The sequence below is a fragment of the Hypanus sabinus genome, chromosome 10, assembly GCF_030144855.1.
Source record: "Hypanus sabinus isolate sHypSab1 chromosome 10, sHypSab1.hap1, whole genome shotgun sequence".
NCBI classification, from domain to species: domain Eukaryota; kingdom Metazoa; phylum Chordata; class Chondrichthyes; order Myliobatiformes; family Dasyatidae; genus Hypanus; species Hypanus sabinus.
Window position 1 is genome coordinate 57,965,663 of NC_082715.1, and position 72,089 is coordinate 58,037,751.

General features: G+C 41.8%; 1 protein-coding gene across 2 annotated transcripts; it reads right to left on the bottom strand.

The window, feature by feature from the left end:
• Positions 1–3,928: 3,928 nt before the first annotated feature.
• Positions 3,929–34,360, bottom strand: LOC132400676 (ribonucleoside-diphosphate reductase subunit M2). 2 transcript variants are annotated; one of them, XM_059981894.1, is made up of 11 exons: positions 34,210–34,360; positions 10,231–10,290; positions 10,058–10,126; positions 9,588–9,740; positions 8,227–8,343; positions 8,009–8,142; positions 7,833–7,927; positions 6,230–6,363; positions 5,700–5,804; positions 5,376–5,489; positions 3,929–4,448 (listed from the first exon to the last, which is right to left on the bottom strand). In XM_059981894.1, the coding sequence occupies exons 1-11, from the start codon at positions 34,354–34,356 to the stop codon at positions 4,296–4,298; spliced, it is 1,281 nt and encodes a 426-aa protein (XP_059837877.1). In that variant the 5' UTR covers positions 34,357–34,360; the 3' UTR covers positions 3,929–4,295. The 2 variants fall into 2 exon arrangements, with proteins under 2 accessions (XP_059837877.1, XP_059837878.1); XM_059981895.1 differs by lacking the exon at positions 34,210–34,360 and adding an exon at positions 29,722–29,737.
• Between the last annotated feature and the right edge of the window lie 37,729 nt (positions 34,361–72,089).

Consider the following 72,089-nt stretch of genomic DNA (forward strand, 5'->3'; position numbering starts at 1 on the left):
GGGATACATGTTGCATCTTACCTTCTATGGGTGCAGGGAAAAGTGCCAGGGCACAGGCAGGGATGGGTGAGAAGGAATCAGCAGAACAGGGAGTTAGATATATCGCTATGGAAAGCAAACACATGGAGCTAGAGAGATAACTGGTGACATGAAGTGCAAATTTCCAGCACCTGCTGGGTAATTTACAGCATCTTCACAATAGAAATGCAGATATTAAAGTGTTCAACAAAAATCAGAATGCATGAAGAGAGACACAAGACTACAGGTGCGGGGTCTCAAGCAACAAGCAATCCCTGCAGGAATAACTCTGGGTCAAGCAGTATCCACGGAAGCAAGCTCTAAGTCAGCATTTCCGATTGTCACTTCGACTTACACCACAGACGAGGGCTGAATTTCGGTACTGCAAGTTTAGTCTTAGCTGGCCCTGTTAACTTTACATGTCATCTATTTTTACTGCAGTATCTTGCACAAGCTGCAGGCACAAAGTCAAATCCTCAAGAAAACTTGAACCATCAACCAGACCTCTATGACCAGTGAAATCTGATGAACAGAGCAACAAAGTTAATATAGTCAGAAAATTAACATTTAGACAGCTACTGTCTATAGAGACTGCAGTTGAATTGTTTCCAAATTTTGACTGAAATAGAAACCCACATCAGGCAAGCATCCCCTAAGCTGCTATTGCTGTCTGAATTGCTTCTGCCTTTCTCCTTGCCCTTGCTTATCCTGTCCACTGGCCCTTCTGTGCGGCCCAGCAACCCGCCTGTCGAAACAACCAACCAACCAGTATGCTTGGACAGTGGGAGGAAGGCCAGGGTCACAGGGAGAATGTACAAACTCCTCAGACTGCTCTGGAATTTATAGCATCATGTTGCTACACTCCTGAGTTCTCAGTACCTTTAAACTTGTTTCCTTCTACAATCTCTCAGGTCTGATGAGTGCTCATTGACCTGAACATTTCCAGCTTTTTACTTTTATTGCATGCTAAGTTGATCAGCAAGGCCAAGATCTTCTTGAGCTAAGATGGAGCTAAAGAACAACTTCTCCCACCCCTTGAGCAGAACAGTTAAATCCTTCTAATGCCTCTATTTCCCTTTTCAGGCTGGCTGGGGTCCTGTCAGGTCTTTGATCTACAGTGGCACTCAAACTGTGGTTCATCCAGAACCTTTGGCCCACAAAGTTGTGCCGAACATGTCCCTACCTGAGAAATTACTGGGGTGACCCATAGCCCTCTATTTTTCTAAGCTCCATGTACCCATCCAAAAGTCTTTCAAAGACTCTATCGTATCCACCTCCACCACTGTTGCCAGCAGCCCATTCCACACACTCACCACTCTGCGTAAAAAAAATTTACCCCTGACATCTCCTTTGTACCTACTCCCCAACACCTTAAACCTGTGTCCTCTTGTGGCAACCATTTCAGCCCTGGGAAAAAGCCTCTGGCTAACCAGAAGATCAATGCTTCTCATCAGCTTATACATCTGTATCAGGTCACCTCTCATCTTCCGTTGCTCCAATGAGAAAAGGCCGAGCTCACTCAACCTATTTTCATGAGGCATGCTCCCCAATCCAGGCAACATCCTTGTAAATCTCCTCTGCACCCTTTCTATGGCTTCCACATCCTTCCTGTAGTGAGGCAACCAGAACAGAGCACAGTACTCCAAGAGGGGTCTGACCAGGATCTGATATAGCTTCAACATCACCTCTCGGCTCCTAAATTCAATTTCACGATTGAAGGAGGCCAATACACCATATGCCTTCTTAACCACAGAGTCAACCTGCACAGCTGCTTTGAGTGTCCTATGGACTCGGACCCCAAGGTCCCACTGATCCTTCGCGCTGCTAAGTCTTACCATTAATACTATATTCTGCCAACATATTTGACCTACCAAAATTAACCACCTCACACTTATCTGGGTTGAACTCCATCTGCCAAGTTTTGCATTCTATCAATGTCCCGCTGTAACCTCTGACAGCCCTCCACACTGTGCACAACACCTCCAACCTTTGTGTCATCAGAAAACTTACTAACCCATCCTTCCACTTCGTCATCCAGGCCATTTATAAAAATCACAAAAAGTAAGGGTCCCAGAACAGATCCCTGAGGCTCACCACTGGTCACAGACCTCCATGCAGAATATGACCCTTCTACAATCGCTCTGCGTTCTGTGGGCAAGCCAGTTCTGGATCCACAAAGCAATGTCCCCTTGGATCTCATGCCTCCTTACTTTCTCAGTAAGCCTTGCATGACGAACCTTATCAACTGCCTTGCTGAAATCCACATACACTACATCTACTGCTCTTCCTTCATCAATGTATTCAGTCACATCCTCAAAAAATTCAATCAGGCTCATAAGGCATGACCTGCCCTTGACAAAGCTATGCTGACTGTTGCTAATCATATTATACCTCTCTAAGTGTTCATAAATCCCACCTCAGGATCTTCTCCATCAACTTATCAACCACTGAGGTAAGACTCACTGGTCTGTAATTTCCTGGGCTATCTCTACCCCCTTTCTTGAATAAGGGAACAACAACTGCAACCTTTCCCGAACCTCTCCCGCCCCCATTGATGATGCAAAGATTGTCGCCGGAGACTCAGCAATCTCCTCCCTCACAGTAGCCTGGGGTACATCTCATCCGGTCCTGGTGACTTATCCAATTTGCTGCTTTCCAAAAGCTTCAACACATCCTTTCTTAATACATACATGCTCAAGCTTTTCATTCTACTGCAAGTCAGTACTATAATCACCAAGATCCTTTTCCATAGTGAATAGTGAAGTAATGTTTTCATTAAGTACCTCTGCTGTTTCCTCCATTTCCATACACTTACCCATCACATTTGATTGGTCCTATTCTCTCATGACTTTTGTTCTTGCTCTTCATACTTGTAGAATGCCTTGGGGTTTTCCTGCAGCAGCAGTGATCCTGAAGCAGATTGGCCACGTTTTCAATGTCCAGGCTCAGTCTTAAATTGGGTGCCTGCAGGGTGCAGCCACATGGACATGAATTCTCACAGGTGTTGCAAACTGAAGCACAGCAGGAGCCAGAACATGGAAGACAGGGTGAGCAGCAGTCAGGCCTCTGCCCTTGATCACTCCTGTTCTGTTGCAAATGAGTTTGCTGCCAATTCTTGAGTTGGGACACAAAATAAAAAGCAATTCTTCAGACTATGAGTGAGCTTGTATCCCCTCTTCCTTGTTGAGGAACATTGAATTGATGGAATGAAGCTAGCTTTTTATGTACTGTACACCAGTCTGAGACATCCCTGTGGCTGGCATGGTGGATTATGGGAATGCCAATGTTTAATACAAAAAGTGTGGGTTGGGGGGGGGGTTATATGTAAAGAGCTATGGGGTTTTTGTCATTTATTCTTTGGGGGTTTTCTTCCATTGTTCAAGTATGCATGTAGACTGAAATTTTCAGGTTGCATACATAGAGAAACCATCAAAACCACAGTTCTTTCAATGTATCTTTGATCAGTATGCATTTTCCCATCCAGCCCCAGAGTTGGTGCACAAGCTTGATACCATGCAGAGAACAGGTTCTTATGCCCAGCAATCCTGATTTAATTCCAGCCAAATCAAGAGACAATTTAGTGACTGACTAACCTACCAATCAGTAGGTCTTTGCCTGTGGGAGGAAACCTAGTCACAGGGAGAAAATATAAACTTACAGGCAGCAGTGGGCATTGAACACAGATCACTGTATTTGCACAGAATTGTCCACTAAACTATATAAAATCATTTTCTGCAGTAAGAGTTAAGTATCTTAGCACTACAATTCTCTGATCTATAATAAGCTGTTGGTGTTGGTGCCTTCACTCCCTACTTGGAATAGGGACTATTAAAAAGTAGATACAAAATATGACAAATTTAGCATATCTTAGGAAGATAAACTGCTTTGTGAAACATGAAACAAATGTAAATGCTTGAAATTTTATTCAGAAAGTGCATTTTGACTAATATTTACATATAAAACCCCACTGAACACAGCTGGGTGCTACTTGGGCTCCTTAATAAAACACTTGACAGTACCAATGCATACTCAAGTGGTTCTACAACAAAATGATATGCACACTGATGTGCTGTAAACTTTAGTTACTGTATATACATGTTATTTCAAATATGAAATGGTATATTCTACTGAAAACATTAAAATGTGCAATTTCTATGGAATGCAACTGATTGTACAAACCAGGTCATTATTAATACAAACTGAAAAAGTCACTCATGCAACTAACAAAAGTCAGCTTTTCAATCCCATTTTGTCCTAGACACAAATCTTCAGTCCTTTCAGAAATCTGCATCCAGTGTGAAAGAGTTATCAACGGACTTGGCCATCACACCCATTCTCTGGTACTCTCCAACTCTCTTTTCAAAAAAGTTTGTTTTGCCTTCTAAAGAAATGTTCTCCATGAAGTCAAATGGATTTTCAGCTTTATAGATCTACAAAGAAAGTCATTAACACAAATCAATTTGACATTTAAGATGAATTGAACATTTAAAAAAGTAAGTTGGGGCTGTTGGAATGTCTGTGGGGTGGGAAATCACAGATTATGTTGGAAACAGAAACTTGTGGACTTCAAGAACGAACCTGCCAATTTCAAGAAGCAAGTGGGGTCTGTCAGGACTTGTCTGCAGTGGGAGATTGCTTGGATTATTACTAACTTAGCAAGGCCATTAAGAAAAAGCAAGGCTCAAGCAGAACAGTGGGCCAGTGTTCCAAGTACTCTGGTGTTGGCTCAACAGGTTGAGGCTAGAATTTAAAGCTTGAAAAGTTAGAGCCAAAGGAACAAGTGTAGGCACGATGGTAGTTAAGGCAGTGGAATACTCCTCCTGTTAAGATGTAGGATACCCAAGTCTGTGGAAAATGCATCCAACTACATGTCTTGACTTACAAGGTCAAGGAACTGGATGGACTCTGAACTAACCAGCTGGGTGCAAACATCAAGACAAGTCATTTTTTGACGAGTTCACACCTAGAGTGGAGGTTTCGGGTGGGTGACTTCTCTATGGCCATACCTCTCAGCAACAAGTATACACCCCACACCATCCCCAGCACAGCTGCAGGAGCCAGGCCAGTGGCCAGCTTGGAGGCTCAACAGGGAAAAGTAAAGGACAGTTAGGGGGTGGTCCAGAGATGCCAGGAGGGGAGACCACAGCTCCACACCCAAAAATACAAACATTTAATTATTTAATTGGCAGTGAAAATTTGCAGATCTCATGGAACTCTAGACAAAGTATAGATTCTTGCTAACGGGATGAAAGATTATGTGGATAAATGGGAATGCAGGGTTGAGGTTGCAATCAGATCATTAAAATGGAAAAAGCAGGCTAGTGTAGTCCTACTTCTAGTATGTTCGTGCATCATACCTTACTAAATCCCAGTTCCAACATTAATCGATCAGCTACAAATTCAATGTAACGTTTCATTAAGATGCAGTTCATTCCAATCAAGTTCACAGGTAAAGAGTCCGTCAAGAATTCCTAGAATGAAAAAAAATTACTGAAAGGGTTCAATGGGAAATAACTTAACACAGATCCCCAGAAATATGTCAACTGCATATCCTACAAAGAACTGCTATTAAAGACAAAATTAAAACTGACCCAACCACAACCAACCCTAATCAGATCCCACTAAACATAACTCCAATTATCTCTGTAGAAATGTACACAAGTTTTTATTTTTATAATTACCTGCTCAATACAAACAGCATCCTGGATGATGTCTCGTACTTTCTCTTCTGAAGGTTTTCTTACTAAGTGCTTGAACATCAGGCAAGCAAAATCACAATGCAGGCCCTACAAAATTATAGCACCACTTTAGGTTTTAAAATTATGTGTTTGGATTATGAAACTTCATAAATACATCACAATACAAATCCAACAGGAACATACAACTTAACCAAAGGACTCCCCAATTAGGATGGGGGAAAAGTATGAGAAACTAGATCCATTTTACAAAGGAAAAACATAATTGCTACAAAGCAGAACAAAATATATCCTGCCCCTTAAAGACATGGGCCCATAAACAGATCATGAACTGAAGCCACCCAGAAATCTATCCAAGCAAAATTGTTTGCCTTCAGCATACAATTAGCATTCATAATTAAAGCATGTCCAGGTTATCACTGCAAAGATTTATTTACTTTATTTCAGAATAAACAATACTAAAATGTAATTTTAAAAAGTATTAGATCAAAATCCACACAACTTGAATATCATACCTCATCTCTGCTTATGAGTTCATTGGAGAAAGTCAACCCAGGCATTAAACCTCGCTTCTTCAACCAGAAAATCGCAGCAAAGGATCCAGAGAAGAAGATTCCTTCAACAGCAGCAAAAGCAACAATTCGCTCACCTGGTAAATGTAACATAATCAACATTACTTCAAGATGTGAATTTAACAGCTTTTGTCATAAATGCAAGGCTATTCAATTCAGTGCAAATTCTATATTACAATCCCAAGAGTTTGTATTTCCTGGAAGCAGCATAGTGCTAGATTCACTCTTAGCTGGTAAAGATCTACTGGTGACAACCTATCTATCACCATGGACCAACGGTGATCAAGGTCCTGCACAGTGCAAGAATCAAGCTCTAAATCAAGTGTTGTGGTTAGAGACAAACCCCACTCAAGTCCTCTGGGTTGACTGCCACATATACCGGCAAGCAGGTTTAGTGTTTTACAATAAAAACAGATGTCAAGACTCTTCCTCAGATTTCCTTCCCAAGAGAAATAAGTGCAATCAGTAAATCTTTGCTAGGGAACAAGCACTTCTGCTGCTGCATGAGCCGAGAATCGGAGCAGGAGGAAAATTACCAAGGCAACTAAGCAGGTCACTGAAGGATGTTGCGGTGGGGCTCGAGTTCTATCACCTCCTACTCCAAATGACGATGCCTTGCTCCCAGGTGAGCTGTCTTTTATGGTCACTTTGTCAAAACAGAGCCAACAACCCTGTGATTTCAGTCTGAGCCCAACATAGGAGCATCCTTTAGCAGGGTGAACCCACAGAAAGCATTCGGCCCAGATTGGGTACTTAGCTGAGTGGCAAAGACCCACGCTGATGAACTTCCTGGAGTGTTCAACATTTTTAACCTCACTGCAGCAGTCAAGAGGTTCCAAGAACAGGGTCCTCTGTGACTATTATCCAATACTTCTGAAGTGCTTTGAGAGGTTGGTGATGCAACACACCAACTCCTACCTGAAAAGTAACTTGGATCTGCTCCATCCTACCAACCACAACCAGTCCACAGCAGATGCCACTTCACTGGCTCTTCACTCAACCTTGGAACATTGGGACAGTGAAGATGCATACATCAGGATGCTCTTCATTGTGTACAGCTCAGCATTCCATACATCATCCCCACAAAACTAATCAATAAACCTCAAAGAATTTGGCCTCAATACCTCCTCGTGCAACTTGAGCCTTGATTTCCTCAGTTGCAGACCCCAGTCAGTTGGAAATGGAGGATCTGTCCTGGGTCCAACATGCAAGAGCCATTACACAGAAAGTATGACAGCGGGTAATTTCTTAGAAGCTTGCAGAAATTTGGAATATCATCCAAGTTTAACTAACTTTTATAGGTGCGTGGTGTACAGAATATTGACTTGTTGCATCACAACCTGGTATGGAAACACTAATGTCCTTGAATGGAAAACCCTACCAACAGTAATGGATACAGCCCAGTCCATTACAGGAGAAGCCCTCCCCACCATTGAGCATACCTAGAGCACTGTTGCAGGAAAACTGCCTCCTTCAAGGAGGCTCTCCGTCCAGACCACGCTCTTTTCTCATTCATCTACAAATGTTACAAGTTGCCGGTCCTTACCAAACGTTGCTTGATGGTCACCAATCCAACGTAGTGCCCAGTCAGCTTTCCTTTTCACACAGGGAAGAGTCTCAATTGCATTGAACAGATATTCTCTATGAAGGAAAATGAATACTTCAAATGTTTGAATGGATAGAAAAGGTGATAATTTGAAGCTGCATTGACAATCTATTTACCTCTCCTTAGAATCTTTAATGTAAGTGTCAATAAGAAGACTGTACATCTCGGAGTGGATATTTTCCATTGCAATTTGGAATCCATAAAAACAACGAGCCTCTGTAACTTGAACTTCTTGACTGAAACGTTCAACCTTTTGACAAGTAAAAGCAAGATGAGTAACAATGCACCAAAACAATTTGACCACAAAATACCAGCTAAAAACATTACATCTTACCAAATTCTCATTTACAATGCCATCACTTGCTGCAAAGAAAGCCAAGACATGAGAAATGAAGTACTTTTCTTCTGGTTTCAAGGACTCCCAGTGTTGAAGATCTTTTGAGAGATCAACCTGAAAGAGAAATTTATACACATTGGTACTCAGACAGTCACAAAATTCAAGAAAACACTGGTTGCCAATTCAAAATAATTTAAAATTCTCGCTAAAAACTTCAAGATTTAACATTCTCTCAGCTACATTATGAAACTGCAGCTTTAGAAATGTGAACATTGGAATCAGAAAACAAAGGGCAAGTCTGACATTTGAAAGTGCTTTGAAAAAAGATGCAAGATGGAGAACAAGGATCAAAGTCATGAACAGAGATGACCTGAAAAAAAGGAAAGATGTGCATAAAAGAAATATATATCAGATTCAGATTTAGTAATACGAAATTTATTTTTGGGATGAGAGGCATAAACGAGGAAAGCTGATGACAAAGCAAGATGCCACCACTTGATGTGTGCAACAATAAGGCACAATTGCTCAATCCTGGCACAGGATCAACAGGAACAACAAAATTAAAATATTGCCCAAGATTTTGGAATGCCCAGGATTTATCAACATTATCAATAAAACTAAGGAAAGTTAGTTAGAATCAAACTGGCTGCAGAGGGATGGTGGGGGGGGGGGGGGGGGCAAAAAAGAATGAAAGGATAAAAACTATGAATGAATACTAACTTTTGTAATATTTTTGTTTGTGCAGTTGCAACTTAATCAATATTGTAAGTGTGTGTTAGATGTGAAGCCAGGTCGAGCTGTGTCTAGAGTTGTATTCTCTAATAGCTGGGCAGCTTGTAAGGCTGTTTGAATAGCTCAAGGGCGTTTAGGTTGTAGAGGTCACGTACAAGACTAATTAGACCAGGGGAGTATCTTCATTGTTATTGGGGAAAACCAATAAAATCAGGATCAAAATAAAATCAGTATTTTTTTCATAATATCGCTTGAAGATTGCATTAACTTGTTTAAGATTATCTAAGTAGTGTTACTCCAGCTCCCGCCGATGACTCCAGTGTATTCCAATTTGAACTGCACGTCATAAATCAGCTTACAACATTCACCCCTCCTCTTCGTGGCACATTCCCGCTCAACTAGACATTAATACTTAACTTATGCTTTTAAATTTTAAAGCCTCCAAGCGCCTCCTCTCGGCCTGTCAGCTATAATACCCAAATCCAGGTTCAGCTGTTGCATAATACAAACGGTCACTATGAAGCTCAGATGGTACAACAGTTAAGGGTTTCTGAAAGTACTACTTAAAAGCGGAGAAAATCAAATTACTGTAAAGACTTATCAGCAACTGTTAGTGAAGTTCTTACTTCTTCTGCCGTCCAAAAGGACGCTTCAGCTTTCTTGTACATCCGCCAGATGTCATGATATTGTATGGGGAAAATGACAAAACGGCGGGGGTTTTCTCTTAATAGGGGCTCATCCTGTAAATTCGACGACTCGTTAAGGTTTTCAGGTTTGATCTGAAAGAAAAATTCACTGTTTAAAAAACCAGCTCTACACAAAGCCGCAAGATTCTTTCTCCGGGAAAAGGAGGGGGGGGAGCGAAACATTTGGCGCCAAACAGCTCCGGTTCCCCATCCCCAGAGGAAAAAAAAACACGTATTTTAAGTCATAAGGCTTGAAACATCAAGGTTACACGGCTTCGCTCGCGGGACGAAACGCAGTCGTTGGGATTTTGCAATACCAGAGGCGCAGGTCAGCAATGTTTGGCGCCACAATCCAACCGCGCTCTCAGGTTAGCGGGAGCCGGGAAGGCTGAACCGTAAGGGCTACTCACTTGGGCCTCTCCGAAGATGTTGCGAGCTGTTTTACTGGCCAGAATCCGCGTACTGTTTACAGAAGGTGGCTATAGAAAGAACAAAAAAAAAATTACTCCCCCATTTATCACACGTATCATTCTTTAAATAATGGGATTGCACATTTAGGGAAATAAAATTTCCTCCTACTTACCGTATTTTCCTTATCGTTGAGAGAAAAGTCATTCATCTGAGTAAAGATTACATTTTCATTCTTGGCAGCGAGAGGAGTGCGTTGCGAGAACATTTTGATAACCGAAAGGTATAAAAGAGAATTCGTTAAAGGGAAAGGTAGGAGAAAAGATTTAAAACTGGAGGGAAACCGCGTTAACCTACGCAATGGTTTGCAACTGAGCACAAATTGCTTCTGCAGAACGCTCCAAAACCCGTCTCCTTATGAATACCAGGGTTGGCGCGCCGGTTCTCCCTGAAATGCTTTTGCGAACTTGGCGCGGATTCCAAGCCTTCCAATCAGCAGCAGCGGAACCTCCCCTGATGTGACGAAACTAAGAGTCTGCTGGCCAATCAGTACACGCCAAAAGTTCGCGGGAGTTACAACTTGTCAAAAGCGCCCGCCAACAAGAACAATAATGATATCCACCAGTTTGGCGGGAAATGCTTCAATGTATCACTTTGCACAATGTATTTATTTCTTATATTATTTTTAAAGATATTTAAATCATACGATTTTTTAAAAAAAATCTCGCTGTAACTGTTCCCTTTAAATGTGCAAGTCATTACCGGTCTACCAACCGATTTTAAATTAAAGGAAATGTCCTTGAGATTTGGCAAATCTTGGTGATCATGCAATTTACTGTTTGGATGAAATATTAGTCAGTTTTATTGCAAAATTGATGAAATGCAACAGGAAGTTTAAGCACATTGCGCAAAAATGTAATGGAGCAATAAAACAAAACATCTGAAATCGGTGCAAGACTAACTAGCGGATATATTCTGACAGATTCGATCCTGTCGTTTGCTTTGTATTATGTTCACAATTCCATTCAATAGACAATAGGTGCAGAACTAGACTATTCGGCCCTTCGAACCTGCACCGCCATTCTGAGATCATGGCTGATCATCCACTATCAATACCCGGTTCCTGCCTTGTCCCCATATCCCTTGATTCCCTATAAATAAGATACTAACTAATGTGGATACTAACATTTACTAACAATGTGGAACAAATTTTCAACTTATTGTCCGAATATTTTCAGTGCAATGTAATCTTAAGGCATTTCTTCACGTAAGGCAATTATTCCCGTTATCAATATGTAGGGAATATAATTACAATCAAAACGCGCACAGAAGTTAAAGATTTTTCCACAAACAATTCGAAAATCCGAATTTTAATCAAATCATTCCCAGTGACTCTTGTAGCACCTCTGGTGGTCGGAGTACTAAATTAACCGTGTTCGATCTGAAACTGCCGTGGACAGAATTCACAGTGCAATACAAAGACCGCAGATCTTGGAGTGAACGAAAAGAACCATGGTTATCATTTCTGATCAACTTCTAGTGACCTATTTTGAAAAGGACGTATGTGCTTTGGGGACTGAACAAAGCAGAATTGTTGGCAGATTATATGATCACAGACACATCACAACCAAGTTCAATCAAGCTGCTAATAGTGTATGCAATTGTATTTCTTGCTGGACAGAATGAGAAGGCTTGAGCAGTAAATTGAGGACATTAAAACCATTGCAATCTCTGTTTTACTCAGATTAATACCAAATGCTGCCAAGCATAACAACTCCATTTAGCTTCTCTTCCCAGACAGACTCGTTTCATTCCAACACTATGGGTTTAAAGGGTCCCATTCCCATTCTGGTATGTAAATGCATAGCTGCCTTTACTGTCGAGATGAAGCCACACTCAGATCAGAAGAACAACACCTTATATTCTGTCTGGGTAGCCTCCAACTTGATGGCATGGACATTGATTTCTCGAACTTCTGTTAATGCCCCTCCTCCCCTTCTTACCCCATCCCCTCTCTCTCTCTCTCTCTCTCTCTCTCTCTCTATCTCCCTCCCTCCCTCCTTGCCTGTTCTCCATCTTCCTCTGGTGCTCCCCTCCCTCTTTCTTCCTTCCAAGACCTTCCGTCCTATAATACTCTCCCTTCTCCAGCCTTGTATCCCTTTTGCCAATCAACTTTCCAGCTCTTAGCTTCATCCCTCCCCCTCCTGTCTTCTCCTATCATTTTGGGTCTCCCCTTTCACTTCCAAATCTCTTACTATCTCTTTTTTCCGTTAGTCCCAACGAAGGACTAACGTTTTGACCCAAAACGTCGATTGTACTCCCTATAGATGCTGCCTGGCTTGCTGCGTTCCATCAGCATTTTGTGTGTTGCTTGAATTTCCAGCATCTGCAGATTTTCTCGTGTTTGTGTTTAAAGGGCAATATGTGATCCACAGATCTGTCATAGATAGATAAGGAGGTGCTTAGTTTGGTAGTCAGGTGGTAGCTTGGGAATGGGTGAGCATCTTCCATTCTTTATACTGGGCTTCTAACTGCTCCCCAGAAGCTAAGCCGAGAGCCTTATTTCTTTAGCAAGATAATGTGGAGAGAGTGCTTGTGGCTTCTCTCCAGAACTTTGAAGTGCCTTCTGCAGATAGTCCATGTTTCAGAAATGTATAGGACAGCAGAGATTACTGCTGCTTGGCAGACCATGAGCTTTGTGCCACATTTCCGGTCTTGACTTTCATATGTTTTTTTCCTCAAACAAAAGTCTGTGGTGAGACCCTGAAAGAGATGATGGAGGTTATCATCAACACATGTCTTCATTGAACAGTCTTCGCACTGTTCAGTAAATATCTCCATTATTATGAAATGTATTGAGGTACAGTGAAGCCTGTCATTCATACAGATCATTTCATCAGCACATTGAGGTAGTACAAGGGAAGAGTGATGATGGAATGCAGGAAGTAGTAATATACAATACACTTACAGAGAAAGTACAGTGCAGGTAGACATAGTCTGTGAGGTCGAGGGTCCAGCTTAATGTGCAAGCAGTTTGTTCAGTAGACTTGTAACAGCAGGATAGAAGCTGTCCTTGAGCCTAATGAAACATGCCTTAAGGCTTTTCTATCTTCTGCCTGACAGGAGGAGGGAGAACAGAGAATGTCTGGGGTGAATGGGGGTCTTTTATTACACTTTACTGAGGCAGCAAAGTCCACAGAAGGAAGGCTGGTTTTCATTATGTGCTGAGCTGTTTCCACAACTCACTGCAGTTTCTTGTAGTCTTGGGCAGAGCAGCTGCCAAACCAAACCATGGTGCATCTGTACAGGAGGCTTTCAGAAGCATTGGTGAGGGTCAAGAGCAACATGCCAAACTTATTTAACCTCCTGAGGAATTAGAGGTGCTTTCATGGCCACGATATCTATGTGGTTGGACCAGGAGAGGATATTGGTGAGGAACTTGAAGATCTCAACTTCAATACCACTATGTTAATAGGAGCATGTGTCCACTTCCTGAGTCAATGACCATGACTGTAACTTGAAACTCAGCCAACAAATCCTCCAAATGTGCACATTCGTGTGTTTCTTCAACACTTCTACTTATACATTCATAGCATAACAGTTCAGCCCACTTTCCACAATTGTCGAGAAGGCCATTTGGAGATTAAAATGCAAAGAATATTACAAGGTAATATGGAGACAAAAGACAAACTGCTGGAGGAACCGAGCAGATTGAAAGGCAACTGTGGAAGGAAAGGAATTGTCAATGTTTTCAGTTGGAAAACCTGCGTCAGGACAGTTACACAGCAAGCATGGCCTTTGGGACTGCAGTAACTGATGCTGTAATGATACTCACATGCATATACGTTTTTCGGATGATACATGAGATAATTTTATCTAGCGTAGTACTACACCTGATCTGCCTTCAAAGGTTTGCGTTAGGGCAAATTTGAAGGGAAAAAGAACTTTGCAGTCGGTGTCTCTGAGAAAACATGAGATTTCAAATGACAATGGAAGCAGTTTTATGTTTCACTCTATCCTTAATAATTGCAACTGCCATCATCAAAGTTCAAAGTTTCAATGCCTCTGTTTAACTTGACCCTAGTCAGGAACACCAGGATTGGAGGGATGTGAGTCCTGAGTCTGCTGTATTTCCAAGGCAAAAGTGAGAAGAGATCATGTCCCAGGTGGTGGGGGTCCCTGATGATGGATGCTGTTTTCCAGTAACAATGCTTCATATAGATGTACTCTTCTCTCTCTGTACCCATGGCTGTGTGGCTAGGCATAGCTCAAATACCATCTATACATTTGCTGATGATATGACCATTTTTGGGATAATCTCAGGTGGTGACGAGTGGGCGTAAGGGAATGAGATATGCCAACTAGTGGAGTGGTGCCACAGCAACAACCTGGCACTCAACGTCAGTAAGATAAATGAGCTGATTGTGGACTTCAGGAAGGGTAAGAAGAAGGAACACATGCCAATCCTCACAGAGGGATCAGGTGGAGAGAGTAAGCAGCTTCAAGTTCCTGGGTGTCAAGATCTCTGAGGATCTAACTTGGTCCCAACATATTGATTTAGTTATAAAGAAGGCAAGTCAGCGGCTATACTTCATTAGGAGTTTGAAGAGATTTGGCATGTCAACAAATATACTCAGAAACTTTTATATTTGTACCATGGAGAGCATTCTGACAGGCTATATCACTGCCTGGTATGGAGCGGCTACTGCACAGGACCGAAAGAAGCAGCAGAATGTTGTAAATCTAGTCAGCTCCGTTTTGGGTACTGGCCTACCTTTTGCGTTTTTCGAATCAGCAGTTCAGTCCATCCTGTGAATTGGGAAGTCTTTGGGTCTGATCACTGTATCTGGGGTACTGGGAGTAAGCCAAATCTCATTCAAACATAAAACACAACAACCTCTCATTTCCCTCTAATATAGCAATCTTGCCCTCAGGTTCCCAATTTTGATCTCCAGTGACTGCACATTTGCTAACAAGATGCTGGATATAGGGGATATCATCCCTCTGTATTTCAGCTCTCCCCTCCTGCTTCGCTTCTAGCAGTGACAAGGAGCCATTATCCATTTAAATATGCCGTACCTGCTTGCTTGAGAATTAAGTCTGCCGATTCCTTCATAAGGTAGTGAAATCCATTGATTATTAAGTTAATTTAAAAGTACATTGCTTAAAGGGAAATTATATGCTGCAGATTGCAGTGAGAGTAATTCAACAGAAGTATTGTACGTGGCCTGCAGGAAATTGCCATGATTCATTACATTGGGAACGAGGGTGAGCTGGTCAATATCAAGAGGGATTACATGTATTTTATGAAGAAGTACATGCGTTTTATGGAACTGGTACTTCTGGAAGACTCTCCCAGCAAGATATTTGCAATATTGCTTTACTGTCTCGAATTAAGTTAATAACTCAAGGAAATGGCAGGTAAGATAGCACTCACTTGCATCTACATACTGCCATCACTCCAGGCAGGCCTTCTGTTTATTTTGCTGAGGTGATTTAACCCCTAAAATCCAACTGAGGGAGGGTGGTATCTTCCATAGATGCATTGGTTCTTCATGGCATCAACATGGACAAATTAGATAATGGACAGGAATTTACAATGACAGCAAAGAGCAGAATTCACTATCATCACCATGTAAAATGTTGACATCAAATTCTGAAATCTGTGTTTGCACAGTTTAATGTGGAAATCCTCCAGTTGTTGGTGTTATATTCAGTTCTTTGGCTGTCAACTGGCCGTATTCAATGCAGATTAAATCCACGTGTAATCAGTAATTTAATATGAACTCTGAATTTTAATTACTGTTCTTGCTTTTAATACTATTGAAATATTAACCCCAGCTGAATGTGGTATCGCTGAGTTTCCAATGGTATACTATTTCATAATTTCTGAACAAAACCTCTGACACTATAAATAGTTTCTAAGTCTTATTTCCATTCATTCCATTGATCAAAGTTCCATTGATGTTTAAAGTAACATGTGTTTTTCAAACTTCATAATAATTTAGTTTCCACTTTAATTCCATGCAGATGGCCCTTTATTTCATGCTATGTAATCTAAGGTAATTAAATGCCAATTTTGATTGCTGGTTTTTATTTCTCTTTTACTTCAAGAAGCTCTTTTGCCTCACATTTAATATCACTGAGACCAGCTCTTGATGGCACCAGACAGCACTTATTACTATCATAGAACTTGTTATTTCTTTGTGTATTGCCTTTTTCCAAAGTCAACAGTTAATTGTTGTTCCTTCGCAAAACCCAAACCAGTGAGTTTGAGATAAACCATCTACGTAAGAGGAGAAGGTATCAGAGGAGAGACATTCTAAAATAAAAGCTCCTTTAAGAAGGAAAGGCTATAGCGTTGTTGCCTTCTTCTTGGCAGTGTCTTTATAAAATGGGTAAACCCTGCCATTATCAATACTCTTAAGTGATTGTCTGCATGACATCAGTGGTTGCATATCCCAGGTGGATACAAAAGATATTAAAAAAAGACAGAAGGATCCCCTGATATCCTGGTCAAGTTAATCGCTTAAGAAACATCCTGATATAAAACAGATTGTTCATTTTCACTCTATTTTTATGAGTTTGTTTTCTGCAATAGGCTGTGGCCATGAAGTACTTAATTAGAAACTAAGAATATGAACACAAAGCTGGAACGCTGGAAGGACTCAGCAGGTCAGGCAGCATCCATGAGAAAAGAGTAGCCAATGTTTCAGGCTGAGACCCTTCATCAGGAATGGGGGGGGGGGGGGGGAAGAGAAGACCGAAGCCCAGTAATAGAGATAGGGGAGGGGGTAGGGCCCAGAAGCACCAGGTGGAAAACCAATCAGAGGAAAGATAAAGAGGGGAGGGGGAGGGGATAAGCATGAAAGGACTGTAGAGATAAGGAAGCAGAGAGTTGAAAGGGTAGAGAGGCAGAGAGATATATATGGACATATCTAGATGGGAATGAGAGGCAGAGTTGAAGTGGGTGGCAACCAGGAGGTCCTGTCTATTGTGATAGATGGAGTGTAGTTGCTCAACAAAGCGGTCCCCCAATCTGTGTCGGGTCTTGCCGATGTAGAGGAGGCCACACCAGGAGCACTAGATGCAATAGACGACTCCAAAGGACTTGCAGGTGAAGTGTTGCCTCACCTGGAAGCACTGTAATATCCCATCTAGAAATGTCCATTCATGGCCTCCTCTACTGCCATGATGAGGCCAAACTCATGTTGGAGGAGCAACACCTCATCTACCATCTGGGTAGCTTCCAGCCTGGTGGTATGAACATTGAATTCTCCAATTTCCAGTAATTCCCTCCCCCTCCCCCTATCCCAGGTCCCTCTCTGCCTCTCTCCCCTTTCAACGTTCTGCTTCTTTATCTCTACAGTTCTTTCATGCTTATCCTCTCCCCCCTTTATCTTTCCTCTGATTGGTTTTCCACCTTGTGCCTCTAGGCCCTACCCCCTCCCCGTCTCTATTACTGGGCTTCGGTCCTCTCTTCCCCTCCATTCCTGATGAAGGGTCTCGGTCCGAAACGTTGGCTACTCTTTTTTCACAGATGCTGCCTGACCTGCTGAGTTCTTCCAGTGTTGTGTTTGTATTCTTTGATCCACAGCATCTGCAGTTGTATTTTTGTGTTTTAATTAGAAACTAAACCTTTTGTGAAAGGTACTGTGAGAGAATTGTGAGAATTTCTCTTTTCTCCCAGACTTCATAAAACACATCGATAAAAATAATGCACTGTTGTTTTCTGTGGTACTTGGCTATTGAGGGATTCCAGCCTCCATGTGCACCTAGGGAACATAGTACATTGTACATATGGGAAGATAGTGCTCTTGTTGTGTCACAATCCCACAGTGTTTTTAAAATGTTAAAGCACTGGTCCCATTTTTGAGAAGTACATAAGAATGTGCAGAACCTTGGTTTTAGACTTAATAAGTTTAGAAGTTGAAAATTCGATGTGTGAGTGGCGTTATGACAACCTGTACTGTATCAATAGACATGTTCCAAGGACTGAATGCCGAAATGCAATGATAAAGAAGATATGCTCCCTAAATGTAATGGAAAACAGCAGAGATTGCTAATAATGGTACATAGAAGGTTTGAGCTTTTTTTCATTATTTATGGAATTATTTAGCTCATTCTTTGGTGTTTATTTTATGCAGTTTTGGTGAAAGAACCTGTTCTTACATTGTAAAATATAGGACACTGAAGTGAAATGTAGTTTTGGAATTAATAAAAAGTTAACTAACTGTCAATTCATTGTACTAGCAAAATTACTATGCTTTTAAAATATTTCATCAATAGGTGGTGCCTTAGAGCCATAAACGGCAATTTAAATCATTGAAATTTCTTTTATAAAAAGTGACACTACTTTTATTTTTCACCATTTATTTTGCCTTGCTCCTCCTGATTAGGGTCAGAAATAGTTGTGCTGATAGTTGTGTTGGCAATCAGGCAATTATGAATAAATCTTTGCAGAATATATAGACCAATTCTGAAGATGATCTTGGCCCGAAACATTGACTATTTATTCCTCTCCATAGCAAAATAATAACCCTGACCTGCTGAGATCCCCCAACATTTTGTGTTTGTTCCCTTACCATGACACTGCTATTTCTCTGTGAGTGTACATGGGCTGACATCACTCACTGTACAATGTTGCATTGGAGAATTACAGAGGATCCTATGATCTTGCAGCCCACAACTTTGGGCACATTTTTAAAGTACAGCTACCTACTAGCCTCACAGCTCCTCAATGAAATAACTGCTGTATATACCTGCTCACAGTACATTTGGTCTTCAAACTAATGACCACTTGGGTCCAACCTACAAATAGTGGTGGATATGGCCCAGTCCATCACAAGTAAAGCCCTCTACGACACTGAGCACATCTACACAGAGTGTTTTTGCAGGAAAGCAGCATCCATCATCAGTGACCTCTGCCACCCAAGTCATGCTCTCTTCCCACTGTTACCATCATGAAGGTGATACAGGAGCCTCAAGATTCACACCATCAGCTTAGGAAGAGTTATCACCCCTCAACCACCAGGTTCCTGAACCAAAGGGGCAATCTTCACTCAACTTCACTTGCCCCACCATTGAAATGCTCCCAAAGCTTTCAAGGTCTCTTTATCTCATGTTCTTAATATTGCTCATTTATTTAATATTATCATTTGTGTTTCCACAGTTTGTTTCCTTTTACACACTGGTTGAATGCCAAGTTGCTGCAATCTTTCATTATTCTATTATGGTTATTATTCCATTATGGATTTATTGAATATGTCCACAAGAAAATGGGTTGTATATGGTGACATATATAACCTTTGATAACAAATTTACTTTGAACTTTGAACCTAACAAAAGGAAGACGTGTGACATCTTTTACAAGCACTTAAATTATGTAGATTATACTGTTCACTTCATTGTTTGAGCGATGGCACTACTCATTTACTTTATTTATGTTTTTGATAAAACATCAAGGGCAAATGCACTACATCTGCATATTTATTAACACAAGACTTATACTTCATACAGACTTTATAGGTGAACTCATAATGCAATGTTGTCCCTCTGAGGAAAAGGTTTATTTCCTGTTTTTCTCTGCTGACTGTGGTGTAGCGTGATGCTCTGTGGGGGCCAACAGTCCTCTGGTATTCTTCCCAAGTGGTTTTTCTTCATGAGTGAGCCTAACTACTAAAGCGCAGATTCCTCACCCTGATCCTTCCAGTTGACAAGTGCAGACAGGTCTGGAACATGTCATTTTCCATCTGGAAGATCGCAGACTACCAGGTCAAAACTTGCAATTGACACCCCACAAGGATGTCAAATCCTGACAATTGTAGAAATGGACTTGAAGTAGACTCAATGACAAATATTCATGTTATGATCAATCTCATTCTTAACTAAAGTAAATTTGTGGCTACTTTACCCTTTTACAGTTGTAACAGTTGTGAGTCAAGTTTGCAACTCACTCCAGAAATTTGAGTAAATATTCACAGATAACACAGGACGTTTCCTTCAGATGATATATTAAACTCAATCACATCAATCTGAAGTGGATGAAAAAGAACAACAACATTCTTGGAAGGAAACAAACATTCTCCCAGGGTACAGGCTAACATATACTCCCAATTAATACAACTAATTTACCTCACTTTTCTGTTTTTGCATTTTTAAAATCTATTCAATATACATAATTGATTCACGTATCAATAATCCATTCTCTCTAAACCAGGCAGCATCCTAGTAAATCTCCTCTGTACCCTTTCCAATCCTTCCACATCCTTCCTATAGTGAGGCGACCAGAAATGGACACAGTACTCCAAGTGTGGCCTAACTAGAGTTTTATAGAGCTGCATCATTACCTCGCGACCCTTAAACTCTATCCCTCAACTTATGAAAGCTAACTCCCCATAAGCTTTCTTAACTACCCTATCTACCTGTGAGGCAATTACAGGCAATTATTTATTATTATTAATGTTATTTTCACTTTCTACTAGATTATGTATTGCATTGAACTGCTGCTGCTAAGTTAATAAATTTCATGTCACATGCCGGTGATAATAAACCTGATTCCAATAAATCTGTCCAATTATCTTATTGTACATTCTGGGATCTTATTATTATGACCTTATGAAGGAAGGGAGGTAGTTGAAAATGGTTGAGCCTTGGATACTGCCCTAAGAAATGAAGTCATGCTTCAAAATCATTATAGTCAGGAGACAAACATGATCTTTAAGATATCCCTTGGACATGTATTTGGAAATTATGACAATATTTTTGCAGATTCCTGTTTTATTTCCTTTAAATGATGCACATTGCAGTCAACATGAGCAAGGAATGGAAAATGTAAATGTTTCCAGTGGTGGATGGATCGTCTACTAAACAGACTCTAGTGCGCTGAACAGTGTTCAACAGTGTTCTTCTATGTTGCTTCAGAGGATGGAGCAGTAGATGTAAAGGTAGATACAGAGTGTAGAGAGACTGTGAGGAAAGATAGACAATGGATAGAGCATAATTGCAGTCAGTTGAATGGGTTGAAGAGTGTCTCTTTTAATAAGTATCAGGAACAAGGACAATGTTTGGTCAGTACGTGGAAATACAACATTGTGGCCATTACAGAGCCTTGACTGTCATAAAGGGAGAAATTGCTGCTAGATGTTAGATATGGTTAGATGTTTCAGAAGGAACAGGAAGGTAGGTAAAAGAGGTGAAAAAGTCCATAGTCCAAGTCCATATCCAAAACACAGAAAACCTTGGTAACAATCCTGGGTACAATGGCAGGCCACACAGTCTCCCTCTCTGGCAGCAGAGTGGTCCCATCAGTGATCAAAAGGCAGGCTCACCTTCCCCATTTACCTAGATGTTTCAATCTCCCTTATCGCCTTAATCAGCTAACAATGGAAGCTTCAGTTGGTGGTATGGAGTTGAATGGCTTGTGTTCCCCCGCAGTTCCCTCACCATGAGGAAACTCATGCATGTTGCCTCTGCCTCCCGCAATCCTCTCGGAGACAGCAAAATTAGCATAACTTATATTATGAAGCAACAAATACTTTATAATATTCTCACTATTCATTTTGGCAGGGCACCTGCCATGTGGCTATTTTAAGAGATGAAAGAGAAGCATTTACATACTCATAACAAGGACAAATGAAAATTCTGGTTTTGTCTTGAAGCACACAGAAGCATGGCAATGTACTTCTATGCTGGAAGTTTTGTATGAAGTTTGGGGCACCTTGTGTGGGGACGGATTTCACATCATTGCAAATTCTGCGGTGCAGATTCACTGTTCTCAGAAATGAAGCGAGACTTGAGAATTTACAGGTCTGATACTAGAGGTGCAAAGTTTAAAGTGTAACCCAACAAGGGTGCTCTACAAAATATGAAAGGTCATTATGGAAAAGCAAAAATCCTGTTCCCAGACAGTGAATGGTTAGATTAAGAAATACTCTACTACCAATAGTGGTTGAGACAATTTATTTTAGAAGATTATTAGCTACAGAATGAGTTAATCTAGCAAATTATACTCTCGGATGTGTTCTCATAAAATGCTCAGAGATATATCCCTTCCCAAATAGATTTAACAACATGCCTTGCAAACTAGGTGGGCTTAAGATCAGATTGGCTTCTCTGATTCTCTCATATTTTTAGTTCAACTAATATGGCGTAATTCCATACTTAATTAACCTTTCTTTCATAAACTGGACTGTAGGAGAAAATATTTTTCTCTATTTTCATTAAAAAGTTGGGAACAGCACCAGTGATAGCTCCTTTTCTGCTTCTCAGGTGCCTGGCATCTGCTGCAAATAAATGGAGAAAGCATTGCCTGTTCAGAAGGATGGCAGCTATCACTCTATAAGGACACTTTCAATGAGCCATTTTTTCTGTGTTGGAAGAGATAAGAGACCAGAGGGAATCTGGATCTGGAGTTCACCGACTGGAGTCCAAACATTCTTTGTGAATACCTGGAGACATCAGGCCAAATCTGCAAAGTTCCCCGATATGATTATAAAATGCTCCCAAGGAATGGTAAAATGAAATAGCACAGAATATTGAGTCAGTAGCTAATACAATACAGACACTGCTCAAAAACACTAATAAACGCACAGGTCCTCCTAAATATTTGTTCAAATACAGGTATCAGATCATCTGGTTTTCATTTTTAGTTAATTAATGAAGTACAATTAATTACTACTGCTTCTTCTTGAAATGTTAGGTCCAAGTAGAAGCAAAACTCATTTTCATTTAACAGCAATTGAGTGAGGCTTTCTCTGAAATTAAAATACACGATGATGATAGCCATTGAAATTGTATCAATAATACAGCAAATGATTCACAATTTATATCTTCTCATTCCATAGCACGTTTTTTTATACTCCCAGTTTACCTAATCTGTTACTTATAATTCAATGGCTGAGCATGGAATAATGACAGCAGGGCTGTTCAGAAGTCAGCAATTTAACACAGGGGATTGTACAAAAATAGATCAAAGATTAAACCATATTAGTTAAAACTATGCCAATCACAGTAATAATTTAAATTTAAATTGCCCCTATATACTTCTTGAGTGTGTTTTTCTGTCGGAGATCCCTAACGAGCCACAGAATTCACATTCAAACTGGACATGCAAATGTGAATGTGGAAATAATTTTCCTTTAAATGAAAGCCCTTGATATGCTAACGTGAGGTCATTCCAAGCAGCACAAAGAAATACCTCACTAAATTGTTATCGAATATTAAACACAGAACATCAGGTATATTAAAGTCATGAAGTCGTACAGCACAGAAATAGGCCCTTTGTGCCTAACATGTCCATGTTGACTTTTCTCTTGGATTAGCACCAATCAACACCACGAGCTGGGATGATGGCAGAGCAACAATGGCTGGTGTTTCTGGGGACAATTCGGAAGTCACAGGATACATACAAAAATATTCTAAAGGCAGTACAAGGCAACTGTGGCTGACAAGGAAAGTCAAAGACAGCATAAAAGCAAAAGAGAGAGCATATATAATAGCAACAATTAATAGGAAGTTAGAGGATTGAGAGGCTTTTAAAAACCAACAGAAGGCAACTGGAAAAAAGCCATAAGGAGAGAAAAGACAAAATATTAGCTAATAATATCAAAGGATACCAACAGTTTTTTTTTCAGATATGTAAAGAGAAAAAGATAGGTGAGATTGGATAGTGGTCTGCTGGAGAATAATGCTAGAGAGGTAGTAATGGGGGCCAGAGAAACGGCAGATGAACTTAATAAGTATTTTGCGTCAGTCTTCACGACGGAAGACAGTTTTGGCCCCTTGTCTCAGAAAAGATGTGCTGGGATTGGAGAGGGTCCAGAGGATGATTCTGGGCATGTAGAGGTCAAGCACATGAGGTGCATTTGATGGCTCTGGGCCTGTGCTTGCGAGGGCTTAGATGAATGAGGGGGAATCTCACTGAAACCTACCGAATATTGAAAGGTCCACAAAGCCATCAATTCTGCTATCCAAATCATTGACATATATAGTGAAAAGACGCGGTCCCAACACTGACCCCCGCGGAACACCACTAGTCTCCGGCAGCCAGCCACAAAAGGACCTCTTCATTCCAAATCATTCAATGATGCCTGACGCCCTGAGTTCCTCAGCACAGTGTGAGTGTTCTTTTGGATTTCCAGCATCTGCAGAATCTCTTGACTTTAAAACATTAAATATATAACATTTACCTTAAATATAAATTTGCCTTTTGTATCAAATATAGAACATTATGGAAACCAAAATATGGAGATGATTGGGTCTATCACATCTGGGACAGCCCTTTATAAGTGGTAACCAATTAGGCCCACTCTCACATCCTCCTTACTGTAGCCTTAGAAATAGGTTTCTAAGACTTCACAAGTAGTTCCAAAAAATATCTATCTGTATTTAAAACAAAATTTCCTGGTCCTTTTCCAAGTACTTTAAACCAGTGTGTGCTGATTGCTGACATTTCCATCAATCTCTCATTGCCTACTAAGCTCCGGCAACAGCTGAAAAGAGCTCTATGTGGTCCATAGTTAGCAAGGGGAATGGCAAAGCCTTAAATTTATACTAAATCAAAGCAAAATATTGTCAGACATCTGAAATAACACCAGAAAATGAGGGAAAAGAAAGATACACGAATTTCTCAGCTCAACCACCTTCTATCACAATGCAAAATAAAATCATCAACCTCATTAGTTTAAAAAAAATAAAAATGCTAGCAGAACTCAGCAGGCCAGACAGCATCTATGGGAGGAGGTAGTGACGACGTTTTGGCCCGAAACCCTTCATCAGGAGTCACCGCTACGAGACCGGTGGGGGCTTGTGTGTGTGTCCACCCTTGCCTGGGTGACAAGTCCACCATGGAACAGTCTAGCTAAAGGATGGAGGGGTCATACGTGAATGGCCACAACAACAACGCATCGATGGATCAAGATCATAAAGGAAAGTCGGCAAGTCAATAGCTGTTACTGTTTTCTCTGTCTCTCTCTCTCTCTCTCTCTCTCTCGCCAACCATTGCAACACAGTGACCAACAACTACCGCAGCCTGCATGAACTGAACTGAACTTTATATTTCCATCAGACAATTCATTATCCCCTAGACAACGATAGATCTTATTTCTTATTGATTATTATTATACCTGCACTTTTAGGTTTAGTATTGATGATGTATATTATCTGTATATTTGCATTGATATTATTTTTGTGTATTTTTACTAATAAGTACTGTTAAAAATAGTATCACCAGACTCCAACAGATACTCCTATCTTTGCTGGTAAGACACCCAGTTACGGGGTTTGTAACAGTAATGATTTCCTATCAATCACTGAACCATTAATGTACAATAGATATCCCATGTCCCATAGTCAGTAAAAGGTGCAAAAAATTTTCTTAAGGTGAATTGAGATACTTAAACTTAATTTAATATTGCCAATTTTCCTAGAACTATTTCTGTCATAGAAAAATAAACAGGCATGATCAATATGTCTCACAGAAGCCTACTTCAGAAGAGCATGAGTAGATTGTAAATGGGAAAAAAAGATATGCTTACAACCTGCTCTCATTAGCATGAGTGAAGTGTTTTAAAATAGCAAGTGTGAAAGTCTATATCCATTTCTTTTTCCAAAAGTTTTCTCAAGAAACGGCTAAAGCATTTAGCAGTAGTTGAAAATCAAGGGACTGCAGATGCTGAAAATCTGAAAGCCACTGTATGTAGGTGGTGGGAGGAGTGAATGCTTATGGTCATGGATGGAGTGCCAATCAAACAGATTACTTTAATCTAAACAGATAGTTGATGATGCAGTACTCAAGGTAATGACAAATGTATAATATTCCTGACTTGTGCCTTGTAGATGCTAGTAAGACTTGGGTTTCATGAGACTCTACTGCAGGATACTCAATCTCTGATGTATTCTTGTAGCCAAGGTATATACGTGCCTAGTCTGGCTGAATTTCTGGACTAATGATAACCCCAAGGATATTGACAATGTTTGATTCAATAATGGCAATATCAAGGGTAGATAATTAGACTCTCCCTTGCAGGGTTGTTGGATCTAACTGTGTCAACAACACAATATTCCAAAAGTCATTATACAGATGTCCTAAACAGCTTCTGGAATGACGAAGATCCCTTTTTACCGTCTATTGCAATGTCTGATGTAGGATGAAGAAAATGAGTACACATTTTAGGAGACTACATTCAGACTGAGTCAAGTCTTTATCTTGTACAGCAATTAATACTTACAAATTGCTAAAGATAAAGAAATTAATAGAATGACAAAGAGAAAAGGTGTGACAGTAGAACATAATATTTAATGGCATTATCAATACAAGGGCAGGATGGATAATCACAATAAATATTACAGTCCATTATTCAACTGAATAATGCACTGAAATCTGACTGTAGGAAATAGCAAATGACCCATTTTACAAGCAGCCCACTCAGCTCCTTAATCAAACCATGTTATTTAAACACTTGTTTAAAGTGAATAGTTAGAGATTGCTGTGGTGACAACAGTTTAATCTCTTGAAGTCCTCAGACAGCTAGTACTTGTTTGTGATACTATATTTTATAAACCAAACTAGACAGAATGCCAGACGAGAGCCAGTTGCAATAATTTGATCGCAAAGCTAACCATAAAATGTTTCCCTAATAGGACTTAAGATGTATTTATTGCCTTCTGCAGGAAAGAAGTGTCAGAAGAGGTTGGAATGAGATAAATTTAAATATATAATAAGTTGCATTTAATTATGCAAATTAAGTTGAAGATTATAAATGAAGGTCTGTTTGTTTCTCAAAGTGGGATATGTGATCTTATAAAGCTGCAATAGTATCATGCCACTGATTCCAATGGCTTTACACAGAGCACAGTTCGGGAAAGCTAAAAAAAAGGCAAAAATCATCTTAGGCAGTTTCCAAGCAACAACAACCAACATGAATATAGTGTTTTTAACTAGAAAGGTTGATATTTAAATAGCTTGTTTAATACAGTGGAACATCTATGGAATATCATACTTGCAAACAAAAGTTGACAAAATTAATTTTAAAAATTTCATAGATACAAATCTTATGCTGGAGAAACATAAACAATAAAGATCCTTGTTTTTGAAGTTTACAACAATAGATAATTGCAAAACTACTGGATGATCCTACTTCTAGACAGGTATTTGCTTAATGACATCTTTTTGTCTCTTGGGCTGCTTTGCAGTTTCAAGGAATGATGTTCAGCCACATGGTGCTATATTTTTCAACACTATGTGTATCAAAAATGATTTTCCTTTTAAGACGGAACAGAATTATAATGTTCCTGGGTCAAATTGCATCATACTAGAAATCTGGCCAACTTGGCATGTTGTGAATCAGATTGCACAGATCAACTGTTGGTGTACACATGATTATATAATTTTCCCATAGCAATACGCACAAAATGCCGGAGGAACTCAGCAAGCCAAGCAGCATCTCGGAAAAGAGTACGGTTGACGTTTCAGGCCGAAACACTTTGGCAGGACAGGGTCTCGAAGGGTTTTGGCCCGAAATGTTGACTGTACTCTTTTCCCAGATGCTGCCTGGTCTTCTGAGTTCCTCCAGCATTTTGTGTGTGTTGCTCAGATTTCCAGCCTCTGCAGATTTTCTCTGGCTTGTAATTTTCCCATAGAACTTTTTTTTTTAAATCATTTAAAGAAATTAGGTTCTGTTCTGATGTTTTGAGGATTCTCAGCACAATCAGATGTTCATAGTGCTGCTCACTCTGCATCAGTATGACTTAAAAGGAATCTTTGCAATACATGTCCCGGCTCAAGGCTTGAGAACGTAGTATAACTTTAACTTAATGCTAGTTTGCCCAGTCCATGTATCCACTGCCCTCATCTGCCATTAGTTCCTGCAAAATCACAAGCCTCACTTGCTATCCCACACCCACCAATCACCTAACACCTCTCTGCAGCTTTGATTGTCCACTTCTTTGACCCAGATCTGCTGAAATTACCCTTATATCCCAATCTCCTTACCTGAATCCCTATACTCACCTGGGAACTTCACTCCCCAGATTTCCCAAAGCAACAACCATCATCATTCGAATCCCCCTAACACACCAATATCTTACCCTCTCTGACACCATTCATGAACCATGAACCTCTTCACCATCCATATTTTGTTTTCCCCTTCTGCAGCTCAGTCATCTGGAATTTACCTGTTTTGCTTTTTGCATGTTGCACCAGTGAAGGAAGGGACTTTAACAATTCAGTTTAATAGTTCCCATTGTTTGGATTTCAAATACTACAGCATTTGCAAATAAAAGGCCTCTGACCAAATATGCCATTGTCGCATGATGCAGCAGGCAATTAACACATCTCTGCAAGTGCTGTTGAATGTGTTCCTTCTCTGTGCAGTGGGATAATGTAACTGACTCTCATGTTTTGGAATATGACATAGAAATAGGGACGTTGTTCTGGGTTTGATATTCATAAAAACCTCCCTTACCCCATATATCCTTCTGTGTGAGAGTCTGGTGCTGCCCTTGGGCCACTGAATAAACAAAGGAATTTTGCAAAGAAACATAAATTGCATAATATGGGTGCAGCCTCCAAGTATATGGGTATTAAATATTAGGATTACGTGAAACTTAATTCTGAAACTGTGTGATTCAAAGACAAAAGATCAATTTACTTATCAGATAGTTACATTTCTTTACATAGCACAAAGCCTTTGTGGCCCAAATGCTTCAAAGGAAGAAAGAACAGGAGCAGGATAAAACCCATGTGCCCATTTAGAAACATGCAAACATAGAAAACCTACAGCACAATACAGGCCCTTCAGCCCACAAAGCTGTGCCGGACATGTCCTTCTTAGAAATTATCTAGGGTTACCCATAGCCCTCTATTTTTCTATGTACCTGTCCAGGAGTCTCTTAAAAGACCCTATTATATCCGCCTCCAACACCGTCGCTGGCACTCACCACGCTCTGTGTGAAAAAACTTACCCCCTGACATCTCCTCTGTACCTACTTCCAAGCACCTTAAAACTGTGCCCTCTTGTGCTAGCCATCCCTTTGATCCACATCCCTTGATTCTCTTAGTTTTCTTTGATCCAAGAAATCTATTGATCTCAGCTGGGGTGATATACTGTATCTGGTGCTCCCGATGTGGCCATTTATACATTGGGGAGACCCGCCGCAGACTGAGAGAACGTTTTGCCGAACACCGGCGCTCAGTCCTCCAGCAGTGGCGGGATCTCCCTGTGGCCACACACTTCAATTCCACAGACCACTTCCACTCCGACATGTCTGTCCATGGCCGCCTCTACCGTCAAGATGAGGCCACACGCAGGTCGATGGAGCAGTACCTTATCTCCTGCCTAGGTAGCCTCCTTCCTGCCGGCATGAACATCCAACTTCCAACTCATTGACCTCCGTTGATACCCCTGCCCCCCATCCCTATCTATTATTTTAGTCTGGTTCTCTTTCTCTCTCTTGTTCCCCCCTCAGTATAATCTCTCCCCCCCAGCCCTACCTTTCTTTCTCTTTTATTTCCCATAATTCTCCACCTTTCCCCTAGCCCATTTCCCTCCAGCCTAACACTTCCCAGCTCTCTACTTTATCCCTCCCCCCACTTCTTATTCCCCCTCGACCATCCCATGTTACTTCACTCCTGATGAAGGGTTTCGGCCCGAAACGTCATTATTACCTCCTCCCATAGATGCTGTCTGGCCTGCTGAGTTCTGCCAGCATTTTGTGTTTTTTATTAGATGAACAATACTTGTTTTTTGTATAACTGGTATCAGGATCTTAATTACACACAAGGTTCATAATAATCATTACGCGAATCTCTCCAAATGAGCATTCCCACTTGAGTATTCTTGCAATCACAGCAGAGGGCTACAAGGAGAAATGTCTTGGAGGAACCAAATGAATGATGCATTCAAAATACAGATTTTACAGTTCAATAGGCAAAAGCTAATTATTAACATATCTTTGTTGCATTATTCAGTCTGCTGGTAGAACCCAAGGTGCGTACTCTAAGATCTTCAATTAATAAACAACTTATATCAACTCAGGATTCTTTTTAAATGCTCAGCAGGTTGAGTGATACTTAAAAGAAAAATATCAGTGCACTTTTGGAAGGGAAAACACCCACAGAATGAGCACAAAAAAATGATGAAGGGGAGAAGTTGAGTAGCCTTTGGAAAAAATTACGTAAGCTTTATCTTTTAGTTTTCTTCAGAAGGGGGTGAAAAAAATATAACAAATATCTTCACACACAAAATGCTGGTAGAACACAGCAGGCTAGGCAGCATTTTGTGTGTGTTGTTGTTTGAATTTCCAGCATCTGCAGATTTCCTCGTGTTTGCGCTTAACAAGTATCTTCTAAGCTTTCGACCATGATTGCCTAGTCTCCGAGATGGACACCACTCACATTGTACGTACATACTGTGGTTATCAGAGTTGTCGAGCTCTGTGGCTGGCCACTCCATATTGACCTTTTTGTTCATCTACACTGAGAATCGTTATGTTTTCTTTTACTAGGGAAATGAGGGAAATTTCAACTGTGTAATGCCTTTCAGGGGCTTAATCCCTCTGGAGTCAGCTATGATGTTTCAGGTTTCTTGTTCAGACAAGTAGAAAGAGTGTCTGTACTTTGAATGCCACCGATTATTTGTATCTTTTAGATTTCTCTTGTGATTCATTCTTTTAATAATCCAAGTGGCAACATTCATTCCTTTCCCCCTTTCCTCTGTATTCCAACAAGAGGCACCATGACTTTACATTGTGACATAAAATGGAACACATTTTGGCAGAATTCCATTCTTTCACAACTGTGAACCATTTTTGGAATTTGACAACTTAATTTATACTCCTACAATAGGGCATCTAGAAACAGAAAACCCATGTTTAAGAATACAATTAAGTTTATAAACAAACCACAATGAAGGTTGTAATTCATGTGTTCATTCTGGTTTACCAAATAAATGAACTTCCAAATAAACAAACAAATAAATAAGCTACAGTACATTAATAAAATCGACAGAAGGACCGTAAGCAAAGAAGTTGCATAAGAAACTTCTAATATTTTCTTTTCAATGAGAAATTTCATTAGCTAACGTGATAAAAAATAATCATCTGTGGAAAAGTTCTTTGCAGCCCTCTTATATAAAACTGTCATCAATAACTTCAGAAACAAGAGAAAATCTGCAGATGCAGTAAATCTTTGCAACACACACAAAATGCTGGAGGAACTCAGCAGGCCAGGCAGCATCTATGGAAAAGAGTACAGTCAATGTTTCAGGCCAAAACCCTTCAGCAAGACTGGAGAAAAAACGCTGAGGAGTAGATTTAAAAGGTTGGGGGGAGGGTTCTGATTACAGTATTCTCTCTGGGAGAAACTGCTTGCTGTCTGCTGCAAGGGATAAGCAAGGAGGAAAAAATGAAGTTGAAACTCTGAGAGTGCTTTTCCACATATGGGCTTAGCAACAGGCCAATGTCAGTTTCTCTGATTCTTACCTGTCAGCCTACATCACCAGTGCCCTCAATTGCAATCCTTTGTGTTTCCTAACCCAAGGCAAAACAGACACACCAGAGGTAAAGGCACATGAATACACAGTTGGACTGGAGAGCTCACCACAGGACCTTATGCTTTAGGTTAAACTCCAGCACAGAAACTTTATGTTGACTAACTATTGCATCCATTAAAATTAATTTTATATCCTAGAATTTTCTGTTCGATATGTGCATGAAGGTTTTACGATAGCAAATTCCTTGTTTTGTATAATTATGCAGCCAGTTATATCACCATTCAAATTCAAATCAATTGTTGAGGTCCAACAATCTAACAATGTCTTTATATTTCTCAAGTGATCATTGCCAATCTACTTTTAAAAGGGGCAGCATACCCGTTTATGAGTGCAGTATGGTACAGTCCAGAAACAATTGTGGAAACAGGCAACAGAGAGTATCAATAGATGGTGGCATGAGAGTTGGGATTCATTTCCAACAGATGTCTGAGTTTAAGAAAACCCGGATATTGCAGTGGACATTATTCCTTCCTGCAGCATGAACTTTCTCCCTTGCTGTGTTACTGTGCTGATGTCAATGATTTTGTTGTCCAAATCTAGTCTATTAACATCAGAATCATAGATGTGAATCATGGAAGGAGGCCACACGAGAGCAATGCAGCTCGTCTCTCTCTCCTGCCATCTCCCCACAGGCCTACAAATTCTCTTCATCCATCCTGCTTCCACCTGCACACGCAGACTAAATCTACCGCCCCTGACCGTGCATTCTATATCACGGTTGCTCATCATCTAGTACAAACAGATGTGAATAAAATCTTGCTATTGGACCTCATTGTCAATGGATTATGCAATATTTAATCACTATCTGAAAAAGTAATGGAGGTAGTGCTTCACGCCATTAAGGTTAGTGCAGGTGGGATTGTAACACCCTATGTCCATCTCAGATGGAAAGGATGTGGCAGACACGGATACAGTGACGTACAATGTCAATTCAAAAAGAAGCAACTTCAAAAGATGTAAAGGGATGTAATTTATCAACGGGCTCTGTTGCCCCAGTGTTGTAAAAACAAATTGAATGAATGGCTTTGTCATTAATCTCTGGGATGCCTTCAGTCTCAAGAAGGAATGTACAAACCTTCACAAAAAGAAAACCCAATCATTTACCTATCAGGATCCCCAGCAACAGTTGCAGAAACTCAGAAACACAGCACTATTTACAACAGGGTAATAAAAGTCCACTAAAAGGAATAATTATACAGATTTTCCCAGCACACATTAGTTTTAACAAGAGATAATTTCCAACTGAACACATTTTCTAAGTGATCAAAATATAACAATTCTGAGATCACACATAAATACTGATACATATCAATTCACATCAGTTATTCCTCTCCTAAATATGTGAACTTGAATGGGATTACTCAACTGTGCCATTTTAAAGGTTTGGTGTTTGACATTGAGTTATTGGCTGCTATATTCAGCTGTAGCTGGAACTTAACGTAAAAGTGGAAGCACCCTTATCACCTTAAAGATAGTCAGAGGCTATGGGAGATTACACGAATCCTCTGGGATACTGCAAGTTAAGGTAAACACCATGCAAACATCCAAAATTCCACACAGCAAACCGGACACTGTACTTCAGAGTCAAAATTCCCTGTTTTGAGTGACTTTCTGCCTCATCAGTTATCTTTCTAAGTACACTTAAATGTGGAGTGTTAACTTTGATTTATGCTCTATTCATTGAACAACGCTACAGGACATACTTTACCAATTGTATTTCTCATTTAGGCTCAGTATGACTGAAGAAACCACTCAAATTTTTTTTAAAAATCTTGCCAGGACTAAATGGTAAACCTCGAAGTGTGTTGCCTGCCTGGTGTGTCACTGTGAGAGTCCTTACACAGCAACTTAAGACAATAAAAAACAATTATATAGGAGCAGAAATGGGCCATTCAGGTCTGCTCTGACACTCAGTCATGACTGATTTTTTTAAAAAAATTAGTTTTCTGTCTTCACCCTGCAACTCTTATCTCCATATTAATCAAGAACCTTCAATTCAACTAATGTTTTAAATACACCCAATGACTTAGCCTCTTCAACCCTCCATGGTAATAACCTTTACAGATCCTCCGATGAGATTTCTCCTCGTTTCAGTTCTAAAGGAACACTTTGTTCTAAAGCTATACCTTCAGACCCTAGATTTCCTAATTAATGGAAAACCCTCTCTGTATCCACTCCATCCAGGCTTTTTGGTTTTCGGTTGGTTTCAATGAGATTCTCCCCTCATCCTTGCAAACTCCTGGCCTAGAGCTATCAAACACTCCTCATATATTAAACCTTTCATTCCTAGGATTATTTTTGTGAACTTCTGGACTTCCTCCAAGACCAGCACATATTTTCTTAGATATGGAGCTCAAAATTGCTCATGCTATTGCAAATGTGTTCTAACCAAAAGCCTCAGCAGTAGTTCCTTGCTTTTATATTCTAGCCCTCTGGAAATAAATGCTAACATTGTATGTGTCTTCATTAATGAACTGATTTCAATTTCACCCCCATTTAGGGAATAGTCTACACCTTTATTTTTTCTGCCAAGTGCATAACCCCACAATACCCTGTGCCTAGCCCTCACAGTTCCTTGGTTTTGGCACGCGAGAGTAACTTACATGCATCTCTGCCCCTCTTAATGGGAATTCATTGTGGATCACGATTCCTGATAGAACGTAGGAATCTGAGGTGCAGAGGGGTACAGGATCAGGATATTCAGACAGCAGGCTATTTTTTCCAGAGGGGCTAGAGATGAAAATTGACATCTTTGAGGTTGTTCTGTGGAGAGGGGATTCGGCTGCCTTATTGTTTTCCCTCCCGTCTGTCCCGCCCTTAGGCTGGATTGGTGAACAGAAACTGACGTGTTGTGGTTGTGTTAATATTTATTCCCAAAAAAGAACATTAAAAAAGTCGAAAGTGGGGGTGGGAGGTGGTTTAGAAGGAATCTGTGAGGGAGAAGGTGGACGTTCAGGGATGCCGACGGACAGCGAGTGAAGAATCGCGCGGCGATGGGTGCCAGCGGCAGTAAGTGGAGGAAGGCGGCGGTGGGACCCCCGCTGCCGGCTGAGGAGGCGAGTGCGGGCGGCAGAAATCGGAAGAGAAGGGGCAAAGAGGAAGAGCGCGGCTCCGGGATCGGCTCGCAGTTCGCGGATGAGCCGGAGCCGGAGCCGGAGCCGGGCCCGGCAACAGCTGAGCGTGGGCACTGGACGCTCAGCCTCCGCCTTGAGGGCGAGGGCGGCTCCCCTCGGCGGTCCAACACTTCCACGTGGAGGCTGCCGAAAGCACCGTGCGGCGACTGCACACCTTCCATCCGGTGCCTGGCTGGGCACCGAGCCGCAGCCGGCAGCCCGGTGAACGCCCGCCAGCCGCGGGCAGAGGGGGAGCCGACCGGCTGCAAGCTCAGCACCAGCCCCACGAGCCTTCCCAACCCGACACACGTGAGTCTGCAACTTAATATTTCAAAAGAAATATCAGGTCAAAACAGTTCTCTTAAAATAACGGTGCAACGTTTTCAGCTGCAGAATTCATTTACACGAACAAGAACGTGTGTTTTCTCTGGATTGCAATCTCAGATCCAAACTTGTTCTACAGTTTTTTTTCGAAGCAGAATTATTTTTTAAATATCAATTGGATTATTAAATAGTTGCTTTTATCATATTAAAACGGTTGTAATCAATGTTCGGACTGTAGTCTTAGTTTGTCAGAGATGAGAAAGAAACTGGGTGCTGGCGTATGAAACGTTTACTAAAGATAAAATTCAATCAAAGTTTAATTTAGTATGGTATTACTTTATCGGTAATCCGTAATTTCAGACTTCAGATTGTGCCCAAATATTTTGAAAACTGTTTCTTTAAAAAAAAATCCCGTTTTTAGCAACGTGTTAGGTAATGTGGCCGGAAATCTTGTGTCCTTCAGGCATAGCTTTTTTAAAAAAAACTTTCCTCCATTAAACTTTCTATTTGTACATTAGACATCGCGTTCACACGTGGATTAACCAATAATTATTAAGACCAACATTCTTGAATACTTTTGTTCCAACCTCTTTTTTTTCTCTCAAGTGAATGTTGCCAAGCTTAAAGGAAACAGAGTAAATTTTAAGTTCAAACCCGAGGTATAGAAGCCAACCGGAGGAAATGGGACTGGCGACCTGTTGGAATGTGGTCGGCAACTGTCTTCAGTTTATTTCTGGAGAAGCAGGGTGATGTGAGCCGTCCAGGGTTTTCTGCGTTGCTTCATGGTGAAGTGGGCAATACAATATGGGATTTCCCAGGCGGCCGCTCGGGCCCCATCACCATTCTCTGTTCTAACCCTACTTAATATTCAGCAGCGACACACTGTCACATTACAAGAAACTGATGACTTTTAAACCTTTGGATGTGTACTCCGTTTGGACGACGTGGGCACTAAATTGGGCTCAAACATGTAACAAAGATTTCATTGTGAGGCATCGCAAGAGAATCAAGTTTATTATCACTGACTATGTAGTTGTTTTGCAGCAGCAGTGCAGTGCAATACATAACATACTATAAATTACAAAATAAAATACGTAGTGCAAAAAGTGAGCAAAATAGTGAGGTGCTCTGTGAGCAGTGTGCAGAGGCATGTCTATGTTATAGTTGGTCTTGAACTCAGTGCCTTTCCAGGCTGTTACAGGGGACAAAATTAGTGTTGGCAATATCACTGGGAGTCAGATTGCATGTAGTTCGGCCAAAGTAAGAAAGACAGACTTCCTTCTCTGCAGTCCATTAGCGGGTCAGCTGGATTTTTATGTCAATCAGAGTTTCATGATCACCATTATTTATTTAAAATTTCCAGCTTTATTTAATAACTTTAAGTTACATGCCCCAGATGGGATTCAGACGTGCCAGAAGGTCAATAGCCCTGGCCAATGAATACCAGCCTAATAACTTAACCACATGTGTTCAAATTTATTCTTTCAACAAAAATACAGGATGGTGTGGTATTGATAATGAGACAGCTATTGTAAAATAGAATTGGGGAAAAGAAGTGGGAAAACACAACAGAGGAGACAAGGATATGTTTTTTTAAAAAGTCACATAAACCAGTTCCTAGATTTTTTTGAAACATTTCACTGGCTGTGTCCTTTAAATATACACCAAGCAATGATGGACATTTGTCATAAGTGCGAATGATTTATATTTTTTTGTTGATAAAGTGATGATACGTAAATCCATTACATCATATATTTGCTTATTTTAAGGTCGTGCATTACTGTTGTGAGGTGAACAAAATGTATACCTGGCCATCTTGTTGCAACTCCAATCCCCAGCTCAACTTTGATTGGGGGTGGACACTAAATAGGGTGTGACAAAATTCCCATTTTATTCTAATCCAAATTACCTATTCACTTTCTCACTTAAAAAAAACGAGCTCATTGAGGTCCTGAGAAGTGGGTGCTTAAAAAAAGTTTATAACTTTGAGTGTCTTGCACTACTTACTGTCTGTTGTATCCTTTGCTTCTTTAACTTTCAAAGTATTCCCCAAAATCTTGCCTCTTGCATATTCTTGACTGATATTCTTTATCTGTAGAGACCATAACTTCTGAACTTTCCTTCTTTTGTATCGATTTCTGTCCTTCCATTAAGACTTTTATTAGAAAAATTCCTCATCCAAGCATTTTATCATCTGACCTAATGTCAACTCATGGCTGCCTATCAACTTTGTTTAATAACACCCCTGTAAAGCAGGTGTTCCCACCTTTTGTATGCCATGGGCCAACTACATTAAGCAAGAGGTCTGTGGACCCCAGGTTGGGAACTTCTTCTCTGTAAAGCATTCTAGAAATCATTGTTCCATCACTTGGTGCTGCATAAATGTAATTTGTTGCATTGTAGAGCAAACAACAGTCAAATTGTGTGCATAGGCAGTTTCACACTGAAGATGGAAAATGTTTTGTTTTAGTGATGTTTATGACAGGAGAAATCTATGAGAGTTCAAGAGATCTTGCTGGCTTCAGATAGGCACTTGCAATATTTTACAGCCAGGTAAACAATGTTTCAAGAAGCCAGATGCTTTAATCTGAATCTCTAGTCCTTTTAAAACAAACCTGTCTATGGTCTACATTTGGAACCACACTTTTGGTCCTCCCTATATCTCTAGAGTTTGAGTTCATTTATATTTGCACCTTGTGCAACTCTTCAGAATGTTTTTGCTATAATTAAACACAATTTACTTAAATTGTGGTTATTTAAACATTTATTACAACGTCTCAGTAACCTACCTGTTCATTCTATAGGATGTATTCATGGTAAAGACTCGTGACAAAGAAAACAACAACTCAGTGAATGGGTAAGTTCTGTATAAATATACCAGCCTATAATATTGCTGCCGCACCTTTGAAAGGTAAACCTCTTACTCAGATGTGGAGTTTATCCACCAAATTATCTTAATTAGTTAAACAGCATGTAAATTAATAATAGTTTTATCTCAATAGCCTTCCAACTGAGAATATTTTTTACACACTGAACACAATTTGTGTGCTTTCTTGCAAGAAATATCGAGTTGATGTTAACTACAATAAAAATGAATAATTTGTCAGTAAGTTAGAGAACATAGATTTTGAAATGCAAAAGGAAATTGTGGATGTAGGAAATATTCAGCAGTGGGTGTGGAAAGAGAAAAACTTAATAGTTCTGGTCAATGACCTTTCATCTGTTGTAATTTCTAACCTGTGTATTTCCAACATACTCTTACATCGTAAATCTTGAGGAGCTTGCTGTTTAAAGTTTAACTTGTAGTTTTGTTTGGGCTGTTTTCTTACTTTTCGGGATGGAACACAATGTTCTCTGATATTAAGAAATGAAATTTGCGTACACATAAACAATAATGACTCTCCTTATAACTGATCTTGTGTTACATTCCACTCAGTCAATGGTATTAACAAAATGCCTCAAGTTTGATGTAGCAATTCCCATTGTAACTGAGAATTTTGAATTCACAATCAACACAAGCATGCATGTTCTGTGAGATCTTTTGATAAGATTGTGACTTTTAGTTCACTTCCATGGATGGCAAGTTCCTGCAGTATTTTGTGTATGTTGTTTGTGTAGAGACTTTTACATCAAGAAAATATTCAGTCCCTTCAAGCCTGATCATTGGATAATAGTTTATTGTGACCCTTTCTATTTGCTCTATTGCTTGATATCCTAGTTTGATTTAAAAATCTTTAAAAATTAAATGTGTGCAGTTTTGGAGAAAGCAAGTTCCAGTTTTCCATTAGCAATTCAGTATTTTAAGAAATGCATTTTGATTTCTTTAATGTAATTGATAGTTTACCTAATGAAGTCAAGTCACTTTTATTGTCATTTCGACCCTAACTGCTATGTACAGTACATAGTAAAAATGAGACAATGTTTTTCAGGACCATGGTGTTACATGACACAGTACAAAAACTAGACTGAACTATGAAAAAAAATTTTTAAAAAACCCCAAACAACTACACTAGGCTACAGACCTACCCAGGACTACATAAAGTGCATGGGAAGGTCTTTGTTGTATAAAGTAAAAATAGCCAGTTAAAGAAGTTTCTGTTGGATGGGATTAGGTGAGAACTGATTTGGCACGGGTAAATTAGAATCAAAGCTCAGCAGCCAAAGTTAAGATTGAATGATGAAATGCTTTTTAAAGTGAGACTGCTTTAACTGCAGTCGATGTGCTTTCCCATGAGGGAGAAGGGTTGGAAAGTTAAAGCTCGAGCTCCATCAATGACCAAAAAGATAGAAAGTAAAATAATGCAGGGAAAAAGCATAAGAGAGCTGCCAGGCTGCTAATACAAGTAAAAATTGTGCTGATTACAAAAAAATTGCAGGCTAAGTTTAAAATAAAAGAAGCAAGCATGAAATAGAACCAAAATCTATAGGCATGCAAAAGGGAGGTGTCATGGAATAGGTTGCAATGGAGAAGTAGTTCAAATATGAAAGAAAAAAGGAAATTTACTTTTGGAGACTAATGTCATGGCTGACTTACTAGACTACCTTGCTAAGGAAAAAGATGCTTCAGGAGCCTCAAAGAAGGTGAGTGTAACTTGGATTCTGGTTGTGCCAAAATGTAATAGAGGTGGAATTGGAAAGGCTAGCTGCTCTTATCTAATAAGGACAAATCACTACATTCAGATGTGATGCTTGTTAGACTTGCTGAGGTAAGTAAGGGAGGAAGTTGCAGAGGCCTTGGCTGTAATTTTCCAGACATCCGTAGATTTTTGGCTGGTGCCTGAGGACTGAAAAGTTTCCCTTTCCAAAAAAAGAGTGTGAGGAGATAAATCTAGAGACTTAAGGCTCTAGAACATTCTCCACCACCACAGTTTAATCACGGTGGGGAATATTTTAGAAGCCATATTAGTGAGTGAATTAGTGATCACTTAGTAAGTATGGATTCATTAAAAAGACAAGGTAAAGGCAAAGTTGCTAGATCTCAGCCTGTATCATCTCACTGGCTGAGATTTAATTAGATACAAACATGGCATAACCACTTGAGAATGTAGTCTCCCTTCACAGAAAATCTCTTCTGCTGTGTATTACTACCACTGGATTAAATGGAATAGATTTGAGCTCAAAACAGAGGTGGTTTAGAGACAACACTGCCATCTACTTGATAAAATATTGCCCAGACATCTCCTGCCTGTTAAAAGGATTCTCAATCCAATGCTTGTAGAGGCTCACTGCCAGTAGGTCTGCTAACCATCATCTGCAAAGTGATGAAAGGTGTCCCCTCTTGTATTTTAAGCAGCAGTTAATAATAATCTTTACTATTGGTTGCTTTGGCTTCTGCCAGAGACAATCAACTCCAGATTTCATTACAGTTGTCAAACATGGACAAAATAACTGGATTCTGAAGCTGTTGAGAGAGACTGCTTTTGATGTTGAGGCAGCGCATAGCTCCGTGATAATAAGGAAATCTAGTCAAATTGATGTCCATTTTTATCAGGTGATGAAATCGTCAATTGGATGAAGTCATACCAGGCACAAGGGAAGATTAAGCAGTGTAAACATTTAACATGTTAAACAACATTTACAACTCATTTGGATAGGTACATGGATAAAAGGGGCCAATATGATGAACATGGATGTGCACCATGGTCGGGCATGGTCAGCCATTGCTGTGCCGTGTGTCTCTCTGATTCATTGCAGATGGTGGTTGTTATTGGAAGACGTCGCTCTCCTCTCTGTCTGAGGACATCACTCTGGGGGCTCCTCAGCTCGTTCTGAGCCAAGGCACCATCATCAACAATCTTGCCCCTGCTCCTCTACACACCATCCAGTGTGTGCCATCTAAATGATGCACTGTCATAACCCACTTGGACTTCACATCTGCCTGCAGACACACAAAACTTCACCATCCAGTAATTCCTGGCCTGTAGGTGAGCTGAAGCATCCCCACCTCCCAAGTTCAGTTCCAAGCTGCATACTGACCTGAATTAGACATGCATAGAAATTTATAATGCATTACAGGCCCTTTGGCCCACAATGTTGTGCTGACCTTGAAACCTGCTCTAGAAAACTGCCTAGAATTTCCCTAATACATGGCCTTCTATTTTTCTAAGCTCCATCTAAGAGGCTCTTAAAAGACTCTATTGTACCCGCCTTCACCACTATTACCAGCAGTGCATTCCACTCTCTGTCTGGAAAAACCTAACCCTGACATTGCCTCAGTACCTATTTCAAAGCACCTTAAAAGTATGCCCCCTTGTGTTAGCCATTTCGACCCTGGGAAAAAGCCTATCCACACAATCAATGCCTCTCATCATCTTGTACACCTCCATCAGGCCACCTCTCATCCTCTGTCACCCCAAGGAGAAAAGGCCAAGTTCACTCAACCTATTCTCATAAGGCATGCTCTCCAATCCAGGCAACATCCTTGTAAATCTCCTCTGCACATCTTTCCTGTAGTGAGGTGACCAGAACTGAACACAGTACTCCAGGTGGGGTCTGACCAAGGTCTTTTATAGCTGTAACATTACCTCACAGTTCTTGAACTCAATACCACAGTTGATGAATGCCAACACACCATACGCCTTCTTAATAACACTGTCAACCTGCGCAGCAGCATTAAGTATCCTATTGAAACAGACCCCAAGATCTCTCAGATCCTCCATGCTGCCAAGAGTTTTACTATTTATATTAGATTCTTTCTTCAAATTGGACCTACCAAAATGAACCACTTCACACTTATCTGGGTTGAAGTCTATCTGCCACTTCTCAGCCCAGTTTTGCAACCTATCAATGTCCTGCTGTAACCTTTGACAAACCTCCAGACTATCCACAACACCCTCAACATTTGTATTATCAGCAAACTTACTAACTTACCCTTCTACTTCATCCAGGTCATTTATAAAAATCACAAAGAGGAGGGGTCCCAGAACAAATCCTTGTGGAACACCACTGGTCACCAACCTCCATGCAGAATATGAACCATCTACAACGACACTTTGCCTTCTGTTGGCAAGCCAATTCTGGATCCATAAAGCAAGGTCTCCTTGGATCCCATGCCTCCTTACTTTCTGAAGGAGCCTTACATGGGGAACCTTATCAAATGCCTTATTGAAATTCATATACACTACATCCACTGCTGTACCTTCATCAATGTGTTTTGTTACATCCTCAAAGAATTCAATCGGGCTCATAAGACATGACCTGCCCTTGACAAAGCTATGCTGAGAAAAGCCATCCCTAATCAGATTATGTCTCTCCAAGTATCCCCTTTCACGAACAAGGGAACAACATTTGCAACACTCCAATCCTCCGGTACTTCTCCTGTCCCTAATGATGACGCAAAGATCATAGCAAGAGGTTCAGCAGTCGCCTCCCTCGCTTCCCTCAGAAGCCTGGGATACATCTCTTCTAGTCCTGGTGGCTTATCTAACTTAATGCTTTTCAAAAGCTGCAGCACATCCTCTTTCTTAATATCTATATGCTCAAACATTTCAGCCCGCTGTAAGTCATCCCCACAATTGCCAAGGTCTTTTCCCTGGTGAATACTGAAGCAAAGTATTTATTAAGTACCTCGGCTACCTCCTCTGACTCCATGCACACGTTTCCACTATTGCACCTAATTGGTCCTATTCTCACACGGCTCGTCCTCTTGCTCTTCACATACTTGTAGAATGCCTTGGGGATATTCCTTAATCCTGCTCATCAAGGCCTTCTCATGGCCCCTTCTGGCTCTCTTAATTCCATTCTTAATCTCCTTCCTAACAACCTTGTAATTTTCTGGAGCTCTAACAGTACCTAGTTTCTTGAACTTTTTATAAGCCTTTCTTAACTAGATTTTCTATATTCTTGGTACACCATGGTTCTTTAACCCTACTATCCTTACCCTGCCTCAGTGGAACATACCTATGCAGAACTCCATGCGAGTTTTCCCTGAACATTTGCCAAATTTCTGCTGCGCAATCCCTGAGAACATTTGCTCCCAATTTATGCTCCCAAGCTCTTGCCTAACAGTATCATATTTCCCCCTACCCCAATTAAATGTTTTCCCAAATTGTCTGCTCCTATCCCGCTTCAGCGCTATGGTGGAGCACATAGAGTTGTGGTCACTACCTCAAAAATGCTCTCCCGCAGAGAGATCTGACACCTGACCAGGTTCATTTACTAATACCAGATCAAGTGCAATCTCTCTTCTAGTTGGCTTATCTACTGATACACTGGCTTATTTCCTGATACTGCATCAGGAAATCTTCCTGAACACACCTAGCAAACTCCATCCCATCTAAACCCCTTTTGCTAAGAAGTTGCCAATTAATATAAGGAAAATTAAAATCTCCCATCACAACAACCCTATTATTACTGCACCATTCCAGAATGTCTCTCTATCTGCTCTTCGATGTTCCTGTTACTACTGGGGTGGGGGGGTGGGGTGTATAAAAAAAGCACCCAGTAATATTGCCCTTTCCTGTTTCTGACTTCCACACATACTGACTCACTGGACCATCCATCCATGGCTTCCTCCTTTTCTGCAGCTGTCACACTATCCTAATTAGCAATGCCACACCCTCACCTATTTTTCCTCCCTCTCTGTTCTTTTTGAAACATCTAAAGCCTGGCACACTCTGCAGCCATTCCTGCTTCTGAGACATCCAAGTCTCTGTAATGGTTCATCGGCCTTGTTTTTGATACTCTGTGCATTAAAATACACACACATCTTAAACCATCAGGCCGAGTGCATCTTTGCTCTACCATCTGCCTATCCTTAACGTGCATCACAATTCTTTCACTGTCAATCAGAATGTAGGAATTCCTGACAGTAACAGCAGTCCATCACTTTGGCTTTGCCTGTTAGAGAAAATATTTTTCCACCAGCTTCTGAAAGACAGTCAATAAAGGGAACCCATGACCCCGAATAAATAAAAATAAACGGTAGTCTTAATAGGATTGTATTTAACTGTGGCATCATCCTAACTTTTGAAGTCCCGTATACTTGAAGTATCGCCAGCTGGTGGCGTAGTGGCATCAGCATTGGACTTCAGGAGAGAGGTCCCGAGTTCGAATTTTGCCGACTCCCTTGCACACTCTCTATCCGTGCCTGGATTGAGTGTCGAGCTAACAACTTGACCTCATTTTTAAAAAAAAAACAAACCTGGAGAGGGATAGACTCTGCAGGTTTCCAATGCCCAAGACACGCCGTACGATGAGCAATCACCAAAAAGATCGGTGCAAAAAGCTTGTCATGACAGCGCCCTGATGACTCCACCAGGAGTTAAGGGTGCACACACACGTACTTGAAATCCCCCCACTGTATTTGTACTGCTACACCTACTCCTTCGCACATACACTTAAATCCCAGGCCCTCCACAGCTCCTGGTGAACATGATTGGTTTGTTTGTTTATTTAAATCACATCCAATAATCTGCTATTCAATTGTTCATAAATCCTGATGGTTTGCATTCTGGCTCCGCTCAGTGCTGGGGTCCAGTGTTCCTGCACTCCTATCAGTGCACCAAGAGCTGGGGCTTCTGTGCTTGTCTCAACATATCCGGTCCTGAGGTTCCCATACTCCCTCAACTCACTGGGGCCCTGTTTCCATGTTCCCTTTAACCTTACTAGGTACTATGGGAGAAAATGAATAAGTTGTGAATTCAAAGTGTGCTGGACTATTAATCAGGAATAAAATCCAATATTCTGTAAAATCTACAGTATAACACCACCAAAGTTCCTCAGCTGCTGGATAACAATGTTCTGGTGCAATCATACATAGATTGGAAGTGACTTTCTTTCTCTGTAATGAACTTCAACTGCTTTGTTTTTTCCCTACTTTTGCATTTCTTAAGTAACTTTCCCTTCCAAACTCCCTAATTTGCTGGTTTCAGCTACTAATTTGGACATGTAGTACATTTCTCAATTCCTTCATCCATTCAATAACTATAAATGGGGAAGAGATCAACAGATTATGTCTGAAAACTGCCTATTGATTTTAGTCTTGTCTACATCAATTGTGGGGCGTAGTCACTTTATAATGATTATCAATTGTTTTGATTCATGCTGCTGTCTATAAGGAGCTTGTATGTTCTGTCTCTGACTGTATTGTTTTCCTCCAGGTGCTCTGATTTCCTCCCACATTCCAAAGATGCGTATATAGAAACACAATTCAGCACAATACAGGCCCTTTGGCCCACAAAGGGCTGAACATGTAATTACCTTAGAAATTACCTAAGGTTACCCATAGCCCTCTATTTTTCTAAGCTCCATGTACCTGTCCAGGAGTCTCTTAAAAGACCCTGTCGTATCCACCTCCACCACCATCACCAGCAGCCCATTCCAGGCACTCACCACTCTCAGTAAAAAAAATTTACCCCTGACATCTCCTCTGTCCTACTCCCCAGCACTGTAAACCTGTGTCCTCTTGTGGCAAACATTTCAGCCCTGGAAAAAGCCTCTGACTATCCAAATGATCAATGCCTCTCATCATCTTATACACCACTATCAAGTCACCTCCCATCCTCCGTCTCTCCAAGGAGAAAAGGTCGAGTTCACTCAACCTATCCTCATAAGGCATGCTCCCCAATCCAGGCAACATCCTTGTAAATCTCCTCTGCACCCTTTCTATGGTTCCCACATCCATCCTGTAGTGAGGCGACCAGAACTGAGCACAGTACTCCATGTGGGGTCTGACCAGGGTCCTATATAGCTGCAACATTATCTCTCGACTCCTAAGTTCATTCCCACAATTGATGAAGGCCAAAACACCATATGTTTTCTTAACCACAGAGTCAAACTGCACAGCAGCTTTGAGTGCCCTGTGGACTCGGACCCCAAGATCCCTCTGATTCTCCACACTGCCAAGAGTCTTGTCATTATTACTATATTCTGCCATCATATTTGACCTACCAAAATGAACCACTTCACACTTATCTGGGTTGAATTCCATCTGCCACTTTTCAGCCCAGTTTTGCATCCTATCAATGTCTCGCTGTAACCTCTGACAGCCCCTCCACACTATCCACAACACCTCCAAGCTTTGTGTCATCAGAAAATTTACTAACCCATCCCTTCACTTCTTCATCCAGGTCATTTATAAAAATCATGAAGAATAGGGGTCCCAGAACAGATCCCTGAGGCACACCACTGGTCACCGACCTCCATGCAGAATATGACCCGTCTACAACCACTCTTTGCCTTCTGTGAGCAAGCCAGTTCTGGATCCACAAAGCAATGTCCCCTTGGATCCCATGCCTGCTTACTTTCTCAATAAGCCTTGCATGGGGTACCTTGTCAACTGCCTTGTTGAAATCCATATACACTACATCTACTGCTCTACCTTCATCAATGTATTTGGTCACATCCTCAAAAATAGTTAGGGTTAGTATGTTATGGGCATGTGATGTTGGCACTGGAAGTTCTGTGATACTTGATGGCTGCCCGTAGTACCATCCTCAGTGATTTGACGCAAATGACGCATTTCACTGTACATGTGACAAATAAATCTAATCTTTAATCAGTATTTAGTTGTTGCTTATTTCCCATTTATTACTCTTTATCTCATAAGTTAGCTATCCATTGTAAATTATATTTTGTATTTTTCATTGCTGAACAAAATGTTGAAAATCTGAAATGGAGCAGAAAATGCTGGAATTACTGAGCAGGTCAGGCACCATCGATGAAGAAAAACTAGACACTGCCTGTTGAGCAGAATATCTGGAAGTTCAGTTTTTATTGCATTTATATTTGCTTTACATCCCTTTGTGATTTCTGTTGGTCGCATTGTTGCTTTTGTATGTTTTTTTAATTTCATTAAATTAACTATCAACAGTGGCTTCCTTGGAAAATGGACTAATACCAACAAAAAATAATAGTTGTATTTATATAGCAAGTAAATATATACTTTTTCTGAGATCCTCCTTTCCATGACAGAAAATGTTTACTCTTGTTTCTAGCCTTTGAGACGTGCTAACATCTTGGCATGTGGTGACATTAAAGGAGGCTGTCTATATCTGAATATGAAAACCAGGATGTTCACATGGCAACAGTGTATGATGAAGACAGTATTTTATCACACTGAAGTTGCACTGGCTTTCAATAATTTACACAGAAAAATCAGGAGAAAATAATCTTGACACTGGATTGGATTTGGCAAGATGGCAAACCTCCTTGTGTACAACATTCTTGTTGAATGCTATTCATTTTCCCTTGTCCCCTTTTCTACACTTCCTGAAATTTCTTGATTTTTTAAAATGAAATGTTTTTGTCACATGGTTAGGAAACTGTGCATTTATAATTCTGCTTGTTTCTTCTTTTCCAGATGCCAGATCAGTGGCGAAAATGTGTCACACAACTTAACTCCAATTCTGTATGATTATTCTGAAGAAGAGCTAATGGCCAGTATTGAAAAAGAATATAGCTGACCTGGAATGAAAGGTTAACAATTCGACAGAATCCATACACTTTACCAAAGTGAACAGGAATGCCTTTGAAAATATTTAGCACTTTGTAGCAGTTTTGCAAAATGTATTAGTAAATCAATTGTTTAGTATATAATTTTTTAAATAAATGATTTGTATACAGACATATTCATAGTTGGCAATTATTGGTTTCAATTTATTTTATGCAAGCTGGATTATTAACTGGTTAGTAGGTTGTTTTGCTGGTACTAAGGCAGTGGTTGCCTATTTGTAAAAGATGCATAAAAGATTTGTAAATCATGGGTGCAAATCTAATATCAGTCAATAGCCCAATTTTTAAAACCTAAAAAAGCAAATTCTCTGTTGCCATCCAATCACAAACAAGAGAAAATCTGCAGATGCTGGAAATCCAAGCAACACACACAACATGGTGGAGGAACTCAGCAGGCCAGGCAGCATCTATGGAAAAGAGTACAGTCAGTGTTTAGGCCCGATCCCTTCAACAGTCCTGCTAAAGGGTCTCGGCCCAAAATGTCGAATGTACTGTTTTCAATAGATGCTGCCTGGCCTGCTGAGTTCCTCCAGCATCTTGTGTGTGTTGCTTCTCTGTGACCAGTTGTCTACCCAGGAAATGTTCAAAATACAGTATGATAATTGTTACTAGTAGTGTAGCTATTTAATCAATGATTGCATTTTAAAGTTTACTTCAGAATAATTCTTGTTTGGGTCATTACGTTTTGGCTATTTGATAACGTGACTGCAGCTTGCATTTTCCTGTAACCATGTGAGTTTTGTCCTGGTGCTGCCGTTTCCTTCATGTCCTAAGATATGCTCATGGGCTAATTTGCTGTAATGATGGCTATTTTACAACAGATTTCAGTTTACAGGGAAATGGCTTGGAATGGGAATCCATGATTGTGGGTGAAATGACCTCTGTCATGAGGTAAATGATACTTGTTCTAGAAGGCCTCCAGAAGCCAATTTTTCTTAAGGGAATTAACTATTTGAGGATGGAATCAAACCTGCCGTACATCTGTCACCTGTTGTTGTGTATGTTATTTCATCCAAAGTTTTGTTTCCACTTTGCAATTAAGGTTTCCAGGAAATTAGGTGCAAATGGTGCAAGTCAGCTGCATATTGTAAGTTTGTCTTTGTTGAAATTGGGGCAAGACATGGCTTTGTCTTTGAGTAATGTCTAGATATTTTCTATACATGAGAAATAGCCATTGGGTACAAAATCACTAAAATATGTCAAATTCCTTCAAACCAGATCCAACTTGATTTGTTTTTTTGGTGTCTAATGGATGTGTACAAATTTAAGGACAATAGATGTGGGAGGGAGGGAAAATGCATGTTTATGTAGTGGTTCTAAAGTTGGAAATGCCATACAATTTTTAATCTATGTGCAAGTTATCAGATATTGTTTGTTTTCTGCGGATAGGGAAATCTGACTCATTGCTCTGCGTGCCTTGGAAACATGGTCAGGTACCCTTCAGGCCACTTCTATCTAATGAAAGATGATTTGCCTGATCCTACAGCAGTTTCTACTGTCGACCATTGCACATGCGTCTTTATAGCGGGACTTGAACCCAGGATCTTCAGACTTGGCTCCTAGTAACTGAGCATTCACTAACCATTGATACTGGTCTCACTGGCATTTCTTCCATTTACCAGACTTCCACCCTCATCCCATCTTCCCGCCACTTTAACAGGGACAGAATTCCTCTTGCCCTCAGCTACCACCCCATTAGCCTCCACATCTAGCACATCATTCTCCGTAATTTCTGCCATCTTCACCAGGACCCTACTATGAAATACCTCTTTACTTTCCCCCTCTCCCCCCACCCACCACCAACTCTCCACATTCTATAGGGATCGTTCCCTCCATGATCCCTTTGAACATTCATCCCTCTCCACTAAACTTTCTCTTGTACTTACCCTGCAAGTGGAAGATGTGCTAAACCTACTCATTCACCTCATCCCTCACCTCCTCTCAGGGCAACACTTCACTGTTGGGGTTGTCTACTGTATCCAGTGCTCCTGGGGCAGCCTCCTCTATATTGGTGAGCCCAATATGGATTGGGGGACTGTTTTGTCGAGCATCTTCACTTCAACCACAAAAAACAGGATTTCCCAATGACCAACTTTTAATTTCAATCCCCATTCCCATTCCAACATGGTGGTTCATGGTCTCCTCTGCTGCCACAATGAGGCCACTCAGGCTGGAGAGGCAACACATCATATTAAATACTCCTCATATGACAAACTGTTCAAACCTGGAATCATTTTCATGAACATCCTTTGAACCCTCTCCAGTTTCAGCACATTCTTTCTAAGATAAGGGGCTCAAAACTGCTCATAAAATGCCAAGTGAGACCTCAAGAAGGCTTTATAAAGTTACAACATTACATCCTTGCTTTTATATTGTAGGGCTTTAGAAATGAATGCTAACATTGCATTTACCCTCCTCACCACAGACTCAACCTATGATTAAACCTTTAGGGAATCCTGCACTAACTGTGTGTCAGATTTTTATTTTCTGCATTTAGAAAATAGTCAACCCTTTCACTTATTCAGAAATGAAGATGGAATACAATGTTGGTAAATATGAGGTCATCCACCTTGGAAGGAAAAATGGAAGATCAGATTATTACTTAAATGATAAAAAGTTGCAGCCTGTTGCTGTGCAGACTGTCTTGGGAGTGTTTGTGCATGAATTACGAAATGTTGGTTTGCAGGTGCAGCAGGCTGTCAAGAAGGCAAATGGAATATTGGCCTTCATTGCTAGAGGGATTGAAATTAGAGCAGGAAGGTTATGGTACAACTGTACAGGGTACTGGTGAGGCTGCATCTGGAGTACTGCCAGCAGTTCTGGCTTCCTTACTTGAAGAAGCTTTGGAGGTGGTGCAAAGGAGGTTCACTAGGTTGATTCCAAAATTGAGGGGGGAGAGTTTGTGTTGCCTGGGACTGTACTCGCAGGAATTCAGAAGGAGAGGAGATCTTATAGAAACATATAAAATTATGAAAGGGATAAGATAGAGGCAGGAAAAGTCATTTCCACTGATGGGTGAGATGAGAACTAGGGGACATAGCCTCAAGATTCGCGGGAGTAGATTTAGGACAGCGATTAGGAGGAACTGCTTTTCCCAGAGAGTGATGCATCTGTGGAGTTCTCTGCCCAATGAAACAGTGGAGGCTACCTCAGTAAATATATTTAAGACAAGGTTGGATAGATTATTGCACAGTCGGGGAATTAAGGGTTATGGGGAAAAGGCAGGTAGGCAGAGATTAGTCCAGGGTCAAATCAGCAATGATCTTATTGAATGGTGGAGAATGCTTGATGGGCCAGATGGCCTAGTCCTACTCCTATTTCTGATTTCTTATATTCTTATGTTTTACTGAAGTGCATGACCATACACTTCCTGACACTGTACTCCTTCTGCCACTTTGCCCATTCTCTTAATTCTCAAATCCTACTTCCTCAAGACTACCTGCCCCTCTACCTATCTTAGTATCATCCGCAAAGTTTGCAACAAAGCCATCAATTCCATTATCCAAAACATTGACATATAATGTAAATAGAATCTGTCCCAATACAGACCCCTGCGGAACGACACTAGTCACCGGCAGCCCACCAGAAAACACTTGCTTTATTCCCACTCGTTGCTTCCTGCCGGTCAGCCACTGACTGCTTTATCCATGCTAGAATCTTCCTTGTAATACCCTGGACCTGTAGCTTGTTGAGCAGCCCCATGTATGGCAACTTGTCAAAGGCCTTCTGAAATCCAATACACAACATTAGTCGATTCTGACCAACTCCTCTCTCATTCCTCTGTAATTCCCTTTACTCCACTAGAATACTGATACATTTGACTTTAGCTCCCGCTTCTCAAAATCCAGGGTGCATTTGATCATATTATAATCACTTTCTCCTTGGGCTTCTTTTACCTTAAGCTCTCTAATCAATTCTGGATCATTGCAAAACACCTAATCCAGAATAGCTGGATCCTCTAGTGGGCTTAACCACGAGTTGATCTAAAAAGCTATCTCGTAGGCATTCTAGGAATCCAGCACCAATGTGACTTTCCCAATCAACCTGCATATTGAAGTCCCCCATGACTATTGTAACATTACTCTATTGAGATGCATTTTCTATCTCTCATTGTAATTTGTAGATCACATCCTTACTACTGTTTAGGGGTTTGTATATAACTCCCATCAGGGTCTTTTTACCCCTCAGTTCCTTAGAGCTATCCATAATGATTCAACACCTCCAAACTCTATATCACCTCTTTCTAATGAACTGATTTCATTTTCCTACAGAGCAACACCACTCCTTCTGCTTTCCTGCCCGTTCTTTCAATACAATGTGTATCCATGGACATTATCCTCCCAGCTATGATCTTTCAGCCATGATTCAGTGAAGCCTAAAACATCATACATGCCAATCTGTCAATGTTCATCAACCTTATTCCTATATTGTGCGCATTCAAATATAATGCCCTCAGTCCTGTTATCTTTTTCGATTTTGTCCACCTTTTACATTGCAATTCATCCTGTTGACTGCAATTTTGCCCTACCATCAGCCTCTCCTTGCGAGTAGTCTCACTATACACTTCCTCTGTTTGTGACCCAACTACCTCATCTTCAGCACTATCACACCAGTTCCCATCCCCTGCCTAAACCATAAACCCACCCAAACAACTCTAGCCTACCTACCCTCAGATTCAGGTGTAACCCAACCTTTTTATACAGGTCATACCTTCCCCAGAAGAGACCTACGTCTGGTCAGGGAAAGTGAGGAGGTGATAGAGAGGAGCTGTAGGCAAGTTGTCACACCAGGGCCTCGGGAGACAGTTAAGTGGGTAACAGTCAGGAGAGGGAAGGGCAAGAGTCAATACTAGAGAGTGCGCCAATGGCTGTCCCCCTTAACAATATGTACTCCTGTTTGAGTACTGTTGGGGGGGTGGGGTGACCTACCTGGGAGAGGCAACAGTGGCTGTGCCTCTGGCACAGAGTCTGGCCCTGTGGCTCAAAAGGGTAGGGAAAGGAAGAGGATGGCAGTAGTGATAGGGGACTCTATAGTTAGGGGGCAAACAGGCAATTTTGTGGACACAAGAAAGAAACACAGATGGTAGTTTGCCTCCCAGGTCCCAGGGTCCAGGATGTTTCAGATCGTGTCCATGATATCTTGAAGTGGGAAGGTGAACAGCCAGAGGTCGTGGTACATACTGGTACCAACGACATAAGTAGGAAAAGAGAGGAGGTCCTGAAAACAGACTACAGAGAGTTAGGAAAGAAGCTGAGAAGCAGGACCACAAAGGCAGTAATCTCAGGAATGCTGCCTGTTTCTATGTGACAGTGAGTATAGGAATAGAGTGAGGTGGAGGATAAATGTCTGGCTGAGGGATTGGAGCAGGGAGCAGGGATTCAGATTTCTGGATCATTGGGACCTCTGTTGGGGCAGGCATGACCTGTACAAAAAGGACGGGTTGCACAAATCCAAGGGGGTCCAATATCCTAGCAGGGAGGTTTGCTAAGGCTATTGGGGAAAGTTGGGAACTAGAATTGCTGGGGGGTGGGAACCGAACTGAAGAGACAAAGGAAGGGGTGGTTAGCTCACAAATAGAGAAAACTTGTAGGCAGTGTGAGAGGGCGTATAGGCAGGTGATAGAGATGAGATGCGCTCAGACTGATGGTTTGAGATATGTCTATTTTAATGCAAGGAGTATCATAAACAAGGTGAATGAGCTTAGAGCATGGATCAGTACTTGGAGCTATGATGTTGCGGCCATTACAGAGACTCGGATGGCTTGGTTGGAGAGCATGCCTTGTAAGAATAGGTTGATTGAACTTGGCCTTTTGTCCTTGGAGCGACGTAGGATTAGAGGTGACCCGATAGAAGTATCTAATATGATGGGAGGCATTGATCGTGTGGAGAGTTAGAGGCTTTTTCCCATGGCTGAAATGGCTAACACAAGAGGGTATAGCTTTAAGGAGCTTGGAAGCAGGTACAGAGGAGATGTCAGGGGTATGTTTTTTACACAGTGAGTGAGTGTGTGGAATGGACTGTCGGCAACAGTGGTGGAGGTGGATACGATAGGGTCTTTTAAGAGACTGTTGGATAGGTACATGAAGCTTAGAAAAATAGAGGGCTATGGGTAACCTGAGGCAATTTCTAAAGTAAGTACATGTTCGGCACAGCATCATGGGCTGAAGGGCCTGTATGGTGCTGTAGGTTTCCTATGTTTCTAGATCCCAATTGTACATAAATCAGAACCCCTGCCCCCTGCACCAGTACCTGAGCCATTCATTCATCTACCTGTTTTGGCCTCACTGGTACAGGCAGCAATACAGGGATTACTACTTTGGAGGTCCTGTTTCTCCCTAAAATCTCTCTTCAGGACCTCCTCACCTTGTCTACCTATGTCATTGGTGCCAATGTGCACCAAGACTTCTGGCTGCTCACCTGCGCCCTTGAGAATGCCATGGACCCAATCAAAGACATCCCTAATCCTGGCACCAAAGAGGTAACATACCACCTGGTGTCTATCATGCTCACAGAACCTCGTCCCTGTTCCTCTGACTAAGGAATCTCCTATCAACTCTGCAGCCCTCTTTACCCTTCTGCTCTTTCTGAGCCACACCACCAGTCTCGATGCCAGAGACCTGATCACAGTGGCTCCCCTGTAGGTCTTCCCCCTCAATAGTATCTGAAGTTATATACTTATTACTTAGGGAAACGGCCACAGGTGTACTCTACATTGACTGTGCATTTCCCCTCCTTCTGACAGTCACCCAGTTACCTGTCTCCTGCAAATTAGGGGCGAGTACCTCTTTGTACTCTTCATTCTCCTGTATGTGTTGAGGGTCATCAAGTTGCAGCTCCAGTTCCTTAATGCATTCTCTCAGGAGCTGCAACTCAATGCACTTTTTGTAGATGTGTTTATAAAGGAACAGTAGTTATAATGGGTGACTTCAATCTACATATAGATTGGGTGAACCAAATTGGTAAGGGTGCTGAGGAAGAAGATTTCTTGGAATGTATGCGGGATAGTTTTCTGAACCAATATGTCGAGGAACCAACTAGAGAGCAGGCCATTCTAGATTGGGTATTGAGCAATGAGGAAGGGTTAGTTAGCAATCTTGTCGTGCGAGGCCCCTTGGGTAAGAGTGGCCATCATATGGTGGAATTCTTCATTAAGATGGAGAGTGACATAGTTAATTCAGAAACAAAGGTTCTGAATTTAAAGAAGGGTAACTTTGAAGGTATGAGATGTGAATTAGCTAAGATAGACTGGCAAATGATACTTAAAGGGTTGACGGTGGATATGCAATGGCAAGCATTTAAAGATCGCATGAATGAACTATAACAATTGTTCATCCCAGTTTGGCAAAAGAATAGACCAGGGAAGGTAGTGCACCCGTGGCTAACAAGGGAAATTGGGGATAGTATCAAGTCCAAAGAAGAAACATATAAATTAGCAAAAAAAAAAGCGGCATACCTGAGGACTGGGAGAAATTCAGAGACCAGCAGAGGAGGACAAAGGGCATAATTAGGAAAGGGAAAAAAGATTATGAGAGAAAGCTGGCAGGGAACATAAAAACTGACTGTAAAAGCTTTTATAGATACGTGAAAAGAAGAAGATTGGTCAAGGCAAATGTAGGTCCTTTACAGTCAGAAACAGGTGAATTGATCTTGGGGAACAAAGTCATGGCAGACCAATTGAATAACTACTTTGGTTCTGTCTTCACTAAGGAGGACATAAATAATCTTCCGGAAATAGTAAGGGACTGAGGGTCTAGTGAGATGGAGGAACTGAGGGAAATACATGTTAGTAGGGAAGTGGTGTTAGGTAAATTGAAGGGATTAAAAGCAGATAAATCCCCAGGGCCAGATGGTCTGCATCCCAGAGTGCTTAAGGAAGTAGCCCAAGAAATAGTGGATGCATTAGTGATAATTTTTCAAAACTCCTTAAATTCTGGATTAGTTCCTGAGGATTGGAGGGTGGCTAATGTAACCCCACTTTTTAAAAAAGGAGGGAGAGAGAAACTGGGGAATTATAGACCGGTGAGTCTGACATCGGTGGTGGGGAAAATGCTAGAGTCGGTTATCAATGATGTGAGAACAGCACATTTGGAAAAAGGTGAAATCATCAGACAAAGTCAGCATGGATTTGTGAAAGGAAAATCATGTCTGACGAATCTTATAAAATTTTTTGAAGATGTAACTAGTACAGTGGATGGGGAGAGCCAGTGGATGTGGTATATTTAGATTTTCAAAAGGCTTTTGACAAGGTCCCACACAGGAGATTAGTGTGCAAACTTAAAGCACATGGTATTGGGGGTATGGTATTGATGTGGATAGCGAATTGGTTGGCAGACAGGAAGCAAAGAGTGGGAGTAAACGGGATCTTTTCAGAATGGCAGGCAGTGACTAGTGGGGTACCACAAGGCTCAGTGCTGGGACCCCAGTTGTTTACAATATATATTAATGATTTAGACGAGGGAATTAAATGCAACATCTCCAAGTTTGTAGATGACTCAAAGCTAGGCGGCGGTGTTAGCTGTGAGGAGGATGCAGGGTGACTTGGATAGGTTAGGTGAGTGGGCAAATTCATGGCAGATGCAATTTAATATGGATAAATGTGAGGTTATCCACTTTGGTTGCAAGAACAGGAAAACAGATTATTATCTGAATGGTGGCCAATTAGGAAAAAGGGAGATGCAACGAGACCTGGGTGTCATTGTACACCAGTCATTGAAGGTGGGCATGCAGGTACAGCAGGCGGTGAAAAAGGCAAATGGTATGTTGGCATTCATAGCAAAAGGATTTGAGTACAGGAGCAGGGAGGTTCTACTGCAGTTGTACAAGGCCTTGGTGAGACCGCACCTGGAATATTGTGTGCAATTTTGGTTCCCTAATCTGAGGAAAGACATTCTTGCCATAGAGGGAGTACAGAGAAGGTTCACCAGATTGATTCCTGGGATGGCAGGACTTTCATATGAAGAAAGACTGGGTTGACTAGGCTTATACTCACTGGAATTTAGAAGATTGATGGGGGGATCTTATTGAAATGTATAAAATTCTAAAGGGATTGGACAGGCTAGATGCAGGAAGATTGTTTCCGATGTTGGGGAAGTCCAGAACAAGGGGTCACAGTTTAAGGATAAAGGGGAAGCCTTTTAGGACAGAGATGAGGAAAAACTTCTTCACACTGAGAGTGGTGAATCTGGAATTCTCTGCCAAAGGAAACGGTTGAGGCCGGTTCATTGGCTATATTTAAGAGGAAGTTAGATATGGCCCTTGTGGCTAAAGGGATCAGGGGGTATGGAGAGAAAGCAGGTACAGGGTTTTGAGTTGGATGATCAGCCATGATCATACTGAATGGCGGTGCAGGCTCGAAGGGTGAAATGGCCTACTCCTGCACCTATTTTCTATGTCTGTCCAGGAAATCTCCCAGAATTCCCACATCCTACACACAGTACAAAACACTGTCCCTCGGAGCCATTCTCAATACACTTCTGTGCCCTAACAGGCGAGGAATGAAGAAATAAGAACAAAAAGAGAAAGTTGCCAGAAGCTTTACCTCATCCAAGCCTGATCTTGCCTTAGCCTGATGAGCCAAAGGCACTCTGAAGACTAGCACACTCCAAGGAATGGCTGCTCCACTTGCACCGGTGTTAGCTTTATTCACCCTTCCTAATGAATCTGTCTCTGTTTTTTGGTTGCTCCTCAAATCAGGAAAACTGCTATGGAAAACTTTCATAGATTTAAGTATTGAGTACAGGAATTGGGATGTTATGTTGAAGCCGTTGGTGAGGCCTAATTTGGAGTATTGTGTGCAGTTTTGTTATCTGCGTACAGAAAAGATGTAAATACGATTGAAAGAGTACAGAGAAACTTTACAAGGATGTTGCTGGGACTGGAAGACCTGTTAAAACTTTATTCCATAGAACATAAAAGATCGAGAAGAGGTTTGATAGAGGTATATACAGTTATGAGGGGTATAGATAGGGCAAATACAAGCAGGTTTTTTTCTACTGGGTTGGGTGAGACTACAACTATAGTCATGGTGAAAGGTAAAATGTTTAAGGGGAATATGAGGAGAAACTTCTTCCCTCAGAGGGTGGTGAGAGTGTGGAATGAGCTGTCCACACAAGTGGTGGATGCAATTTCGATTTCAACATTGAAGAGAAGTTTGGAGAGGTGTATGGATGGGAGAGGAACGGAAGGCAATGCAGATTGATGGGACTAGGCAGTTTACATGGTTTGTCACAGACTGGATGGGCCGATGGGGCTGTTTCTGTGCTGTTGTTTTCTATGACAAAATAATTTCAGCACACTACTGGTCAAAAAAGAGACACACAGCTAAATCCATAACTCAACAGGCCACCACTTTCTTTAAAGTTACGAATTGAATATTTGTTTTGGAGCCATAACTGACTGTATGTAGATGCTGTCATCAAACTGCCGGAGGAATTCAACAGACCAGACAGCTTCTGTGGAAGCAGGATGACCCTCCTGAGGGGCTTGTTCCTTGTTCAAGGTATCTTTAAAATATGATCAGGACTTCTACCTATTGCACCCTTTCAGACAGTGAGTTCCAGACCCCAGTGACACTCTCGGTGAGAATTGTTTTCCACATCACTCTGAATCTTCTACTAACTACTTTAAATAGATCCTTCCTGTATATCAAGGCTCTTGTATACCTCAGTTAAGTAGTTCAAACAACATCTGTATCAATCTCCTCTGCAGCCTTTCAAGTGCTTTCACATTTTTTGTGTTTTATACAGTATGAGAATTACCTCTTTTATATCATATTCTGTGCTTTAGTAAGTGAAGGAAAGTACCATGCGTGAGACTTTAACTTGACCTTTCTGGCTAGCTCAAAAGATGAGGATTCACACACTCTTTGTTCTTCATGCCATTCGATATTCTCCCAATAATTGTAAATTCCCTCAACTTGATTCTCCTCTTGAACTCATGATACTTCAAGATTCCACGGCCATTTTCATGCATGCCATCTACATCACAGAACATAGAAATTTACAGCACATGTTACAAGTGTGGCAGCTATGAATATGAAGCTGAGACAGGGTTTATAAACAAATCCCAAGATTTATTAAGCTCTGCTCCAAAATTAGAAAAGTAAACAAACAACTAACTTAACTGGAAGTTAACAGGAGGCAATATCTAACAAACAGTCAAACATAGAAACTGTTTTTAACACGTTCGGGTCCAAGCACAGACTTAAAGTGGTAAATTCAAAAGTCCATGTGATTTATACAGGCATTAAGGAGAGACTTTCCGGAAACAATTCCTTTGAAGTAATGACAAATCTGCTGATCCCACAGCTGGGAGATGCCTTGTTTGAAGAAATCATGACGAAATAAAAGGAACTGACCTTTTGACTGGAGGGTGGTCACCGCTGAAGCTTTCCGAACCGTGCAGGGATTCAACACAAATGTGTATGCCACAATTCCTGAACGAAGTCACAAAGGTCTGTCATTCCCCAAAATGCTGAACGACATTAACTTTATCCAATCCTTTGAACTCGGATAATTCTGGTAGTGCCTTCACTCTCCGATACTGGACTGTAAGGGAAAAATGAACGTGCAACTGACAAAACCAGTGGAGCTTCCACACCTCCAACTGGCAACAACAATGTTACACAAAAATAAAAATGAGAAATGCATCACAATCATGGGCTTTGGTTTAAATACCGTTTGGAACATGCCATCACGTGACATCACATCACCCCACAGTCATGAGACAATTACATCATCCCACTGTCCCGTGTTCAAACTATGAGTACGTAACACACATTACAGGCCCTTCAACCCACAATGTTGTGCTGACCATGTAACCTAATCTAGAAACTGTCTAGAATTTCCCCAGCACATAGCCCTCTATTTTTCTAAGCTCCATGTACCTATCTAAGAGTCTCTTAAAAGACTCTATTGTATCCACCACCGCCGCCTGCAGTGAATTCCACGCACCCACCACTCTCTGTGTGAAAAACTTACCTGTGACATCCCCTTGGTACCTACTTCCAAGCACCTTAAAACTATGCCCCCTTGTGTTAACCATTTCAGCCCTGGAAAAAAGCCTCTGACTATCCACACGATCGATGCCCCTCATTATCAGGTCCCCTCTCATTCTCCGTCGCTCCAAGGAGAAAAGGCCAAGTACACTCAACCTATTCTCATAAGGTACACCCTCCAATCCAGGCAACATCCTCGTAAATCTCCTCTGCACTCTCTCTATTGTATCCACATCTTTTCTATAGTGAGGTGACCAGAACTGAACACAGTACTCCATGTGGGGTCTGGGCAAGACCATCTACAGCTGTACCATTACCTCTTAGCTCTGGAACTCAATCCCATGGCTGATGAAGGCCAACACACCATTTGCCTTCTGAACAACACTGCAGCAGCTTTGAGTGTCCTATGGACACGGACCCCAAGATCTCTCAGATCCTCCACACTGCCAAGAGTCTTAACATTTATATTCTGTCTTCAAATTGGACCTAGCAAAATAAACCACTTCATGCTTATCTGGATTGAAGTCCATCTGCCACTTCTCAGCCCAGCCCTCCACACTATCCACAACACCCCCAACCTTTGTGTCAACAACAAATTTACTAACCCATCCCTCCACTTCCTCATCCAGGTCATTTATAAAAATCACAAAGAGAAAGGGTCTTGGAACAGAACCCTGTGGAACACTACTGGTCACCAATCTCCATGCTGAATACCAACTATTTACAACCATCCTTTGGCAAGTCAATTCTGGATCCACAAAGCAAGGTCTCCTTATATCCCATGCCTCCTTACTTTCTGAAGGAGCCTTGCACAGGGAACCTTAACTGATATACACTACATCCACTGCTCTGCCTTCATCAATGTGTTTTTTTACATTGTCAAATAATTCAATCAGGCTCGTAAGGCACGACCTGCCCTTGACAAAGCCATGCTGACTATTCCTAATCAGATTATGTCTCTCCAAATGCTCATAAATCCTGCCTCTCAGGATCTTTTCCAACAACTTGCCCACCACTGAAGTCAGACCCACTGGTCTGTAATTTCCCGGGTTACCTCTATTCCCTTTCTTGAGCAAGGGAACAATATTTGCAACACTCCAATCCTCCAGTACCTCACATCCCTATTGATGCAAAAATCATCACCAGAGGCTCAGCAGTCTCCTTCCTCACTTTCCACAGAGGCCTGGGGTACCTCTCATCCGGTCCTGATGACCTATCAAACTTAATGCTTTTCAAAAGCTCTAGCACATCCTCTTTCTTAATGTCTATATGCTTAAGCGCTTCAGTCTACTGTAAGCCATCCACACAATTGCCAAAGTCTTTTTCCCTTTTAAAGTATACATTAAGTATCTCCTCAACCTCCTCTGACTCCATGCACATGTTTCCACTATCGCACCTGATTGGTCTATTCTCACACGGCTCATCCTCTTGCTCTTCACATACTTGTAGAATGCCTTGGGGTTTCCCTTTATCCTGCTTACCAAGGCCTTCTCATTGCCCCTTCTAGTTCTCCTAATTTCATTCTTAAGCTCCTTTCTAGCAACCTTGTAATTTTCTAGAGCTCTAAGAGTACCTAGTTTCTTGATCTTTTTGTAAGCTTTTCTTATCTTCTTAACTGGATTTTCTACATCCTTTGTATGGCATGATTATTTAACCTTACCATCTTTTCCCTGCTTCAATGGAACATACTCTCTGGAGAGAAGGAGGATGAGAGGAGACATGATAGAGGTGTGGTGAACTACATATACCTGTCTGGACAACCCTCCCCCCCGCCCCACTGACTGCTCCTGTGGCTCCTCCCACTGACCATGGCTCCTCCCACAGACCCTGGTATAAAGGTGATTTGGGACTCTGCCCCAGTCTCAGTCTCCAGGATGCAGTGTGGTGGTCAATTGCTGATTGTTCTTTCTTCCAGCCAACAAAAGCCGATATCTCGCCTCATGTCTCAGAGAGTTATTGATGGTGCATCAAGAGGTCTACAAGATAATAAGAGGAATAGATAGAGTGAACATCCAGCGCCTCTTCCCCAGGGCACCACTGCTCAATACAAGAGGACGTGACTTTAAGGTAAGGGGTGGAAAGTTTAAGGGGGATATTAGAGGAAAGTTTTTTACTCAGAGAGTGGTTGGTGCGTGGAACACTAGAGAAATTTAAGAGACTACTAGACAGGTTTATGGAGGAATTTAAGGTGGAGGGTTATATGAGAGGCAGGGTTTAAGGGTCAGCTCAACATTGTGAACCAATGGCCTGTACTGTGCTGTATTGTTCTACCTATGGTGTTGGCACGTGGCCAGGTGGTTAAGGCATTTGTCTAGTTATCTGAATGCCACTAGTTCGAGCCTTGACTGAGGCTGCGTGTGTGTCCTTGAGCAAGGCACTTAACCACACATTGCTCTGCGACGACACTGGTGCCAAGCTGTATGGGTCCTATTGCCCTTCCCTTGGACAACATTGGTGCTGTGGAAAGGAGAGACTGGCATTGGGCAGCTGCTGGTCTCCCATAAAAAAAACCTTGCTCAGGCTTGCACCCTGGAAACTTTCCAAGGTGTAAATCCATGGTCTATCGAGAGTAACAGAGGCCTACACTACATACTCCATGCAAGTGTTCCCTGAACATTTGTCACATTTCTGTCATGCATTTCCATGAGAACATCTGCTCCCAATTTATGCTCCCAAGTTCCTGCCTAATAGCATCATATTTCCCCCTACCCCAATTAAATGTCTTTCCTAAATTGTCTGATACTAACCCTCTTTCAGTGCTATGATGAAGGAGATAGATCTGTGATCAGTATCTCCAAAATGCTCTCCCACTGAGAGACCTGACACCTGACCAGGTTCATTTCCCAATACCAGATCAAGTACAGTCTCTCCTCCAGTTGGCTTATCTACATATTGCATCAGGAAACCTTCCTGAACACACCTAACAAACTCCACCCCATCTAAACCCCTTGCTCTAAGGAGATGACAGTCAATATTAGGAAAGTTAAAATCTTCCATCACAATGACCCTATTATTGCAGTGTTCCAGAATCTGCCTCCCTATCTGCTCCTCGATATCCCTGTTACTGTTGTGGAGGGGGTCTATAAAAAACACCCAGCAGATCTATTGCCCCTTTCCTCTTTCTGACTTCCACCCACACTGACTCAGTAGACAATCCCTCCATGACTTCCTCCTTTTCTGCAGCTGTGACACTCTCTGTGATCAGCAGTGTTGCACCCCCACTTCTTTTGCTTCCCTCTCTGTTCTTTTTGAAACATCTAAGGCCTGGCACACTCAGCAGCCATTCCTGCTCCTGAGACATCCAAGTCTCAGTAGTGGCCACAACAGCATATATTGATCCAAGCTCTAAGTTCATCCGCATTGTTCATGATACTTCTTTGTGTCTAAAACAGACACATTTCAAACCATCAGGTTAAGTGCATCTTTGTTCTAACATCCTGCCTCGAATTCCCTACGAGCTGTCCCTACTTGTGCTCCAACTTCCCCATCCACTGCCTCTTCACTTCGATTCCCAACCCCCTGCAAATCTAAATTAAACCTTCCCCAATAACATTAATAAACCTCCCCTCCAGGATATTGGTCCCCCTTGGATTCAAGTGCAACCCATCCTTTTTGTACAGGTCACACGTGCCCCAGAAGATGTCCCAAAGTTCCAAAAATCTGAATCCCTGCCTCCTGCTCCAAACCTTCAGCCATGCATTTATCCTCTACCTCATTCTATTCCAATACTGTGGTGAACTATGTGCCTGTCGGGACACGCCCCCTGCTGACTAAATGATAAGATTCTGCGGTGGAGGATAGAACTCTCCACCTACACCTATGATATCCTGTACCGGCCTGGCAGACTCAATGAGCCCCCTGATGCCCTATCCCGGGGAACATGTGCTAGCACACAGCTCGACCAGCTGTACACCCTTCATGTACAACTTTGCCATCCGGGGGTCACCCGATTTTACCATTTTGTGAAAGCTCGGAACCTGCCATACTCCCTGGAGGACATCAGGACGATGACCAGGGACTGCCAAATTTGCGCTGAGTGCAAACTGCACTTCTACCGTCCTGACACGGCACAACTTGTCAAGGCCACCCGCCCTTTTGAACGACTGAGTGTTGACTTTAAGGGCCCCCTTCCCTCCACTGACCGCAATGTCTATTTTCTCAGTGTTATCGATGAGTACTCACGGTTCCCCTTTGCCATCCCCTGCCCCGACACCACTGCCACGTCCGTCATAAACGCCCTGCGCCAGCTCTTCACTCTGTTCGGGTATCCCTGCTATATCCACAGTGATAGAGGGTCCTCCTTTATGAGTGAGGAGCTGCGCCAGTACTTGCTAGCTAGGGGCATTGCTACTAGTCGGACCACGAGTTATAATCCCCGGGGTAATGGCCAGGTGGAGCGGGAGAATGCCACAGTGTGGAAGGCCACACTTTTAGCCCTTAAGTCAAAAGGGTTGCCAGTCTCTCGATGGCAGGAGGTCCTCCCTGAGGCACTGCACTCTATCCGCTCCCTGTTATGTACGTCCACCAATGCCACCCCTCACGAACGCCTATTCTCTTTTCCCAGGAAGTCTGTCACTGGGACCACCCTACCAGTTTGGCTGACGTCCCCGGGGCCAGTGCTGCTCCGGAAACATGTGAGGAGCAATAAATATTCCCCGCTGGTAGAGAGGGTTCACCTTCTACATGCGAACCCCCAGTATGCTTACGTGGTCTTACCTGATGGGCAGGAGGACACGTTCTCCATCCGCGACCTGGCACCCGCAGGTGCAGCAGACCACTACCCTGAAGGCTCTCCGGTAACTATGAACCCTGCACCAGAGGTGACACCGTGCTCACCGGGCCCTACACAGACTCCTCACGACACTTGTATACCGGGCGTTTCGTACGCATTTATACCAGGCGCCTCGCACATGCATGAGGGATCACCGGCGCCTAGTGGGCAAGAACACGTGCAACCTCCGTCCCCTGTGCAGTCACCAATGTTGCCGGCATCTATGCGGTCACAGCCCTACGTAGATCGCAGCGACAGATTCGACCACCTGATAGACTTGACTTGTAAGAACTTCGCCACATGAGGACTCTTTCAAACGAAGGGGGGGGTGAATGTGGTGAACTATGTGCCTGTCGGGACACGCCCCCTGCTGACTGCTCCTGTGGCTCCTCCCACAGGCCCCTGTATAAAGGAGATCTGAGGCCTGACGCTCGGCCTCAGTCTCCAGGACATTGTATGATAGACACTCACTCCTGGTTCCTTCTTCCAGTCAATAAAAGCCGATATCTCGCCTTACGTCTCAGTGTGAGTTATTGATGGTGCATCAAATACCCACTGTCACATGGCACAGGCAGCAATCCTGAGATTATTACCTTTGAGGTTCTGCCTCTCATCTTCCATCCTAACTCCCTGTATTCTGCTTTCAGGATTTCCACCCCTTTTCTACCTATGTCGTTGGTACCAATATGTACCACAACCCCTGGCTGCTCACCCTCCCATTTCAAAATATTGTGGACATGCTCAGAAACATCATGAACCCTGGCACCTGGGAGGCAAACTATTATCCGTGCTTTTTTTCTTACTTCCACAGAATTGCCTACCTGCCCCTCTAACTATAGAGTCCCCTATTACCGCTGCCCTCCCCTTCCGTTCCCTACCCTTCTGAGCCACTGACTCAGTGCCACTGTTGCTTCTCCCAGGTAGGTCGCACCCCCACAGCACTCAAAATGGAGTACATTGTTAAGGGGGACAGCCACAGGGGTGCTCTCCACTACCTGACGCCCTCCCTTCCCTCTCCTAATGGTCAGCCACAATTGACTCCTGTGGCTCCTGTCTATTACCTCCTCACTCTCCCTAACAAGCTGAGAGTCATCGAGCTGCAGTTCCAGTTTGCTAACTCGGTCTGTAAGGAGCTGCAGCTCAATGCACCTGGTGCAGATGTGGCCATCAGGAAGTCTCCCAGACATCCCACATTTGACACCCAGAACAGAAAACTGGCCCTGCAGTCATACCCACTGTTCTAATGCGCCAAGCCCCACAAAATGCTCCTTTTAAAAACTCTTTTCCCCAACCTGTGTAGGCTCTGTCTCTCTTTGAACCGATTGGTCTGCTGCATGGAATCGTTGATGAATTGATATCCTCCTGAATCTAAAGCTTTTGTTGACATGCAATCACATGGCATACCGCTATATCTTCTGCGTGACCGTACTTTGAAGTCTAAATCAATAACGCTCTTCACAAAGAGAAAGGGACATAATGATCAGCCTGATAACAGCCTTAAGTCACAAAAACAACCATCATCCTTTGCTTTGCATTATATCGCTGAACTAATTTCACATAAAATTCAGTACAGTTCAAGTTTAGTTGTCATTGAACCATACAGGAATACAGCCAAATGAAACAGTGTTACTCTGGAGTCAAGGCGCAAAAAACAATACCAACAGTCGCACACAGCACGAAGAAGACTGCAAGCAAAAATGGCATCACAATCACACATTGAAAGAGTCCAGAACTCACGCTATCAAACACTGGGGGTGGCAGCAGCCTGGACACTGCGCTGTGTTGGCTCCGATGCCCCTCCCATGACACCACGGCTTGAGGGCCAGTCCTCGTATATACAAGGCGACAGGCACATATAGCGTATCAGCAGAACACAACTGCACAAAATATATGTATGTAAATAGTTCAGACCCTTCAGTCTATTGAAATCTCCAGTTGACCACAATGGAACTTGTCTTCTGCCAAGTGAGCACTGGGGGGATGCACCATCTCCAACCCGGATGCATGCGGGCGCCATGCCACAACCGATGGAGCGCACCAGCCTGGACATCTCTGACCCGGTGGATATAAAACAGATGAACCCACAACTTGAGGCCCGGAGTCCATTGAGTGCAGCCAACCACAGCAGAGCTTGTCTTCTGTCAAGCAAAGCACTGACACCACCCTGGATGCCACGTCACACTGCCCCAGGGGAGCACACCGGCTTCGAGGACTCTCTGCAAACTGGCGTCTCCGTGCTTTGAGGTCTGCTCCTCACTTTGACCAAGGCCATGCAGCTCCCTCTAACTTGGATCTACTGGACATTTTGAACAGTCTGCTTTGTGGGGCCTTATCAAAAGCCTCACATCAGTGAAGATGGGCAAAGATACTGTGCTGAATCAATCTCCGTGTTATTTCCCCACAACATTCTGTCTTCTCAAGACCTTTCTTTAACAAAGTTATGCTATCTGATCCTGGTGGTTTTGTGGGTGCACAGTTGCATCAAGGACTGGTGCGGAAACAACAATACCCAAGAACAAAGAGTGGTGGACGCGTCCCAGTCCATCACAGGCAAAGCTCTCTCCACCACTGAGCATCGTACAAGGAGCGCCACAATAGGAAAGCAGCCTTTGTCATCAAGGGCCCCCTTCATCCAGACCACACTCTCGGCCTGAAACGTCAACAGCGCTTCTCCCTATAGATGCTACCTGGCCTACTGCGTTCCACCAGCATTTTGTGTGTGTTGCTCTCATATCACTGTTGCCATCGGAAGGAGGTGCAAGAGCCTTAGGTCCCACACCACCAGATTCAGAAACAGTTATTACCCCTCAACCATCAGGCTCCTGAACAGGAGTGCATGACTGCACCCACCTCAGCTCTGAACAGATTGCACAATCTATGGACTCACTTTCAAGGACTCGACAACTCATGTTCTCAGTGTTATTTATTTTTTATTTGCATAATCTGTCTTCGTTTGCACATTGGTTGTTTAGTTTTTCATTGTTACTATTGATTTTCTTTGTTCCTTTGCAAATGGCTGCAAGAAAATGAATCACAGGCTAGTATATGACAATATTTACATACTTAGATAATAAATTTACTTTAAACTTTAATTAATCTGTGGCTTTCTCAAGGATTTACACTCTCCTTGGAATTGATTCCAAAAATTTGTTCACCTCCAATGTCAGACAAACTGGCCAATAACTACTCAGCTTATGTCCCTTTTTCTTTTTATGCCCCTTGTCCATTCCAGTTTCATGACTTGTTAAACATTAAGTATTGCCAAGGAATCTCTCTGGCACTGAAGATTAATTTCTGCAAATGTTAATATTTTTTGGAGATGTGAAAAAATTGAAATAACATTCAATAACATTTCCATCTTTTATAAGTCCCAACTTTCTTTCATTTTATTTTCCATTTTGTGCACCAGTTGGTAATTATTCTAACTTAAACATCCATTTTCAGATTGGTTAAATGCAAAAGTCAACAGTGGATTGCATTGTTGGCAACAAAAGAAAAACCCAGGTCCACATGTTAGTTCAGAAAAGACTAACTGAGATAAATACCTGCTCAGGCAATCTACAAAGAAAGAACTCTGCTAACTATGTTATTAACTTATCTCTTTCAGGAAGCACTGCAAAACTGTTTACTTAGTTAAACAGACTTCAATAACTGTTGCTATTATTCCTGATAGTCACAGAGAAACTTACTGTGTTATAATTGTGGCTTTTATTATTTGTTTTCTGAAATGACATCCTATCTGGTGCATGGAAAATAAATAGGGCTATTGTTGGATCCCCACTGCACTATCCCAGAAAATGTGATGCCATTCTCATAGAAAAATAATATCACTGTCATGGAGGAACAGTGCATTAAGAAGCAATTGTTCTTCAGTGCATGTGATAAGCAATTGTTTTGCTTCTTACCTGCAGCCCAGTGCTATAATGGCATTATCTGTGGTGACCCTGAACTGTATTAAATCTGGAATTATCCAGCTTGCAGTAAGGAATGTCAATAACAGTCTTGTATTCATTTGGTTATTGATGCCAAGTCTTTTTGCTAAATTCCTTGTACACAGCCAAGAGCTGCTGGACAAAGCTCCTAGGATTTGCTTCCTCACTAACTGCACTCCCATTTCTCCATGGAAACTTTCTGATGAACCTGATGACAAAGGTTACCACTTCATTAATGAACACCTGACTTGTTAATAAGCGATGCATCAGGCGGGTACTTGCTGATGTTCCTGACAATAATTATAATGTGTATGTGCCATTCTTTACTTGCTTACAGCAAGTGAGAGGCTGACTAGGACAAATGCTTTTCTCCCTGAACACTTGCTTCATGATGAAATTTATTCAGATCCAGAGATAAACCAGAGTCTTCTTCACACAGACATTTGGCACCCTCAACCAAAAACCCCGTGACTTTAACACAATTCGGTGATAGTCATTTAATATAAACTGTATAATTGTCTCACAAAGAATGAAAAACCTCAAGGAAGAGTGCAAGCCTTCAGCCAAAGCTCTTTAGCAGCAGCTCACTGGAGCATTTCAGCCAGACAATACCTGCAGGAAACTTATGTTTGAACATATGGATCTGCTAAAGGAACACTAATACCCTGTTATTAATGTTACCCTGTAGGAAACTGATATTCACACATCTGAACACTGCTTCTTCCCCAGAATTACCAGCGATTACAGGGGCAGCCATTTTAATGGAATCACCAAACTCCATTAAAGCAAGTGAATGTGTGTATATTTTTACTACTGCTAATATTCTTAATAAATTTATGCCAACTAATGGAATTAATAACCTCAGGAGCTCTGACCCTACACTGTAAGGTGTAAATAATATTAAGTTGATCGCGTCCTTGGGCAAGTGTAGTATGCTCCACATGTTTATACCATGAGAAACATTTAGGAGAATCTTTCTGAGCACAGTAAGATTAGAGGGGCAACATGTCACAAAGAGGGTTTTTGTAATCTGGCTCAATGTAATGAAGTTTTATGAAATTGTTGTTGACAGGACAGATAAAAGCATTACATCTGAATGTCCAGAAAACATTCAATAAAATGCTAAATATTTATTTTACATCATAGGGATCATAGGATTGGATAATTATATATTTAGCACTGAACATAGAATGTTACAGCAGAGTACTGGTCCTTCAGCCCACGACGCTGTGCTGATCTTTAACCCACTCTAACCCTTCCCTCCTATATAAAAATCAATTTTCTATCATCATTCTGGATATCTAGGAACTTCTTAATGCCCCTAACGTATCTGCCTCAACCACCGTCCCTGGCAGGGTATTCCATGCAACCACCACTCTCTGTGCAAAGAACCTACCTCTGACATCCCTCCTAAACTCCCCTCCAATCACCTTAAAATTTTGCCCCCTTGTTTTAGCCATTTCCACCCTAGGAAAAAGTCTCTGGCTGCCCACTCAGTCTATGCCTCTCATCATTTTGTACACATCTACCAATTCACCTCTCATCCTCCTTTGCTGTGAAGAGAGAAGCTCAACTCTGGACTAGACAGTAAATTTCTTCTGTATCTTTCCCAAAGCTTCCACAGCCTTCCTGTAATGAAGTGACCAGACTGAATACCGTATCCCAAGAGTGTTCTAGCCAGGTTTTTATGGAGCTGCAACATTACCTCACAACTCTTGATTAAATTGAGAACTTGATAGTGGATAGAAAACACAGAGTAAACAGAGAGGGTATATTCGAAGTTGTAAATTGTGTGGAGCCACAAAGAACTGTGCTGAGTCATTTGCAAGTCGGTACATTGACTTAGTACTGTCAGATCATTGTACTGTGCTGACTGACTGTATCACTGTCTGGTATGGGGGTGGCTACAGCACAGGATTGAAATAAGTTGCAGAAACTTGTAAAATTACTCATCTCGATCTTGGGTACCAGCCTCTGTAGTATCCAATACATCTTCAGGGAGCCGTGCCTTAGGAAGGCAGCATCCATCATTAAGGATCTCCATCACCCAGGACACTGTTACTTCAGGAAGGAGGTACAGAAGCCTGAAGGCACACACGCAGTGATTCAGGAACAGCTTCTTCCCCTCTGCCATCTGATTCCTAAATGGACATTGAACCCATGAACACTACCTCACTACTTTTATATTTCTGCTATTTTGCACGACTTATTTTAGGTTAACTATTTAATAGATATATATTGTAAAAGTATTCTAAAAATGGGATGAGGCCTCAGTGGGCAGTTAAAGGATTGGGATGCTTTTAAAAGCAACAAAAGACAACTAAGAAGGGAGGGAGGCAAGAAGAAAGGCAATTATTGGCCAGTTAGCCTGAGCACAGTGGTTGGAAAGATGTTGGAGTCTAAGTAAAGGACTGTTTTCTGAATGGGGAGGAAACTCAAGTACCAGAGGTGGGATTTCCTACCTTACTAGCAGGTTGAGTTGGTGGTGGCATTCATTTCGAGAGGACCAGAATGCAAAGTCAAGTATGTAATGCTGAGGCATGATAAGGCATTGGTCTTGGGGAATGAGCAGTTTCGGGCCCAGAGGACGTTCACGAGAGTGATCCCAGGAATGAAGGAGCATTTGATGGCTGTGGGCCGAACTCGCTGGAGTTTAGAAGAGTAAGGGATCTCATTGAAATCTATCGAATCTTAAAAGATCTGGATAGAGTGGATGTGGAGAGGATGTTTCCAAAGTGGAGGAGTCTGGGACCAGAGGGCACACCCTCAGAATTGAGGGATGTCCACTTAGAACAGAGATGAGGAAAAATTCTTTGGCCAGAGGGAGGTGGATCTATGGAATTCTTTTCCCACAACAGCCGTGGAGACCAAGTCACTGGGTTTATTTGAGGTGAAGGTTGATTAATCAAGATGTCAAAGGTAATGGAGAGAAGGCAGGGGAATGGGAATTATGAGGATAATAAATCAGCCGTAATGAAATGGTGGAGCTGACTTAGAAACATACAAACACTGAAAACCTACAGCATAATTCAGGCCCATCGACCCACGATGCTGGGCCGAACATGTACTTACTTTAGAAATTACCTAGGGTTACCCACAGCCCACTATTTTTCTAAGCTCTATGTACCTATCCAGGAGTCTCTTAAAAGACCCTATCGTTTCTGCCTCCACCACCTTCGCCACAGCTCATTCTGCACACTCACCACTCTCTATGTAAAAAACTTACCCTGACATCTCCTCTGTACCTACTTCCAAGCAACTTAAAACAGTGCCCTCTCGTGTTAGACATTTCAGCCCTGGGAAAAAGCCTCTGACTATCCATATGATCAATGCCTCTCATCATCCTATACACCTCCATTCGGTCACCTCTCATCCTCCGTCACTCCAAGGAGAAAAGGCCAAGTTCTCTAAACCTATTCTCATAAGGCATGCTCTCCAATCCAGGCAGCATCCTTGTAAATCTCCTCTGCACCATTTCTATGGCTTCCACATCTGTCCTGTAGTGAGGTGACCAGAACTGAGCACAGTACTCCAAGTGGGGTCTCACCAGGGTCCTATGAAACTGTAGCATTACCTCTCAGTTCCTAAACTCAGTACCATGGTTGACGAGGGCTAATGCACAGTATGCCTTCTTAACCACAGAGTCAACCTGCACAGCAGACTTGATGGGCTAAAAGGCTTAATTCTTTTCCTAGGTCTTCTGGTCTTGTGTACTTAGTGGAGGACACCAGGCTAATGTATACTACTTTGCTGATGACAAAAGACAAACAGAAGTGAAAGCACTGAGGGAGATGCAAGTGGATGGTGAGCCATTTTGAGATCAGCAAAATGATGTGAAATATAAATTGAATTTGATCACTTTAGCAGGAAAATGCTATTTTTAAAATGCTGGCAG

Coding starts and splice junctions, on each gene's coding strand:
- LOC132400676 (XM_059981894.1), bottom strand. CDS start 34,356: ATGTCAATTTTCATCTCTAGCCCCTCTGGAAAAAATAGCCTGCTGTCT. Junction 8,143..8,226: donor GCATTGTAAATGAGAATTTG/GTAAGATGTAAT, acceptor ACTTGTCAAAAG/GTTGAACGTTTCAGTCAAGA. Junction 7,928..8,008: donor ATTAAAGATTCTAAGGAGAG/GTAAATAGATTG, acceptor TTTCCTTCATAG/AGAATATCTGTTCAATGCAA.